This window comes from Coturnix japonica, unplaced genomic scaffold, assembly GCF_054131305.1.
Source record: "Coturnix japonica strain WE unplaced genomic scaffold, WE-NBRP24 Scf112, whole genome shotgun sequence".
NCBI classification, from domain to species: Eukaryota; Metazoa; Chordata; class Aves; order Galliformes; family Phasianidae; genus Coturnix; species Coturnix japonica.
Window position 1 is genome coordinate 51,097 of NW_028189015.1, and position 54,289 is coordinate 105,385.

The 54,289-nt window shown below is 55.4% G+C and overlaps 3 protein-coding genes and 1 long non-coding RNA gene across 7 annotated transcripts; all 4 read left to right on the forward strand.

Moving 5' to 3' along the window:
* The first annotated feature begins 6,905 nt into the window (after positions 1-6,905).
* Positions 6,906-32,456, forward strand: LOC146751209 (uncharacterized). 4 transcript variants are annotated; one of them, XM_085535216.1, is made up of 7 exons: positions 6,906-7,144; positions 14,674-14,736; positions 17,836-17,916; positions 22,010-22,081; positions 22,173-22,256; positions 23,332-23,418; positions 28,680-32,456. In XM_085535216.1, exons 1-7 carry the CDS (start codon positions 7,142-7,144, stop codon positions 29,169-29,171), a joined length of 882 nt encoding a protein of 293 aa, XP_085391342.1. In that variant the 5' UTR covers positions 6,906-7,141; the 3' UTR covers positions 29,172-32,456. The 4 variants fall into 4 exon arrangements, with proteins under 4 accessions (XP_085391342.1, XP_085391343.1, XP_085391344.1 ...); XM_085535217.1 differs by having other exon boundaries at positions 22,022-22,081; XM_085535218.1 differs by lacking the exon at positions 14,674-14,736 and having other exon boundaries at positions 6,908-7,144.
* On the forward strand, positions 9,317-13,230 carry LOC146751210 (uncharacterized). The gene has a single exon (XM_085535213.1). It carries the CDS (start codon positions 11,815-11,817, stop codon positions 13,228-13,230), a length of 1,416 nt encoding a protein of 471 aa, XP_085391339.1. The 5' UTR covers positions 9,317-11,814.
* Positions 32,457-34,628: 2,172 nt separating the features above from the next.
* Positions 34,629-46,796, forward strand: LOC146751211 (activator of basal transcription 1-like). Its single transcript, XM_085535221.1, has 4 exons — positions 34,629-34,810; positions 34,907-35,187; positions 41,607-41,773; positions 45,078-46,796. Exons 2-4 carry the CDS (start codon positions 34,911-34,913, stop codon positions 45,402-45,404), a joined length of 771 nt encoding a protein of 256 aa, XP_085391347.1. The 5' UTR covers positions 34,629-34,810; positions 34,907-34,910; the 3' UTR covers positions 45,405-46,796.
* A 4,776-nt stretch (positions 46,797-51,572) lies between these two features.
* LOC146751212 (uncharacterized) lies at positions 51,573-52,719 on the forward strand. Its single transcript, XR_014941784.1, has 2 exons — positions 51,573-51,728; positions 52,344-52,719. It is a non-coding gene; the product is annotated as an uncharacterized LOC146751212 (long non-coding RNA).
* Positions 52,720-54,289: the final 1,570 nt, after the last annotated feature.

Genomic DNA, 54,289 nt, shown 5'->3' on the forward strand with positions numbered 1-54,289 from the left:
AAAAATAACCCATTTTGGACCCAAAAGGCCCCCAAATCCCCCTTTTTAGTCCCAAAATCACCCATTTTGGACCCCAAATCCCCCTAAAGGCCCCAAAATCCCACTTTTTAGCCCCAAAAGACCCCCCAAGACCCCCAAAATCCCCCCCCCAAGACCCCAAAAGGCCCCAAAATGCCACTTTTAGCCCCAAAATCCCCCCTTTTTAGCCCCAAAATCCCGCTTTTAGCCCCAAAAGACCCCCTCGGACCCCCCAAATCACCCATTTTGGACCCAAAATCCCACTTTTTAGCCCCAAAATCACCCCACCAAGACCCCAAAAGGCCCAAAATCCCCCGTTTTAGCCCCAAAAGCCCCCCCAGGACCCCCCAAATCACCCCATTTGGACCCAAAAGGCCCCAAAATCCCACTTTTTAGCCCAAAGTGCCCCCTAAGACCCCCAAAATCCCACTTTTTAGCCCCAAAATACCCCTAGGACCCTCAAAATCCCACTTTTTAGCCCCAAAATCCCCCCCAGGACCCCCAAAATAACCGATTTTGGACCCAAAATCACCCCCCATGACCCCAAAGGCCCCAAAATCCCCCGTTTTAGCCCCAAAAGCTCCCCCAGACCCCCAAAATCCCACTTTTTGGATGCCAAAAGGCCCCAAAATCCCACTTTTTAGCCCCAAAATCCCCCCAAGACCCCCAAAATCCATTTTTAGCCCCAAAATCCCACCCCAAGACCCCAAAAGGCCCATTTTTGGCCCCAAAGCCCCCCCAGGACCCCCAAAATCACCCATTTTGGACCCAAAAGGCCCCAAAATCCCACTTTTTAGCCCCAAAGTGCCCCCTAAGACCCCCAAAATCCCACTTTTTAGCCCCAAAATACCCCCTAGGACCCTCAAAATCCCACTTTTTAGCCCCAAAAGCCCCCCCAGGACCCCCCAAAATCACCCATTTTGGACCCAAAATCACCCCCCCAAGACCCCAAAAGGCCCCAAAATCCCCGTTTTAGCCCCAAAAGCTCCCCCAAGACCCCCAAAATCCCACTATTTAGCCCCAAAATCCCACCCCAAGACCCCCAAAGGCACCAAAATCCCACTTTTTAGTCCCCAAATCCCACTTCTTAGCCCCAAAATCACCCCCCAGGACCCCCAAAATCACCCATTTTGGACCCAAAAGGCCCCAAAATCCCACTTTTTAGCCCCCAAATCCCACTTTTTAGCCCCAAAGTGCCCCCTAAGACCCCCAAAATCCCCCTTTTTAGCCCCAAAATACCCCATAGTACCCCCAAAATCCCACTTTTTAGCCCCAAAAGCCCCCCTAGGACCCCCAAAATCACCCTTTTTAGCCCCAAAATCCCACCCCAAGACCCCCAAAATCCCCTTTTTAGCCCCAAAATCCCCCCCAAGACCTCCAAAATCCCACTTTTTAGCCCCAAAAGCCCCCCCAGGACCCCCAAAATCCCCCATTTTGGACCCAAAATCACCCCCCCAAGACCCCAAAAGGCCCCAAAATCCCCCGTTTTAGCCCCAAAGCTCCCCCAAGACCCCCAAAATCACCTATTTTGGACTCAAAAGGCCCCAAAATCCCACTTTTTAGCCCCAAAGTGCCCCCTAAGACCCCCAAAATCCCACTTTTTAGCCCCAAAAGACCCCCCAGGACCCCCAAAATAACCGATTTTGGACCCAAAATCACCCCCCTATGACCCCAAAAGGCCCCCAAATCCCACTTTTTAGCCCCAAAATCCCCCCCAAGATCCCCAAAATCCCACTTTTTAGCCCCAAAATCCCACCCCAAGACCCCAAAAGACCCCAAAATCCCCCTAGGACCCCCAAAATCCAACTTTTTAGCCTCAAAATCCCACCCCAAGACCCAAAAGGCCCATTTTTGGCCCCAAAAGCCCCCCAGGACCCCTAAAATCACCCATTTTGGACCCAAAAGGCCCCGAATTCCCACTATTTAGCCCCCAAATCCCCCCCAAGACCCCCAAAATCTCACTTTTTAGCCCCAAAATCCACCCCAAAAGACCCCAAAATCCACCCTAGCACCCCCAAAATCCAACTTTTTTTGCCCCCCAACCCCCCCCCAAGACCCCAAAAGGCCCATTTTTAGCCCCAAAAGCCCGCCCAGGACCCCCAAAATCACCAATTTGGACCCAAAAGGCCCCAAAATCCACTTTTTTAGCCCCAAAGTGCCCCCTAAGACCCCCAAAATCCCACTTTTTAGCCCCAAAATACCCCCTAGGACCCTCAAAATCCCACTTTTTAGCCCCAAAAGCCCCCCAGGACCCCCAAAATCACCCATTTTGGACCCAAAATCACCCCCCAAGACCCCAAAAGGCCCCAAATCCCTGTTTTAGCCCCAAAAGCTCCCCCAAGACCCCCAAAATGCCACTTTTTAGCCCCAAAATGCCCCCTAAGACCCCCAAAATCCCACTTTTTAGCCCCAAAAGACCCCCTAGGACCCCCAAATCACCCATTTTGGACCCGAAATCCCACATTTTAGCCCCAAAATCCCCCCAAGACCCCCAAAATCCCACTTTTTGGATGCCAAAAGGCCCCAAAAATCCCACTTTTTAGCCCCAAAATCCCACCCCAAGACCCCCAAAATCCCACTTTTTTGCCCCCAAAATCCCCCCTAGGACTCCCCAAATCTCCCTTTTTAGCCCCCAAATCCCCCTTTTTAGCCCCAAAATTACCCCCCAAGACCCCAAAAGCTCCATTTTAGCCCAAAATGCCCCCCAGGACCCCCCAAATCTCCCCCCCAAGACCCCAAAAGGCCCCAAAATCCCACTTTTTAGCCCCCAAATCCACCCCAAGACCCCAAAAGGCCCCCAAATCCAACTTTTTGGCCCCAAAAGCCCCCCCCAAGACTCCAAAATGCCCATTTTTGGCCCCAAAAGCCCCCCCAGGACCCCCAAAATCACCAATTTTGGACCCAAAAGGCCCCAAAATCCCACTTTTTATCCCCAAAATACCCCATAGGACCCCCAAAATCCCACTTTTTAGCCCCAAAAGACCCCCTAGGACCCCCAAAATCACCAATTTTGGACCCCAAAACCCACTTTTTAGCCCCAAAATGCCCCCAAAACCCCCAAAATCACCCATTTGGACCCAAAATCACCCCCCAAGACCCCAAAAGGCCCCAAAAGACACCACAGGGCCCCCAAAACCACCCATTTTGGACTCAAAAGGCCCCCAAATCCCACTTTTTAGCCCCAAACTCCACCTTTTAGCCCCAAAATCCCCCCTGGACCCCCAATATTCACCCATTTTGGACCCCAAATCCCACTTTTTAGCCCCAAATCCCCCCCCAAGACCCCAAAAGGCCCCCAAATCCCACTTTTTAAGCCCCAAAAGGCCCCCCAAGACCCCCAAAATCACCCTTTTTAGCCCCAAAATCCCACCTCAAGACCCCAAAAGGCCACAAAATCGCCCTTTTAGCCCCTTTTTAGCCCCATATCCCCACATATAAACCATATCCCATATAAACCCTTACTTATAACCCTATAACCCCCATATAAACCCCATATCCCCCATATAAACCCTATACACCCTATAACCCCCATTTTACTTCCCTAATCCTGTACCTGTAATATAAACCCTAACCTTAACACCTTATACCCCCTATAACCCCTATAACCCATATAAACCCCGTCCATTTAACCTAAACCCCTTTCCCATATCCCCCATTAACCCTATAACCCCCATATAAACCTAAACCCCCATTAAAACCCTATAACCCCAATTTTAACCTATTACCCACTTATAAACCTTAACCCCATATAAACCCCATATCCCACATATACCCCCAACCAAACCCCATATAAACCCTATAACACCCATATACTATAAAACCTATAACCCCCATAAAACCCCATATCCCCCATATAAACCCTATAACCCCCATATAAACCCCATATCCCCCATATAAACCCTATAACCCCCATATAAACCCCATACCCCCATATAAACCCTATAACCCCCATTCAAACCCCATATCCCCCCATATAAACCTATAACCCCCATTTAAACCCCATATCCCCCATATAAACCCTATAACCCCCATATAAACCCCATATCCCCCATATAAACCCCATATCCCCCATATAAACCCTATAACCCCCATTTAAACCCCATATCCCCCATATAAACCCTATAACCCCCATATAAACCCCATATCCCCCATATAAACCCCATATCCCCCATATAAATCCTATAACCCCCATTTAAACCCCATATCCCCCATATAAACCCTATAACCCCCATATAAATCCTATAACCCCATATTAACCCCATATCCCCATATAAACCCCATATCCCCCATATAAACCTATAACCCCCATTTAAACCCCATATCCCCCATATAAACCCTATAACCCCATATAACCCCATATCCCCCTATAAAACCCTATAACCCCATATAAACCCCATATCCCCCATATAAACCCCATAACCCCCATATAAACCCCATATCCCCCATATAAACCCCATATCCCCCATATAAACCCCATATCCCCCATATAAACCCTATAACCCCCATATAAACCCCATAACCCCCATATAAACCCTATAACCCCCATATAAACCCTATAACCCCCATATAAACTCTATAACCCCCATATAAACCCTATAACCCCATCTAAACCCCATATCCTCCATATAAACCTATAACCCCATATAAACCCCATATCCCCCATATAAACCCTATAACCCCCATATAAGCCCCATATCCCCCATATAAACCCTATAACCCCCATATAAACCCCATATCCCCCATATAAACCCTATAACCCCATTTAAACCCCATATCCCCCATATAAACCCTATAACCCCATTTAAACCCCATATCCCCCATATAAACCCTATAACCCCCATATAATGCCCATAACCCCATTTAAACCCTATAACCCTCATATAAACCCTATAACTCCCATATAAACCCCATATCCCCCATATAAACCCTATAACCCCCATATAAACCCTATAACCCCCATTCAAACCCCATATCCCCCATATAAACCCCATAGCCCCCCGTAGCCCCCCATAAACCCCCATTTAAACCCCATTGCAACCCATATCCCCCCCTATAACCCCATATAAACCCCATATCCCCCCATTTAAACCCTATATCTCCCATATAACCCCCATATTCCCCCATTTAACCACATAACCCCCCATATCATATCCCCCATATAACCCCCATAACCCCCGTATAACCCCCATATCTCCCCATAACCCCCCATAGCCCCCCATTTAAGCCCCATAACCCCCATATTCCCCTATAAACCCCATTCCCTGCCCCATATCCCCCCCATAACCCCTGTATTTAACCCATAACCCAGCCGTGCCGCTCTTGCCGGGGGTCCGGGGCTGTCGCCGTGGGTCCCCCTGCCCCATATCACCCCATATCCCCCATATAACCCCCATAACCCCCATATAACCAACATATCCCCCCATATCCCCCCCTAACCCCCCATAACCCCCATATAAACCCCATATCCCCCCATTTAAACCCCATATCCCCCATATAACCCCCATATTCCCCCATTTAAACCCCATAACCCCCCATATCCCCCCATTTAAACCCCATAGCCCCCCATATCCCCCCATTTAACCCCATAGCCCCCATAACCCCCCATTTAAGCCCCATAACCCCCTTAACCACCCCATAACCCCCCATAGCCCCCATTTAAACCCCATGGCCCCCCATTTAAACCCCATAACCCCCCATATCCCCCATTTAAACCCCATGGCCCCCCATAACCCCCCATTTAAGCCCCATAACCCCCCTTAACCACCCCATATCCCCCCACATAACCCCCATATCCCCCCATTTAAGCCCTGTAACCCCCCATAGCCCCACATTTAAGCCCCATAGCCCCCCATAGCCCCCCATAACCCCCCATTTAAGCCCCATAACACCCCATAACTCCCCCTATAAACCCCATATCCCCCCATATAACCCCCATAACCCCCCATAGAACCCCATATCCCCCCATAAAACCCCCATAGCCCCCATATAACCCCCATAGCCCCCCATTTAAGCCCCCTAGCCCCCATATCCCCCCTATAACCCCCATATCCCCCCCTATAACCCCCATATCCCCCCTATAACCCCCCATGTCCCCCCATAACCCCTGTATTTAACCCCATAACCCAGCGGTGCCGCTCTCGCCGCCGCTGCGGCTGGTGCCGGGGCTGTCGCCGTGGGTCCCCCTGCCCCATATCACCCCATATCCCCCCCTATAACCCCCATAACCTCCATAGAAACCCATATTCCCCCATATAACCCCCATATCCCCCCCATAACCCCCATAACCCCCCGTAGCTCCCCATATTTCCCCTATAAACCCCATAACCCCCATAGAAACCCCATATCCCCTCCATATAACCCCCATATCCCCCCATATAAGCCCCATAACACCCCATAACCCCCCCTATAAAACCCATAACCCCAATAGAATCCCCATATCCCCCCATATAAGCTCCATAACAACCCATCACCCCCCATAGAAACCCCATAACCCCAATAGAAACCCCATATCCCACCATTTATACCCCATAACCCCCAATAACCCCCCATTTAAGCCCCATAACCCCCCATTTAAGCCCCATAGCCCCCCATAACCCCCCATATCCCCCCATAACCCCCCGTGTAAACTCATTCCCTGCCCCATATCTCCCATATAAACCCCATAATCCCCCATATCCCCCATATCGCCCCCTATAACCCCCATAACCCCCCATATAACCCCCATATCCCCCCATATTCCCCCCTATAACCCCCATATCCCCCCCTATAACCCCCATAACCCCCCATATAACCCCCATATCCCCCCTATAACCCCCATAACCCCCCGTATCCCCCCTATAACCCCCATAACCCCCCATATAACCCCCATTTAAGCCCCATAACCCCCCTTAACCACCCCATATCTCCCCTATAAACCCCATTCCCTGCCCCATATCCCCCCCATAACCCCTGTATTTAACCCCATAACCCAGCGGTGCCGCTCTCGCCGCCGCTGCGGCTGGTGCCGGGCTGTCGCCGTGGGTCCGACTGCGGCCGCTGCGATTTCTGCCGCGATAAACCCAAATTCGGGGGCAGGAACCTCAAGAGGCAGAAATGCAGGTGGAGGCAATGCCTGCAAAGAGCCATGGTGCGTCCCATAGGGACCAGGATAGGGCCTGTACGGACCAGCGTAGGGCTGGAGGGACCAGTATGGACCAGTATAGGGCTGGAGGGACCAGTATGGACCAGTATAGGGCTGGAGGGACCAGTATGGACCAGTATAGGGCTGGAGGGACCAGTATGGACCAGTATAGGGCTGGAGGGACCATTAGGGACCAGTAGGGACCAGTATAGGGCAGAAGGGACCTGGAGGGAGCAATAGGGACCAGTATAGACCATAAGGTACCAGTATGGACCAGTATAGGGCAGGAGGGACCATTAGGGACCAGTACGGACCAGTATAGGGCAGGAGGGACCATTAGGGACCAGTACGGACCAATATGGACCAGTATAGGGCAGGAGGGACCATTAGGGAGCAATAGGGACTAGTATAGGGCTGGAGGGACCATTAATGACCAGTATAGGGCAGGAGGGACCATTAGGGACCAGTATGGACCAGTATAGTGCAGGAGGGACCATTAGGGACCAGTATGGACCAGTATAGGGCAGGAGGGACCATTAGGGACCAGTATGGACCAGTATAGGGCAGGAGGGACCATTAGGGACCAGTATGGACCAGTATAGGGCAGGAGGGACCATTAGGGACCAGTATAGGGCTGGAGGGACCATTAGGGACCAGTATAGGGCTGGAGGGACCATTAGGGACCAGTATGGACCAGTATAGGGCAGGAGGGACCATTAGGGACCAGTATAGGGCTGGAGGGACCATTAGGGACCAGTATAGGGCTGGAGGGACCAGTATGGACCAGTATAGGGCAGGAGGGACCATTAGGGACCAGTATAGGGCTGGAGGGACCATTAGGGACCAGTATAGGGCTGGAGGGACCAGTATGGACCAGTATAGGGCTGGAGGGACCATTAGGGACCAGTATAGGGTTGGAGGGACCATTAGGGACCAGTATAGGGCTGGAGGGACCATTAGGGACCAGTATGGACCAGTATAGGGCTGGAGGGACCATTAGGGACCAGTACGGACCAGTATAGGGCTGGAGGGACCATTAGGGACCAGTATGGACCAGTATAGGGCTGGAGGGACCATTAGGGACCAGTATAGGGCTGGAGGGACCATTAGGGAACAATAGGGACCAGTATAGACCATAAGGGACCAGTATGGACCAGTATAGGGCTGGAGGGACCATTAGGGACCAGTATGGACCAGTATAGGGCTGGAGGGACCATTAGGGACCAGTATAGGGCCTGTATGGACCAGTATAGGGCTGGAGGGACCAGTATGGACCAGTATAGGGCAGGAGGGACCATTAGGGACCAGTATAGGGCTGGAGGGACCATTAGGGACCAGTATAGGGCCTGTATGGACCAGTATAGGGCTGGAGGGACCAGTATGGACCAGTATAGGGCTGGAGGGACCATTAGGGACCAGTATAGGGCTGGAGGGACCATTAGGGACCAGTATAGGGCTGGAGGGACCATTAGGGACCAGTATAGGGCTGGAGGGACCATTAGGGACCAGTACGGACCAATATAGGGCAGGAGGGACCATTAGGGACCAGTATAGGGCCTGTATGGACCAGTGTAGGGCTGGAGGGACCTTTAGGGACCAGTATAGGGCCTGTATGGACCAGTATTGGGCTGGAGGGACCATTAGGGACCAGTATGGACCAGTATAGGGCAGGAGGGACCATTAGGGACCAGTATAGGGCTGGAGGGACCAGTATGGACCAGTATAGGGCAGGAGGGACCATTAGGGACCAGTATAGGGCTGGAGGGACCAGTATGGACCAGTATAGGGCTGGAGGGACCATTAGGGACCAGTACGGACCAGTATAGGGCAGGAGGGACCATTAGGGACCAGTATAGGGCTGGAGGGACCATTAGGGACCAGTATGGACCAGTATAGGGCTGGAGGGACCAGTATGGACCAGTACAGGGCTGGAGGGAACATTAGGGAACAATAGGGACCAGTATAGACCATAAGGGACCAGTATGGACCAGTATAGGGCTGGAGGGACCATTAGGGACCAGTATAGGGCTGGAGGGACCATTAGGGAACAATAGGGACCAGTATAGACCATAAGGGACCAGTACGGACCAGTATAGGGCTGGAGGGACCAGTATGGACCAGTATAGGGCTGGAGGGACCAGTATGGACCAGTATAGGGCTGGAGGGACCAGTATGGACCAGTATAGGGCTGGAGGGACCAGTATGGACCAGTATAGGGCAGGAGGGACCAGTATGGACCAGTATAGGGCAGGAGGGACCAGTATGGACCAGTATAGGGCAGGAGGGACCATTAGGGACCAGTATAGGGCTGGAGGGACCATTAGGGACCAGTATAGGGCTGGAGGGACCTGGAGGGAGCAATAAGGAGGGATAGGGACCAGTATAGACCAGTAGGGACAAGGAGGGACCGTTAGGGACCAGTATGGACCAGTATAGGGCAGGAGGGACCATTAGGGAGCAATAGGGACCAGTATGGACCATTAGGGACCAGTATGGACCAGTAAGGACCAGTATAGGGCAGGAGGGATCTGGAGGGAGCAATAGGGACCAGTATAGAGCAGAAGGGACAAGGAGGGACCATTAGGGACCAGTACGGACCAGTGGGGACCAGTATAGGGCAGGAGGGACCTGGAGGGAGCAATAAGGAGGAATAGGGACCAGTATAGACCAGTAGGGACAAGGAGGGACCATTAGGGACCAGTATGGGCCAGTATAGGGCAGGAGGGACCTGGAGGGAGCAATAAGGAGCAATAGGGACCAGTATGGACCATTAGGGACCAGTATGGACCAGTATGGACCAGTATAGGGCAGGAGGGACCTGGAGGGAGCAATAGGGGCCAGTATAGCATAAGGGACCAGTATGGACCAGTATAGGGCTGGAGGGACCTGGAGGGAGCAATAGGGACCAGTATAGACCATAAGGGACAAGGAGGGACCATTAGGGACCAGTATGGACCAGTATAGAGCAGAAGGGACAAGGAGGGACCATTAGGGACCAGTATGGACTAGTAGGGAGCGGTGGGGACCAGTATAGAGCAGGAGGAACCAGTAGGGACCAGTACGGACCAGTACGGACCAATATAGACCAGTAGGGATAAGGAGAGACCATTAAGGACCAGGAGGGACCAGTAGGGAGCAATAGAGACCAGTAGGGACAAGGAGGGACCAGTATGGACCAGTATAGACCAGTAGGGACCAATAGGGACCTATAGACCAGTATGGGCCAGTATAGACCAGTAGGGATCAGTAGGAACCAGAAAGGAACAGTATAGAGCAGGACAGACAGTAGGGACCAGTAGGACAAGGAGGGAGTAGTAAGGACCAGTATGGCCCAGTAGGGACCAGTATGGACCAGTATAGACCTGGAGGGGCCTGTAGGGACCAGTATAGACCTGGAGGGGCCTGTAGGGACCAGTATAGACCTGGAGGGACCAGCAGGGACCAGTATAGACCAGTAAGGACCAGTAGGGACAAAGAGGGACCAGTAGGGACCAGTAGAGACCAGTAAGGACCAGTAAGGACCAGTAGGGACTAGTAGGGCTCAGTATGGCCCAGTACCTTCCTATCTCTCCCATTGCCTCCCAGTCCCTCCCAGTATGGCCCAGTGCCTCCCTATCCCTCCCATTGCCTCCCAGTATGGCCCAGTATGGCCCAGTATGACCCAGTATGACCCAGTATGGCCCAGTGCCTCCCTATCCCTCCCATTGCCTCCCAGTATGGCCCAGTATGGCTCAGTATGACCCAGTATGGCCCAGTATGGCCCAGTATGGCCCAGTGCCTCCCTATCCCTCCCATTGCCTCCCAGTATGGCCCAGTATGGCCCAGTATGACCCAGTATGGCCCAGTATGGCCCAGTGCCTCCCTATCCCTCCCATTGCCTCCCAGTATGGCCCAGTATGACCCAGTATGACCCAGTATGGCCCAGTGCCTCCCTATCCCTCCCATTGCCTCCCAGTATGGCCCAGTATGGCCCAGTATGACCCAGTATGGCCCAGTGCCTCCCTATCCCTCCCATTGCCTCCCAGTATGGCCCAGTATGGCTCAGTATGACCCAGTATGGCCCAGTACGGCCCAGTATGGCCCAGTGCCTCCCTATCCCTCCCATTGCCTCCCAGTATGGCCCAGTATGACCCAGTATGGCCCAGTATGGCCCAGTGCCTCCCTATCCCTCCCATTGCCTCCCAGTATGGCCCAGTATGACCCAGTATGGCCCAGTATGGCCCAGTTCCTCCCTATCCCTCCCATTGCCTCCCAGTATGGCCCAGTATGACCCAGTATGACCCAGTATGGCCCAGTGCCTCCCTATCCCTCCCATTGCCTCCCAGTATGGCCCAGTATGGCCCAGTATGACCCAGTATGACCCAGTATGGCCCAGTGCCTCCCTATCCCTCCCATTGCCTCCCAGTATGGCCCAGTATGGCCCAGTATGACCCAGTATGGCCCAGTGCCTCCCTATCCCTCCCATTGCCTCCCAGTATGGCCCAGTATGGCCCAGTATGACCCAGTATGACCCAGTATGGCCCAGTGCCTCCCTATCCCTCCCATTGCCTCCCAGTATGACCCAGTATGGCCCAGTCCCTCCCAGTATATCCCAGTATATCCCAGTGCTTCCCAATATCACCCAGGATGACCCAGTATGGCCCAGTGCCTTCCAGTATGGCCCAGTATGACCCAGTATGGCCCAGTATGACCCAGTCCCTTCCAGTACACCCCCAGTATATCCCATTATATCCCAGTCCCCTCCCAGTTCCTCCCAGTCTCTCCCAGTATATCCCAGTATATACCAGTCCCCTCCTGTTGTCTCACAGTATATCCCAGTATATCCCAGTCCCCTCCTATTGTCTCCCAGTACATCCCAGTATATCCCAGTCCGCTCCTATTGTCTCCCAGTATATCCCAGTATATCCCAGTCCCCTCCTATTGTCTCCCAGTATATCCCAGTTTATCCCAGTATATCCCAGTATATCCCAGTCCCCTCCTATTGTCTCCCAGTATATCCCAGTATATCCCAGTCCCCTCCTATTGTCTCCCAGTATATCCCAGTTTATCCCAGTATATCCCAGTATATCCCAGTCCCCTCCTATTGTCTCCCAGTATATCCCAGTATATCCCAGTCCCCTCCTATTGTCTCCCAGTATATCCCAGTTTATCCCACTATATCCCACTATATCCCAGTATATCCCAGTGCCTCCCATTCCCTCCAGTATATCCCAGTCCCCTTCCTGCCCCCTCCCAGAACATCCCAGTTCCCCCCAGTACATCCCAGTCCCCTCCCAGTCCCTCCCAGTATATCCCAGTATATCCCAATCCCCTCCTATAGCCTCCCAGTATGTTCCAGTATATCCCAGTCCCTCCCATTGCCTCCCAGTATCTCCCATTCCCCTCCCAGTTCCTCCCAGTATCTCCCAGTGTCGCCCAGTATATACTCCAGTATATCCCAGTCCTTCCCAGTGCCATCCCAATGCCTCCCAGTCCCCTCCCAGTTCATCCCAGTATCTCTGAATGCTCTCCCATTCCCTCCTATTCCCTCCCAGTTCATCCCATTCCCTCCCAGTATCTCCCATTCCCTCCCATTCCCTCCCAGTATCTCCCAGTATCTCCCAGTATCTCCCAGTATCTCCCATTCCCTCCCATTCCCTCCCAGTATCTCCCAGTATCTCCCAGTATCTCCCATTCCCTCCCAGTATCTCCCAGTATCTCCCAGTATCTCCCAGTATCTCCCATTCCCTCCCAGTATCTCCCAGTATCTCCCATTCCCTCCCAGTATCTCCCATTCCCTCCCAGTATCTCCCAGTATCTCCCATTCCCTCCCAGTATCTCCCAGTATCTCCCAGTCCCTCCCAGTATCTCCCAGTATCTCCCAGTATCTTCCATTCCCTCCCAGTCCCTCCCAGTATCTCCCAGTATCTCCCAGTATCTCCCATTCCCTCCCAGTATCTCCCAGTATCTCCCAGTATCTTCCATTCCCTCCCAGTCCCTCCCAGTCCCTCCCAGTATCTCCCATTCCCTCCCAGTATCTGAGGGGGGGGGGTGAAGGGGGCGGGGCTTCAGAGCTGGGGGCGGGGCTTCAATGCAAGGGGGCGGGGCTTTAATGCGAGGGGGCGTGGCATTGAAACTGGGGGGCAGGGGCTACAGAGCGGAGTGGGCGGAGCTTCAATGAAAGGGGGCGGAGCTTCAATGCGAGGGGGCGGGGCTACAGAGCGGGGTGGGCGGGGCTTCAGAATAGGGGCGGAGCTTCAATGCGAGGGGGAGGGGCTGCAGAGAGAAGTGGGCGGGGCTTAAATTTGAGGGGGCGGGCAACAGTGTAAGGGGCGGAGCTTCAATGTTAGTGCACGGAGCTTAGATGTGTGGGGCGGGGCTTTGTAGCGGAGTGGGCGGGGCTTCAATGCGAGTGGGCGGCGCTTCAGAGCTGGGGGCGGGGCTTAAATGTGAGTGGCGCGGCCTCATTGGCCAGGGGGTGGAGCTTTAACATGAGGGGCGGGGCTTAAAAGCATAGGGGGCGGGGCTACAGAGCAGAGTGGGCGGAGCTTCAATGTGAGGGGCGGGGCTTCAGAGAGAAGTAGGCGGGGCTTCAGAGAGGGGGCGGGGCTTAAATATGGGGGCGGCTCTCATTGGCCAGGGGGCGGGGCTTTATCATGAGGGGCGGGGCTACAGAGCGGAGTGGGCGGAGCTTCAGAATGGGGGTGCGGGGCTTCAATGAAAGGGGGAGGGGCTTTAATGCTTATGGGCTCGGCTTCAGAATAGGGGGCGGGGCTTAAATGTGAGGGGCCGGAGCTCATTGGCCAGGGGGCGGGGCTTTAATATAAAGGGCGGGGCTTCGTTGCGAGGGGGCGGGGCTATGGGCGGAGTGGGCGGTGCTTCAATGCGAGGGGGGCGGGGCTTTGTAGTGGAGTGGGCGGGGCTTCAATGTGAGGGGGCGGGGCCTCACAGCCAGTGGGCGGGGCTTTGTAGCGGAGTGGGCGGAGCTTCAATGTAAAGGGGCGGGGCTTCGATGCGAGGGGCGGGGCTTCAGAGCGGGGTGGGCGGGGCTTTAGAGCAAAGGGGGTGGAGCTTCAAAGAAAAGGGCGGAGCTTCAATACGAGGGGGCGGGGCTTTAGAATAGGGGCGGGGCTTAAATGTGAGGGGCGGAAGCTCATTGGCCAGGGGGCGGGGCTTTAATATAAAGGGCGGGGCTTCATTGCGAGGGGGCGGTGCTTAAGTGCGAGGGGGCGGGGGCTCCGTGGACAGTGGGCGTGGCTTTAGAGCGGAGTGGGCGGAGCTTCAACGAAAGGGGCGGAGCTTTAGAGCGGAGTGGGCGGGGCTTCCATGAAAGGGGGCGGGGCTTCAAAGCGAGGGGGCGGAGCTTAAAAGCAATAGAGGGGGAAGGGGCTTTTGGGGGGGGGGGGAGGGGGGCACAGGTTAAAGTCCCCCCCCCCCCCAAAAAAAAGCAAGGTCCCAAATTTGCCCCATTTCTCCCTAAATCCCCCCCTAATTAAATCCTGCCCCCCCCACCCCCCATCCCAACCCCCCCCCCCCCACCCCCCATCTTAAAACAGAGGCAACTGCTGCCCCCCCGACCCCCCCACGCCGCCACCACCCGGAGCTGCCCCCCCCGCCAGGTAATGGGACCCCCCCCACCCTCCCCATTTAAAGACCCCCCCCATTTTAAGGACCCCCCCTATCCCCATTTTAAGCCCCCTCCCACTTTAAGGACCCCCCCCCCCATTTTAAGGACACCCCCCCCCATTTAGGACCCCCCCCCAATTTAAAGCCCCCCCCCCATTTTAAGGACCCCCCCCCCCGTTCATTTAGGACCTCCCCCCCATTTAAAGACCCCCCCTGTTTTAAGGACCCCCCTATCCCCATTTTAAGCCCCCTCCCACTTTAAGGACCCCCCCCCCCCATTTTAAGGACACCCCCCCAATTTAAAGACGCCCCCTCCCACTTTAAGGACCCCCCCCCATTTTAAGGATCCCCCCCCCACTTAAGGACACCCCCCCCAATTTAAAGGCCCCCCCTCATTTTAAGCCCCCCCCCCCCATTTTAAGGACACCCCCCCCCCACTTAAGGACCTCCCCCTTCATTTAGGACCTCCCCCCCCAATTTAAAGCCCCCCCCCCATTTTAAGAACCCCGCCCCCATTTGGACTCCCCCCCCCCCTTATTTAAAGAGTCTCCCCCATTTTAAGCTCCCTCCCCCATTTAGGACCCCCCACCATTTGGAACAGCCCCCCATTGTTTAAAGAGCCCCCCCCCATTTTAAGGACCCCCCCCCCCACTTAAGGACACCCCCCCCGCATTTAAGGACCTCCCCCCATTTTAAAGCCCCCCCCCCATTTTAAGCTTCCCCCCCCATTTTAAGGACCCCCCCCATTTAGGACCCCCCCCCAATTTAAAGGCCCCCCTTCATTTTAAAGACCCCCCCCCATTTTAAGAACCCCCCCCATCCCCATTTTAAGCCCCAACCCCCATTAGGACCCCCCCCATTTTAAGCCCCCCCTCATTTTAAGGACCCCCCCCTGATTTTAAGGCTCCCCCTCCATTTTAAGGACCCCCCCCATTTTAAGGACCCCCCCCCTCATTTACGACCCCCCCCCCATTTTAAAGCCCCCCCCTCATTTTAGGGACCCCCCCCATTTTAAGGACCCCCCACATTTAAGGACCCCCCCCCCAATTTAAAGGCCCCCCCTCATTTCAAGGACCCCTCCATTTTAAGCCCCCCCCTCATTTTAAGGACCCCCCCTGATTTTAAGGCCCCCCCTCCATTTTAAGGACCCCCCCCCATTTTAAAGCCCACCCCTCATTTTAGGGACCCCCCCCATTTGGAACCGCCCTCCCCCTTATTTAAAGAGCCCCCCCCCATTTTAAGGACCCCCCTCATTTAAGGACCCCCCCCTTTTTAAGCTTCCCCCCCCCCATTTTAAGGACCCCCCCATTTTAAGGACCCACCCCCCATTTTAAAGGCACCCCCCCCATTATAAGCCCCCCCCCCCATATTAAGGACCCCCCCCATTTTAAGGACCCCACCCCCACTTAAGGAACCCCCACCATTTAGGACCCCCCCCCCCATTTTAAGGACCCCCCCCCATTTTAAGGATATCCCCCCCAAACCCCATTTTACACCCCCCCCCCCTTATTTAAAGAGCCCCCCCCCCCATTTGGGAACCCCCCCATTTTAAGGACCCCCCCCCTTATTTAAAGAGCCCCCCCCCTCTATTTATGGACCCCCCTTTTAAGGAAACCCCCCCCCCCCATTATAAAGCCCCCCCCTCATTTTAAGGACCCCCATCCCCATTTTACGGCCCCCCACCCATTTTAAAGCCCCACTCCCCCATTTAGGACCCCCCCCACTTTAGGACTCCCCCCCCTATTTAGGCCCCCCCCCTTTTTAAGGACCCCCTCCCATATTAAGGACCCCCCCAATCCCCATCTTAAGAACCCCCCTCATTTTAAGCCCCCCCCCATTTTAAGGACCCCCCCCATATTAAGCCCCCCCCCATTTTAAACACCCCCGCCCCCAATTTATGGGACCCCCCCCTTAATTTAAGCCCCCCCCATATTAAGCCCCCCCCCCCCATTTTAACCCCCCCCCCAATTTGTGGAACCCCCCCCCATATAAACCCCCCCCCCATTTTAAACACCCCCCCCCCCCCAATTAATGGGACCCCCCCTTAATTTAACCCCCCCATATTAAGCCCCCCCCATTAATAAGCCCCCCTTATATTAAGCCCCCCCCATATAAAGCCCCCCCCCCATTTTAACCCCCCCCTCCCCAAATTTATGGGACCCCCCCCTTAATTTAACCCCCCCATATTAAACCCCCCCCCCCCCTCAATTTATGGGACCCCCCCATTTAATTTAAGCCCCCCCCGTATATAACCCCCCCCCCATATTGAAACCCCCCCCCAATTTATGAGACCCCCCCCTTAATTTAAGCCCCCCCCATATTAAGCCCATCCCCATATTAAGCCCCCCCCCATTTTAAACCCCCCCCCACAATTTATGGGAACCCCCCCCCATATTAAGCCCCCCTTATTAATAAGCCCCCCCCATATTAAACCCCCCCATATAACCCCCCCCCCATTTTAACCCCCCCCTCCCCCAATTTATGGGACACCCCCTTGATTTAAGCCCCCCCCATATTAAACCCCCCCCCCATTTTAAACCCCCCCGCCCCCAATTTATGGGACCCCCCCATTTAATTTAAGCCCCCCCCATATATAACCCCCCCCCCATATTGAACCCCCCCCCCAATTTATGAGACCCCCCCTTAATTTAAGCCCCCCCCATATTAAGCCCCTCCCCATATTAAGCCCCCCCCATATTAAGCCCCCCCCCATTTTAAACCCCCCCCCTCCCCCAATTTATGGGACCCCCCCCTTGATTAAGCCCTCCCCCATATTAAGCCCCCCCCATTTTAAACCCCCCCGTCCCCCAATTTATGAGACCCCCCCCTTAATTTAACCCCACCCCCCCCATTTTAAGCCCACCCCCCCCATTTAAAGCCCCCCCCCCATTGCTTTGCTTTGGCTTTGCTGCTTCGATCCCCCCCCCCCATAACTAACACCCCCCCCCCCATTAACCCCCATTGTGGGTGCCCCCCCCCCATATATTTAATGCCCCCCATATATTTAATGCCCCCCCATATATTTAACGCCCCCCCCCCATATATTTAACGCCCCCCCATATATTTAATCCCCCCCCCCCCCCCCATAACAGGACATGGAGCCCATGGGGGGGGATGAGAAGGTCCTGGCCCCCCCCCACAACGAGGAGCTGCGGACCCCCCCCCGTGTGCAGGTGAGACCCCCCCCCATATTGGGACCACCACCACCCCCCCCCCCACTTTAAGGACCCCCCCCTTTAAGGGACTCCCCCATTATGGGACCCCCCCCTTATGGGACCCCCCCCCCCCATATTAACCCCCCCATTAAGCCTTCCTGTATTAAGACCCCCCCCCATATTAAGACCCCCCCCATATTAAGACCCTTCCCATATTAAGACACCCCCCCCATATAAAGACCCCCCCCATATTAACCCCCCCATATAAAGACCCCCCCATATAAAGACCCCTCCCCATATTAACCCCCCCATATTAAGACCCCCCCCTTATTGGGATCCCCCATTATGGGACCCCCCCCCCCCCATATTAACCCCCCCATTAAGCCCTACTGTATTAAGACCCTCCCCATATTAAGACCCCCCCCATATTAAGACCCCCCCCCATATTAAGACCCCCCCCATATAAAGATCCCCCCCCATATTAAGCCCCCCATTAAGCCCCCCTGTATTAAGACCCCATTGGGACCCCCATATTAAGACCCTCCCCACATTAAGACCCCCCCATATAAAGACCCCCCCCATATAAAGACCCCCCCCATATTAAGACCCCCCCATATTAAGACCACCCCCATATTAAGACCCCCCCATATAGAGACCCCCCCCATATTAACCCCCCCATATAAAGACTCCCCCCATATAAAGACCCCCCCATATAAAGACCCCCCCCATATAAAGACCCCCCCCATATTAAGACCCCCTCCCCATATAAAGACCCCCCCCCATATTAACCCCCCCATTAAGCCCCCCTGTATTAAGACCCCATTGGGACCCCCATATTAAGACCCCCCCCACATTAAGACCCCCCCCATATAAACTCCTCCATATAAAGACCCCCCCATATTAAGACCCCCCCCATATTAATCCCCTCATATAAAGACCCCCCCCATATTAAGACCCCCCCCATATTAAGACCCCCCCATATTAACCCCCCCCATATTAATCCCCCCATATAAAGACCCCCCCATATAAAGACCCCCCCATATAAAGACCCCCCCCATATAAAAGCCCCCCCCATATAAAGACCCTCCCCATATTAAGACCCCCCCCATGTAAAGACCCCCCCCCATATTAACCCCCCCATATAAAGACTCCATTGAGACCCCCCCATACTAAGACCCCCCCCATGTTAGGGCCCCATTGGGACCCCCCCATATGAAGCCCCCCCCCATTAAACCCCCATAGAGACCCCATAGGGACCCCATAGACACCAAAGGGATCCTATAGACCCCATAGAGACCCCATAGACACCATAGGGATCCCATAGACCCCATAGAGACCCCATAGACACCATAGGGATCCCATAGACCCCATAGAGACCCCATAGACACCATAGGGATCCCATAGACCCCATAGAGACCCCATAGACACCATAGGGATCCCATAGACCCCATAGAGACCCCAAAGACACCATAGGGATCCCATAGACCCCATAGAGACCCCATAGACACCATAGGGATCCCATAGACCCCATAGAGACCCCATAGACCCCATAGGGATCCCATAGACCCCATAGACCCCATAGGGATCCCATAGACCCCATAGACCCCATGGAGACCCCATAGGGACCCCATAGACCCTATAGGGACCCCATAGACCCCATGGAGACCCCATAGGGACCCCATAGACCCTATAGGGACCCCATAGACCCCATGGAGACCCCATAGGGACCCCATAGACCCTATAGGGACCCCATAGACCCCATAGACCCCATAGGGACCCCATAGACCCTATAGGGACCCCATAGACCCCACAGACCCCATAGAGACACCATTGGGACCCCATAGACCCCATAGATACCCCATACACCCCATAGAGAAACCATAGAGACACCATAGTGACCCCATAGACCCTATAGGGACCCCGTAGACCCCGTAGAAACCCCATAGACCCCTTAGAGACTCCATAGGGACCCCATAGACCCTATAGGGACCCCATAGACCCCATAGAAACCCCATAGGGACCCCATAGACCCCATAGAGACCCCATAGACCCCATAGGGACCCCATAGACCCCATAGAGACACCATCGGGACCCCATAGACCACATAGGGACCCTATAGGGACCCCATAGAGACCCCATAGAGACACCATAGAGACACCATAGGGACCGCATAGACCCCATAGAGACACCATAGACCCCATAGAGACACCATAGACCCCATAGACCCCATAGAGATACCATAGACCCCACAGACCCCATAGACCCCATAGAGACCCATAGGAACCCCATAGACCCCATAGAGATGCCATAGAGACACCATAGACCCCATAGGGACCCCATATACCCCAAAGAGACACCATAGGGATCCCATAAACCCCATAGGGACCCCATAGACCCCATAGGGACCTCATAGAGACCCCATAGGGACCCCATAGACCCCATAGAGACTCCATAGGAACCCCATAGACCCCATAGGGACCCCATAGACCCCATAGAGACTCCATAGGGACCCCATAGACCCTATAGTGACCCCATAGACCCCACAGACCCCATAGAGACACCATTGAGACCCCATAGTCCCCATAGAGACCCCATACACCCTATAGAGACACCATAGTGACCCCATAGACCCTATGGGGACCCCATAGACCCCGTAGAAACCCCATAGGGACCCCATAGAGACCATTGACCCCGTAGACCCCATAGAGACCCCATAGGGACCCATAGACCCCATAGATACCCCATACACCCCATAGAGACACCATAGAGACACCATAGTGACCCCATAGACCCCATAGGGACCCCATAGACCCCATAGAGACCCCATAGGGACCCCATAGACCCCATAGAGACTCCATAGGGACCCCATAGACCCTATAGTGACCCCATAGACCCCACAGACCCCATAGAGACACCATTGAGACCCCATAGTCCCCATAGAGACCCCATACACCCTATAGAGACACCATAGTGACCCCATAGACCCTATGGGGACCCCATAGACCCCGTAGAAACCCCATAGGGACCCCATAGAGACCATTGACCCCGTAGACCCCATAGAGACCCCATAGGGACCCATAGACCCCATAGAGACCCCATACACCCCATAGAGACACCATAGAGACACCATAGTGACCCCATAGACCCCATAGGGACCCCATAGACCCCATAGAGACCCCATAGGGACCCCATAGACCCCATAGAGACTCCATAGGGACCCCATAGACCCTATAGTGACCCCATAGACCCCACAGACCCCATAGAGACACCATTGAGACCCCATAGTCCCCATAGAGACCCCATACACCCTATAGAGACACCATAGTGACCCCATAGACCCTATGGGGACCCCATAGACCCCGTAGAAACCCCATAGGGACCCCATAGAGACCATTGACCCCGTAGACCCCATAGAGACCCCATAGGGACCCATAGACCCCATAGAGACCCCATAGGGACCCATAGACCCCATAGATACCCCATACACCCCATAGAGACACCATAGAGACACCATAGTGACCCCATAGACCCCATAGGGACCCCATAGAGACCCCATAGAGACTCCATAGGGACCCCATAGACCCTATAGGGACCCCATAGACCCCACAGACCCCATAGAGACACCATTGAGACCCCATAGTCCCCATAGAGACCCCATACACCCTATAGAGACACCATAGAGACACCATAGTGACCCCATAGACCCCGTAGAAACCCCATAGGGACCCCATAGAGACCATTGATCCCATAGACCCCATAGGGACCCCATAGACCCCATAGAGACAGCATAGGGACCCCATAGACCCTATAGGGACCCCATAAACCCCATAGAAACCCCATAGACCCCATAGACCCCATAGGGACCCCATAGACCCCATAGAAACCCCATAGACCCCATAGGGACCCCATAGACCCCATAGAAACCCCATAGACCCCATAGACCCCATAGGGACCCCATAGACCCCATAGAAACCCCATAGACCCCATAGGGACCCCATAGACCCCATAGAAACCCCATAGACCCCATAGACCCCATAGGGACCCCATAGACCCCATAGGGACCCCATAGACCCCATAGAAACCCCATAGACCCCATTAACCCTTCTATCAGCCCCCCCTACAGCTGCTGATCGCTTCGGCCCCCCGCCCCAAAGTGGAGCCCACCCCCAACACGGAGCACACGGTGAGCTAATTAACCCCCCCCTTAATTAACATCTCATTATGCATGCATAATTAATTAAGCATATTAATTAATTAATATGGCCTCATTAAAGGTTCCCCGTGGGCTGGGGCTCCTCATCGCTGCGGCCCCAAAACTCAAACAGGAGCCGCCCCCCCCATGTGGGTCATTGGTACCGGTAAGTGTGGGGCTGGACCCATAAGTGTGGGGCTGGGATCCATTAATGTGGGGCTGGGACCCATAAGTGTGGGGTTGGGATCCATTAATGTGACCCATAAGTGTGGGGCTGGGACCCATAAGTGTGGGGCTGGGATCCATTAATGTGACCCATAAGTGTGGGGCTGGGACCCATAAGTGTGGGGCTGGGATCCATTAATGTGACCCATAAGTGTGGGGCTGGGACCCATAAGTGTGGGGCTGGACCCATAAGTGTGGGGCTGGACCCATAAGTGTGGGGCTGGGACCAGAAGTGTGGGGCTGAGACCCATAAGTGTGGGGCTGGACCCATAAGTGTGGGGCTGGGACCCATAACCGTGTATCTGACCCCATAACGTTCTGACCCCATAATGGCTCTGACCCCATAACGTTCTGACCCCATAACCCAGGTTCTATGGGGTCTTATGGGGCTCAATGGGGTCTATGGGGTTTATGGGGGTCTATGGGGTCTCTATGGGGTTTATGGGGGTCTATGGGTCCCTATGGGGTCTATGGGGTCTCTATGGGGTGGTGGGTCTCTATGGGGTCCCTATGGGGTGGGGGGTCTCTATGGGGTCCATATGGGGTGGGGGGTCTCTATGGGTTCCCTATGGGGTGGGGGGTCTCTATGGGGTCCCTATGGGGTGGGGGGTCTCTATGGGTTCTCTATGGGGTGTGGGGACTCTATGGGGTCTCTATGGGGTGGTGGGTCTCTATGGGTCCCTATGGGTCCCTATGGGGTCTCTATGGGGTCCCTATGGGGTCTCTATGGGGTGTGGGGACTCTATGGGGTCTCTATGGGGTGGTGGGTCTCTATAGGGTCTATAGGCTCTATAACGTTCTGACCCCATAATGGTTCTGACCCCATAACGTTGTGACCCCATAACCGATATCTGACCCTATAACCGTGTATCTGACCCCATAACCGATATCTGACCCCATAACCGTGTATCTGACCCCATAACCGTGTATCTGACCCCATAACCGTGTATCTGACCCTATAACGTTGTGACCCCATAATGGCTCTGACCCCATAACGTTGTGACCCCATAACCCAGGTTCCCCCATTGCTGCCCCCCCCCGACCTGCTGCTGTTGGATGAGAGCGACGACGAGCGAGACCAGGAACAAGGGCGCCCCCGTGTGGTCAGTGACGGAACTGCAGCCTATGGGGTCTATGGGGTCTCTATGGGGTCTATGGGGTCTCTATGGGGTCTCTATGGGGTCTATGAGGTATGTGGGGTCTGTGGGGTCTCTATGGGGTTTCTATGGGGTCTATGGGGTCTCTATGGGGTTAATGGGGTTTCTATGGGGTCTATGGGGTCTCTATGGGGTTAATGGGGTTTCTATGGGGTCTATGGGGTCTCTATGGGGTCTGTGGGGTCTCTATGGGGTCTATGGGGCTCTGTGGGGTCTCTGTGGGGTCTCTATGGGGTATGTGGGGTCTGTGGGGTCTCTATGGGGTCTGTGGGGTCTCTATGGGGTCTATGGGGTCTCTATGGGGTCTATGGGGTTAATGGGGTTTCTATGGGTCTCTATGGGGTCTATGGGGTTTCTATGGGGTTAATGGGGTCTCTATGGGGTCTATGGGGCCTATGGGGTCTCTATGGGGTCTATGGGGCTTTATGGGGTCTCTATGGGGTCTATGGGGGTCTATGGGGTCTCTATGGGGTCTATTGGGCTCTATGGGGTCTATGGGGTCTCTTTGGGGTCTCTGTGGGGTCTCTATGGGCTCTATGGGGTCTATGGGGTCTCTATGGGATCTGTGGGGTCTATGGGGTCTATGGGGTCCCTATGGGGTTTCTATAGGGTCTATGGGGTCTCTATGGGGTCTATGGGGTCTATGGGGTCTCTGTGGGGTCTCTTTGGGGTCTATGGGGTATGTGGGGTCTGTGGGGTCTCTATGGGGTCTATGGGGCTCTATGGGGTCTCTATGGGGTCTATGGGGTATGTGGGGTTTGTGGGGTCTCTATGGGGTTTCTATAGGGTCTATGGGGTCTCTATGGGGTCTATGGGGTTTCTATGGGGTTAATGGGGTCTCTATGGGGTCTATGGGGCCTATGGGGTCTCTATGGGGTCTATGGGGCCTATGGGGTCTCTATGGGGTCTATGGGGCTTTATGGGGTCTCTATGGGGTCTATGGGGGTCTATGGGGTCTCTATGGGGTCTATGGGGTCTCTATGGTGTCTCTATGGGGTCTATTGGGCTCTATGGGGTCTATGGGGCTCTATGGGGTCTCTTTGGGGTCTATGGGGCCTATGGGGTCTCTACGGGGTCTATGGGGCTTTATGGGGTGTCTATGGGGGTCTATGGGGTCTCTATGGGGTCTATTGGGCTCTATGGGGTCTATGGGGCTCTATGGGGTCTCTTTGGGGTCTATGGGGTCTCTATGGGGTCTCTATGGGCTCTATGGGGTCTCTATGGGATCTGTGGGGTCTATGGGGTCTCTATGGGGTCTATGGGGTCCCTATGGGGTTTCTATAGGGTCTATGGGGTTAATGGGGTTTCTATGGGTCTCTATGGGGTCTATGGGGTTTCTATGGGGTTAATGGGGTCTCTATGGGGTCTATGGGGCCTATGGGGTCTCTATGGGGTCTATGGGGCTTTATGGGGTCTCTATGGGGGTCTATGGGGTCTCTATGGGGTCTCTATAGGGTCTATTGGGCTCTATGGGGTCTATGGGGCTCTATGGGGTCTCTATGGGCTCTGTGGGGTCTATGGGGTCTCTATGGGATCTGTGGGGTCTATGGGGTCTATGGGGTCCCTATGGGGTTTCTATGGGGTCTATTGGGCTCTATGGGGTCTATGGAGCTCTATGGGGTCTCTGTGGGGTCTCTTTGGGGTCTATGGGGTATGTGGGGTCTGTGGGGTCTCTATGGGGTCTCTATGGGGTCTATGGGGCTCTATAGGGTCTCTATGGGGTATGTGGGGTCTGTGGGGTCTCTATGGGATCTCTATGGGGTCTATGGGGTCTCTATGGGGTCTATGGGGTCCCTATGGGGTTTCTATAGGGTCTGTGGGGTCTCTATTGGGTCTGTGGGGTCTCTATGGGGTTAATTGGGTCTCTCTGAGGTCTATGGGGTCTCTATGGGTTTAATGGGGTCTCTATGGGGTCTCTGTGGGGTCTATGGGGCTCTATGGGGTCTCTATGGGGTCTCTTTGGGGTCTATGGGGTATGTGGGGTCTGTGGGGTCTCTATGGGGTCTATGGGGTCTCTATGGGGTCTATGGGGTCCCTATGGGGTTTCTGTGGGGTCTATGGGGTCTCTATGGGGTCTATGGGGTCTCTATGGGGTTAATTGGGTCTCTCTGAGGTCTATGGGGTCTCTATGGGTTTAATGGGGTCTCTATGGGGTCTCTTTGGGGTCTATAGGGTATGTGGGGTCTGTGGGGTCTCTATGGGGTCTCTATGGGGTCTCTATGGGCTCTATGGGGTCTCTATGGGCTCTATGGGGTCTCTATGGGGTCTATGGGGCTCTATGGGGTCTCTGTGGGTTCTCTATGGGTTCTATGGGGCTCTATGGGGTCTGTGGGGTCTATGGGGTCTCTATGGGGTCTGTGGGTCTCTATGGGGTTTCTATGGGGTGAGGGGTCTCTATGGGGTCCCTATGGGGTCCTTATGGGGTGGTGGGTCTCTATGGGGTCTCTATGGGGTCTGTGGGTCTCTATGGGTCCCTATGGGGTCTCTATGGGGTGGTGGGTCTCTATGGGGTCTCTATGGGGTCTGTGGGTCTCTATGGGGTCTCTATGGGGTGAGGGGTCTCTATGGGGTGAGGGGTCTCTATGGGGTCTCTATGGGGTCTCTATGGGGTCTGTGGGTCTCTATGGGGTCTCTATGGGGTCTGTGGGTCTCTATGGGTTCTGTAGGTCTCTATGGGGTCTCTATGGGGTCTGTGGGTCTCTATGGGTCTCTATGGGGTCTCTATGGGGTCTGTGGGTCTCTATGGGGTCTGTGGGTCTCTATGGGTTCTCTGTGGGGTCTGTGGGTCTCTATAGGGTCTGTGGGTCTCTATGGGGTCTCTGTGGGGTCCCTATGGGGTCCTTATGGGGTGGTGGGTCTCTATGGGGTCTCTATGGGGTCTGTGGGTCTCTATGGGTCTCTATGGGGTCTCTATGGGGTCTGTGGGTCTCTATGGGGTCTGTGGGTCTCTATGGGTTCTCTGTGGGGTCTGTGGGTCTCTATGGGGTCTATGGGGCTCTATGGGGTCTGTGGGGTCTCTATGAGGTCTATGGGGCTTTATGGGGTCTCTGTGGGGTCTATGGGATCTCTATGGGCTCTATGGGGTCTATGGGGTCTCTATGGGGCTCTATGGGGTCTATGGGGTCTCTATGGGGTCTGTGGGGTCTATGGGTTTCTATGGGGTCTCTATGGGGTGGGGGGTCTCTATGGGGCCTCTAAGGGATCTGTATGGGTTCTCTATGGGGTGTGGGGACTCTATGGGGTCTCTATGGGGTGGTGGGTTCTATGTGGTCTCTATGGGGTTTCTATGGGGTCTCCATGGGGTGTGGGGACTCTATGGGGTCTCTATGGGTTCTCTGTGGGGTCTGTGGGTCTCTATGGGGTCTCTATGGGGTGAGGGGTCTCTATGGGGTCCCTATGGGGTCCTTATTGGGTGGTGGGTCTCTATGGGTTCTCTATGGGGTCTGTGGGGCTCTATGGGGTCTGTGGGGTCTCTATGGGGTCTATGGGGCTTTATGGGATCTCTGTGGGCTCTATGGGGTCTGTGGGTCTCTATGGGGTCTGTGGGTCCCTATGGGTTCTCTATGGGGTCTGTGGGTCTCTATGGGGTCTGTGGGTCTCTATGGGTCTCTATGGGGTCTGTGCGTCCCTATGGGGTCTCTATGGGGTCTGTGGGTCTCTATGGGGTCTCTATGGGGTGGTGGGTCTCTATAGGGTCTCTATGGGGTCTCTATGGGGTGGTGGGTTCTATGTGGTCTCTGTGGGGTTTCTATGGGGTCTCTATGGGGTGTGGGGACTCTATGGGGTCTCTATGGGTTCTCTCTGGGGTCTATGGGGTCTCTATGGGGTCTCTATGGGGTGAGGGGTCTCTATGGGGTCCCTATGGGGTCCTTATGGGGTGGTGGGTCTCTATGGGGTCTCTATGGGGTCTGTGGGTCTCTATGGGGTCTGTGGGTCTCTATGGGTCTCTATGGGGTCTCTATGGGGTGAGGGGTCTCTATGGGGTCCCTATGGGGTCCTTATGGGGTGGTGGGTCTCTATGGGGTCTCTATGGGGTCTGTTGGTCTCTATGGGGTCTCTATGGGGTCTGTGGGTCTCTATGGGGTCTCTATGGGGTCTGTGGGTCTCTATGGGGTCCCTATGGGGTCCTTATGGGGTGGTGGATCCCTATGGGGTCTCTATGTGCTGTTGGGTCTCTATGGGGTCTCTATGGGGTCTGTTGGTCTCTATGGGGTCTCTATGGGGTCTGTGGGTCTCTATGGGGTCTCTATGGGGTCTGTGGGTCTCTATGGGTTTCTATGGGGTCTCTATGGGGTGGTGGGTCTCTATGGGGTCTCTATGGGGTCTCTATGGGTCTCTATGGGGTCTGTGGGTCTCTATGGGGTCTCTATGGGGTCTGTGGGTCTCTATGGGGTCTGTGGGTCTCTATGGGGTCTGTGGGTCCCTATGGGTTCTCTATGGGGTCTGTGGGTCTCTATGGGGTCTGTGGGTCTCTATGGGTCTCTATGGGGTCTGTGGGTCTCTATGGGGTCTGTGGGTCTCTATGGGGTCTCTATGGGGTCTGTGGGTCTCTATGGGGTCTGTGGGTCTCTATGGGTTCTCTATGGGGTCTGTGGGTCTCTATGGGGTCTGTGGGTCCCTATGGGGTCTCTATGGGGTCTGTGGGTCTCTATGGGGTCTGTGGGTCTCTATGGGGTCTCTATGGGGTGAGGGGTCTCTGTGGGGTCCCTATGGGGTCCTTATGGGGTGGTGGGTCTCTATGGGGTCTCTATGGGGTCTGTGGGTCTCTATGGGTCTCTATGGGGTCTGTGGGTCTCTATGGGGTCTGTGGGTCTCTATGGGTCTCTATGGGGTCTGTGGGTCTCTATGGGGTCTGTGGGTCCCTATGGGGTCTCTATGGGGTCTGTGGGTCTCTATGGGGTCTGTGGGTCTCTATGGGGTCTCTATGGGGTGAGGGGTCTCTGTGGGGTCCCTATGGGGTCCTTATGGGGTGGTGGGTCTCTATGGGGTCTCTATGGGGTCTGTGGGTCTCTATGGGTCTCTATGGGGTCTGTGGGTCTCTATGGGGTCTGTGGGTCTCTATGGGGTCTCTATGGGGTCTGTGGGTCTCTATGGGGTCTGTGGGTCTCTATGGGTCTCTATGGGGTCTGTGGGTCTCTATAGGGTCTCTCTATGTCCCTATATACCCCTGACCCCATATCTCCCCCCTTATCTCCCCCCTATTCCAGCCCCTTCCCCTCCCCCCCCCCTGGTGGCCCCACTCCTTCCTGTCCGACCTTTCCCAGACTCCACTTCCGGCTCACTGGCGCCTCTTGTCTTCCCTTCCCCCTCCCCTTAAGACTTCCGGTGTCCCCCTCAAATCCTTCCCCCTATGCAACCGGGCCGCGTACATCCGTTCCCCCCACCTCCGCTTAATGCAACGTTCCCCCCGTTCCCCTATGGCGGCCGCCGTGGTCCTTTTAGGGCCGGCTTTGTCTTTTAGGGTCGTGTTAGCTGAACGTAGGCCAGTCCCACCCGGTCACCAATTACTTGCCAGGAGGAGATTGAGGGGGGTGGATGATTTAGTGGAGCTTCTGTGTGATTTAGAAGCTTATGGGGCCTGTCCTGGGCCTCCTGGGGGGGTACCCGGCCCCCATTGTCATGTATTGAGTCCTCCTGGGGGGAGGTGTGATGTGTGTAGGGCACAGGGGGAGGCACAGGGGGGGCACAACCCCCCATAGGGTGGATATGGGGGTCTATGGGGGGCTAGGAGCCTCTATATGGGGTCAGGGGGTCCAGAAATGGGGTCATATGGGGGTCTAGGGGGGGCTAGGGGGGGTGTATATGGGGTCAGGGGGTCCAGAAATGGGGTCTGGGGTGGTCTACAGAGGGTGCAGAAAAGGGGTCATATGAGGGTCTATGGGGGGCTAGGGGGGTGTATATGGGGTCAGGGGGTCCAGAAATGGGGTCAATGGGGGGCTAGGAGCCTCTATATGGGGTCAGGGGGTCCAGAAATGGGGTCATATGGGGGTCTATGGGGGTCTATGGGGAGCTAGGAGCCTCTATATGGGGTCAGGGGGTCCAGAAATGGGGTCATATGGGGGTCTAGGGGGGCTAGGAGCCTCTATAGGGGGTCAGGGGGTCCAGAAATGGGGTCTGGGGGGGTCTATAGGAGGTCAGGGGTTCCAGAAATGGGGTCATATGGGGGTCTATGGGGGTCTAGGAGCCTCTATATGGGGTCAGGGGGTCCAGAAATGGGGTTTAGAGGGGTCTATAGGGGGTCAGAGGGTACAGAAATGGGGTCTATGGGGGGCTAGGGGGTCACCTGGGGGGTTGGCAGCCTCTATATGGGGTAGGGGGTCTAGAAATGGGGTCTGGGGGGGTCATTTGGGGGGCTAGGAGCCTCTATATGGGGTCACAGGGTCCAGAAATGGGGTCATATGGGGGTTTTTTGGGGGCTAGGAGCCTCTATATGGGGTCAGGGGATCCAGAAATGGGGTCTGGGAGCCTCTATATGGGGTCAGGGGATCCAGAAATGGGGTCTGGGGGGGTCTATATGGGGTCAGGGGGTCCAGAAATGGGGGTCATATGGGGGGCTAGGGGGGTGTATATGGGGTCAGGGGGTCCAGAAATGGGGTTTATGGGGGGTTATTTGGGGTCTATGGGGTCTTTTAGGGTCTATGGGACCCTCTATATGGGGTCAGGGGGTCCAGAAATGGGGTCTATGGGGGGTTATTTGGGGGTCTAGGGGGCTCATTTGGGGTCTATGGGATCCTTTGGAGTCTGTGGGGTCATTTAGGGTCTCTGGGGATCATTTGGGTTATGGGACCCCCCCCCCATATAGCATATAGGGCGACCCCAAATAGGGGTCTGGGTTGGAGGGTGGGGACCCCCTAATTAAACCCCCCATAGATATTGCCCCCCCCCCACCACCCCCCATAGATGAGAGCCCATCCCCCCCATATAGGGAGCACCCCCGCCCCATAAACCCCCCCACCCCCCCACCAAAAGCTTCTATTTTTGACACTGGAAACCCCCCCCCCTATAAAAAACCCTATAAAAAAAGGGGACGCGGCCCCTTTAAGACCAACCCTCTAAGCCCCGCCCACTCACCCCCTTAAGCCCCGCCCACTTCTCTAAGCCCCGCCCATCATTCCTTGAGCCCCGCCCACTTCATTAAGCCCCGCCCTCGTCCCCTTAAGCCCCGCCCACCTCTCTAAGCCCCGCCCAGTCACCCCTTAAGCCCCGCCCCCCTCTCTAAGCCCCGCCCCCTCACCCCTTAAGCCCCGCCCACCGCTCTAAGCCCCGCCCCCTCCGCAATAAGCCCCGCCCCTTTAAAAACCTTCCCATTTCTCTCGATTTTTGCCTTCAAAAACGCCCATTTTGGGGCTGTTCGGAGTTTGGGGAGGGGCTGAAAAGAACGGGTCCGGATAATGGGGGCCAATGGGGGGCTTCAGGGGTGGGCGGGGCCTAAAGAGGAGCGAAGCCACGCCCCCTTCCCTTGGCCCCGCCCCCTTTTTCCTTGACCCCGCCCCTTTCCCTTGGCCACGCCCTCTTTCCCTTAGCCCCGCCCCTTTCTCTTGGCCACGCCCCTTTTCCTTTTTGGCTCCGCCCCCTTTCCCTTTGGCCACGCCCCCTTCCCTTAACCCCCGACTTTGGCTCCGCTCCCTTTCCCTTTGGCCACGCCTCCTTTCCCATTCAACACGCCCCTTCTCCCTTAACCCCACCCCTTTTCTTTTGGCTCCGCCCCCTTTCCCTTGGCCACGCCCCCTTTCTTTTAACCCCTCCCCTTTCTCCTTGACCCCGCCCCCTTCTCCTTTGGCCACGCCCCCTTTCCTTAACCCCGCCCTCGTTCCATTGACCACGCCCCCATTTCCGTTTGGCCCCGCCCCCCTTTCCCCTTGGCCACGCCCCCCTTTTGCCTTAACCCCGCCCCTTCTCATTGGCCACGCCCCTTCCTTTAACTCCCCCCCCCCTTACTTTGGCTCCACCCCCTTTTCCCTTAACTCTGCCCCATTTCCCTTGACCCCGCCCCCTTTTCCTTTGGCCACACCCCCTTTCCTTAACCCCGCCCCGCTCCATTGGCCACGCCCCAATTTCCTGTTGGCTCCGCCCCCTTTTCCCTTGGCCACGCCCCTTTTGCCTTGACCCCGCCCCTTCCCCTTGGCCACGCCCCTTCCTTTAACTCTCCCCCCCCCCCTCTTTGGCTCCGCCCCCTTTTCCCTTAACTGCCCCATTTCCCTTGACCCCGCCCCCTTTTCCTTTGGCCACGCCTCCTTTTCCCTTGGCCACGCCCACTTTATCCTTACCCCGCCCACTTTCCCTTGGTCACGCCCCCTTTCCTTTTGGCTCCGCCCCCTTTTCCCTTGGCCACGCCTCCTTTTGCCTCAACCCCGCCCCTTCCCCTTGGCCACGCCCCCTTCCTTTGGCCACGCCCCCTTTTTGCCTTAACCCCGCCCCCGTTCCATTGGCCACGCCCACTTTTCCCTTAACCCCGCCCCTTGCTCTTGGCCACGCCCCCTTTCCTTTCAGCTCCACCCCCTTTCTCTTGGCCACGCCCCTGCCCTGGCTCCACCCCTTTCCCCCTTGGCCCCGCCCCTTTCTCTCTGACCACGCCCCTGCCCTGGCTCCACCCTCTTCCCCCCTTGGCCCCGCCCCTTTCTCTTTGACCACGCCCCCTGCCTGGACCCACCCCTTTTCTCTTGGCCACGCCCCCCTTTCCTTTAACCCCGCCCCTTTCTCCTTGACCACGCCCCTTTCCCTTGGCCCCGCCTCCTTTTCCCATTGGCCCCGCCCTCAGGGATCGATCCAAGCCATAGCCCCGCCCCCTTTTTCGCGAGGCCACGCCCCCTTCGTTAAGCACCCGCCGGAACCGGAAGTTGGTCGTTGTTCCTCCTCCCAACCGGAAACGGAAGAAGATGGCTGCTGCCCTTCGTTTCTTTTCCTTTTTCTCACCCCCCCCCCCCACCCAACGCCGGGATCTATTTTTTTTAATGGAGAAATAAAGTTTTAAGGAAGAAAAAAAAGGGTTTTAATGAGATTTCGGGGTGTTTGGGGGCGGCAATGCAATGAATGGGTCCCTATGGGAGTATCAGCCATCAGGTCAACCCATAGAGCCATATGGGAACATACAGCCATCAGGTCAACCCATTAAACCCTACGGGAACACACAGCCATCAGGTCAACCCATAGAGCCCTATGGGAACACACAGCCATCAGGTCAACCCATAGAACCCTATGGGAACACACAGCCATCAGGTCAACCCATAGAACCCTATGGGAGCATCAGCCATCAGGTCAACCCATAGAACCCTATGGGAACACACAGCCATCAGGTCAACCCATAGAACCCTATGGGAACACACAGCCATCAGGTCAACCCATAGAACCCTATGGGAACACACAGCTATCAGGTCAACCCATAGAACCCTATGGGAACACACAGCCATCAGGTCAACCCATAGAACCACATAGGAACACACAGCCATCAGGTCAACCCATAGAACCCTATAGGAGCACACAGCCATCAGGTCAACCCATAGAGCCCTATGGGAGCACACAGCCATCAGCTCAACCCATAGAGCCCTATAGGAGCACACAGCCATCAGCTCAACCCATAGAGCACTATGGGAACACACAGCCATCAGGTCAACCCATAGAACCCTATGGGAACACACAGCCATCAAGTCAACCCATAGAACCCTATGGGAACACACAGCCATCAGGTCAACCCATAGAACCACATAGGAACACACAGCTATCAGGTCAACCCATAGAACCCTATAGGAGCACACAGCCATCAGGTCAACCCATAGAGCCCTATGGGAGCACACAGCCATCAGCTCAACCCATAGAGCCCTATAGGAGCACACAGCCATCAGCTCAACCCATAGAGCCACATGGGAACACACAGCCATCAGGTCAACCCATAGAACCCTATGGGAACACACAGCCATCAGGTCAACCCATAGAGCCACATGGGAACACACAGCCATCACGTCAACCCATAGAGCCACATGGGAACACACAGCCATCAGGTCAACCCATAGAACCCTATGGGAACACACAGCCATCAGGTCAACCCATAGAACCCTATGGGAACATACAGCTATCAGGTCAACCCATAGAACCCTATGGGAGCATCAGCCATCAGGTCAACCCATAGAACCCTATGGGAGCATCAGCCATCAGGTCAACCCATAGAACCCTATGGGAACACACAGCCATCAGGTCAACCCATAGAGCCACATGGGAACACACAGCCATCACGTCAACCCATAGAACCCTATGGGAACACACAGCCATCAGGTCAACCCATAGAGCCCTATGGGAACACACAGCCATCAGGTCAACCCATAGAGCCACATGGGAACACACAGCCATCAGGTCAACCCATAGAGCCCTATGGGAACACACAGCCATCAGGTCAACCCATAGAACCCTATGGGAACACACAGCCATCAGGTCAACCCATAGAGCCCTATGGGAACACACAGCCATCAGGTCAACCCATAGAGTCCTATGGGAAAACACAGCTATCAGGTCAACCCATAGAACCCTATGGGAACACACAGCCATCAGGTCAACCCATAGAACCCTATGGGAACACACAGCCATCAGGTCAACCCATTAAACCCTATGGGAGCATACAACCATCAGGTCAACCCATGAAATCCAATGGGGGCACACAGCCATCAGGTCAACCCATTAAAACCCATGGGAGCATCAGCCATCAGGTCAATACATAGAGAACAATCATCAGGTCAACCCATAGAGCCCTATGGGAGCATCAGCCATCTGGTCAACCCATAGAGTCCTATGGGAAAACACAGCTATCAGGTCAACCCATAGAGCCCTATGGGAGCATCAGCCATCAGGTCAACCCATAGAGCCCTATGGGAGCATCAGCCATCAGGTCAACCCTTAGAGCAATTAATTACCCAGCAGCCAATCAGGATCTTCTCCCCACGACTGACATACAACGTAGCCAATCAGACCGACAGAATGTCACAAATCCCGCCCACAGAGCCCTCAGCCAATCACCGCTCTCCTAATAGTCCCGCCTACCGCCAGCTAAACCAATCATCGCTCTCTCCTCCCGCCCTCAGAGCTGTCAGCCAATCACCGCGCTCCATCACTGTAGCCCCGCTCCCTCATTTCACTTTACGACAGCTCTGCTTTACGGCAGGCAGCGCTTTACGGCAGCGGCCTATAGAGGAGGCTGCGTGTGGCGCAGGCCTCCCGCCCTCAGAGCTCTCAGCCAATCACAGCTCTCCCTCTCTGTAGCCCCGCCCCCATCGTGTCACTTTACGACAGCTCCGCTTTACGGCACGCAGCGCTTTACGGCAGAGGCCTATAGAGGAGGCGGCGTGTGGTGCGGGTAATGGCGGACGGGTCTTAACGGGGCCTTGACGTTACCGGGGTGTTCCCGGTGGGTCTCGAACGGGGTTATAAGGTTCTATTATCCTTCTCACAGCAACATGGCGGTGATGGAGCCCAAAGGAGCTGAGGAAGAAACCTCGACCGCCATGGAGGCCTCACAACCGGAAGAGGATGAGGAAGCGGAAGAGGAAGCGGAAGAGGAAGGGAAACCGGAAGAGGAATCGAAACCGGAAGCGGAAGACCGGAAACGGAAAAAGGTTCCGGTTCCGGGGGTGGTTTATCTCAGTTACATCCCGCCCGGCTTCGGACCGAGACAATTGAGGACGTTGTTGGGGCCACACGGGGAACTGGGACGGGTCTTCCTGCAGCCGAGGGGTGAGTGAGGGGATATGGGGGGTCTATGGGGGGATATGGGGGGTTATAGGGGGGCTATGGGGGTTATAGGGGGATATGGGATGTTATAGGGGGTCTATGGGGGGATATAGGGGGGATATAGGGGGTCTATGGGGGATATAGGGGGGATATAGGGGGTCTATGGGGGGTTTTATGGGGTCTATGGGGGGATATAGGGGGTCTATGGGGGGTTATAGGGGGGATATGGGGAGTTTTATGGGGTCTATGGGGGGATATGGGGGTTTTGTGGGGTATATGGGGGGATATGGGGGTTTTGTGGGGTATATGGGGGGTTATAGGGGGGATATGGGGGGATATGGGGAGTTTTATGGGGTCTATGGGGGGATATGGGGGGTTTTATGGGGGATATGGGGGGATATGGGGATTTTATGGGGTCTATGAGGGGATATGGGGGGTTATAGGGGGGATATAGGGGGTTATAGGGGGGCTATAGGGGGGATGTGTGGGGGTTATGCAGGGTCTATGGGGCGTTATAGGGGGTCTATAGGGTCTGTGGGGGGGTTTATGGGGTCTGTAGGGTCTGTGGGGGGGTTATAGGGGGGGTATGGGGGGTTTTATGGGGTCTATGGGGGGATATGGGGGGTTTTATGGGGTCTATGGGGGGATATGGGGGGTTTTATGGGGTCTATGGGGGGATATGGGGGGTTTTATGGGGTCTATGGGGGGATATGGGGGGTTTTATGGGGTCTATGGGGGGATATGGGGGGTTTTATGGGGTCTATGGGGGTATATGGGGGTTTTGTGGGGTCTATGGGGGATATGGGGGGTTTTATGGGGTCTATGGAGGGATATGGGGGGTTTTATGGGGTCTATGGGGGATATGGGGGGTTTTATGGGGTCTGTGGGGGCATATGGGGGGTTTTATGGGGTCTATGGGGGGATATGGGGGTTTTATGGGGCATATGGGGGGATATGGGGGTTTTATGGGGTATATGGGGGATATGGGGGGTTTTATGGGGTCTGTGGGGGTATATGGGGGGTTTTATGGGGTCTATGGGGGGATATGGGGGGTTTTATGGGGTCTATGGGGGGATATGGGGGGTTATAGGGGGGATATGGGGGGTTATACACGGTCTATGGGGCGTTATAGGGGGTCTATAGGGTCTATGGGAGGGTTTATGGGGTCTGTTGGGTCTATGGGGGGGTTATAGGGGGGGTATGGGGGGTTTTATGGGGTCTATGGGGGGATATGGGGGGTTTTATGGGGTCTATGGGGTGTTATAGGGGTTCTATGTGATGTTATAGGGGGTCTATGGGGTGTTTTATGGGGTCTATGGGGGTTATATGGGGCCTATGGGGTGTTATAGGGGGTCTATGTGATGTTATAGGGGGTGTATTGGGGGTTTTATGGGGTCTATGGGGGGATATGGGGGGTTTTATGGGGGGATATGGGGGGTTTTAGCGGGTCTATGGGGGGTTTTAGGGGGTCTGTGGGGGATATGGGGGGTTTTATGGGGTCTATGGGGGGATATGGGGGGTTTTATGGGGTCTGTGGGGGTTTATAAGGCCCCTATGGGGGGATATAGGGGGATATTGGGTGGATATGGGGTGTTTTGTGGGGTCTATGGGGCGATATGGGGGGTTATAGGGGGTTTTATGGGGTCAGTGGGGGGTATGGGGGGTTTTATGGGGTCTATGAGGGGTTTTATGGGGTCTGTGGCAGGATATGGGGGGTTATAGGGGGCCTATGGGGGGTTATACAGGGTCTATGGGGGGTTATAGGGGGATATGGGGGGTTGTATGGGGATATGGGGAGTTCTATTGGGGGTCTAAGTGGGTTTATGGGTGGTTATGGGGTTATATGGGATGTTATAGGGGGTCTGTGCGATGTTATATGGGGCCTATGGGGAGTTATAGGGGGTCTATGGGGGGATATGGGAGTTATAGGGGATTTTAGGGGGGATATGGGGGGTTATAGGGGGCCTATGGGGGGTTATCGGGGGTTATGGGGAGTTATGGGGGTCTATGTGATGGTTATGGGGTTCTATGGGGGGCTGTGGGGAATTATGGGGGGTCTAAGGGGAGTTATGAGGAGTTGTTAGGGGGCTATAGGGGCTCTATGGGGGTCTGTGGGGAGTTATGGTGTGTCGTAGGGGGGTTATGGGGGGTAATAGGGGGGATATGGGGGGTTATACAGGGTCTATGGGGCGTTATAGGGGGTCTATAGGGTCTATGGGGGGGTTTATGGGGTCTGTAGGGTCTATGGGGGGTTATAGGGGGGATATGGGGGGGTATGGGGGGTTTTATGGGGTCTATGGGGTGTTATAGGGGGTCTATGGGGGGTTTTATGGGGTCTGTGGAGGGATATGGGGGGTTTTATGGGGTCTATGGGGGGATATGGGGAGTTTTATGGGGTCTATGGGGGGATATGGGGAGTTTTATGGGGTCTATGGGGGGATATGGGGAGTTTTATGGGGTCTATGGGGGGATATGGGGGTTTTATGGGGTCTATGGGGGGATATGGGGGGTTTTATGGGGTCTATGGGGGGATATGGGGAGTTTTATGGGGTCTATGGGGGGATATGGGGAGTTTTATGGGGTCTGTGGGGGGATATGGGGGGTTATAGGGGGATATAGGGGGTTATGCAGGGTCTATGAGGCGTTATAGGGGGTCTATAGGGTCTATGGGGGGGTTTATGGGGTCTGTAGGGTCTATGGGGGGGTTATAGGGGGGATATGGGGGGTTATACAGGGTCTATGGGGCGTTATAGGGGGTCTATAGGGTCTATGGGAGGGTTTATGGGGTCTGTAGGGTCTATGGGGTGTTACAGGGGGTCTATGGGGTGTTACAGGGGGTCTATGGGGGGTTTTATGGGGTCTATGGGGGGATATGGGGGGTTTTGTGGGGTCTATGGGGGGATATGGGGGTTTTGTGGGGTCTATGGGGGATATGGGGGGTTTTATGGGGTCTATGGGGGGATATGGGGGGTTATAGGGGGGATATGGGGGGTTATACAGGGTCTGTGGGGCGTTATAGGGGGTCTATAGGGTCTATGGGAGGGTTTATGGGGTCTGTAGGGTCTATGGGGGGATTATAGGGGGTCTATGGGGTGTTATAGGGGGTCTGTGGGGGGTTTTATGGGGTATATGGGGGGATATGGGGAGTTTTATGGGGGATATGGGGGGTTTTATGGGGTCTATGGGGGGATATGGGGGGTTTTATGGGGTCTATGGGGGGATATGGCTATGGGGGGATATGGGGGGTTTTATGGGGTCTATGGGGGGATATGTGGGGTTATAGGGGGATATGGGGGGTTATACAGGGTCTATGGGGCGTTATAGGGGGTCTATAGGGTCTATGGGGGGGTTTATGGGGTCTGTAGGGTCTATGGGGGGGTTATAGGGGGGATATGGGGGGGTATGGGGGGTTTTATGGGGTCTATGGGGTGTTATAGGGGGTCTATGGGGGGTTTTATGGGGTCTATGGGGGGATATGGGGGGTTTTATGGGGTCTATGGGGGGATATGGGGAGTTTTATGGGGTCTATGGGGGGATATGGGGGTTTTATGGGGTCTATGGGGGGATATGGGGGGTTTTATGGGGTCTGTGGGGGATATGGGGGGTTTTATGGGGTCTATGGGGGTTTATAAGGCCCCTATGGGGGGATATAGGGGGATATTGGGTGGATATGGGGTGTTTTGTGGGGTCTATGGGGCGATATGGGGGGTTATAGGGGGTTTTATGGGGTCAGTGGGGGGGTATGGAAGGTTTTATGGGGTCTATGAGGGGTTTTATGGGGTCTGTGGCGGGATATGGGGGTTTATAGGGGGTCTATGGGGGGTTATACAGGGTCTATGGGGGGTCATAGGGGGATATGGGGTGTTATAGGGGATATGGAGTGTCTATTGGGGGTCTAAGTGGGTTTATGGGTGGTTATGGGGTTATATGGGATGTTATAGGGGGTCTGTGCGATGTTATATGGGGCCTATGGGGAGTTATAGGTGGTCTATGGGGGGATATGGGGAGTTATAGGGGATTATAGGGGGGATATGGGGGGTTATAGGGGGCCTATGGGGGGTTATCGGGGGTTATGGGGAGTTATGGGGGTCTGTGGGATGGTTATGGGGTTCTATGGGGGGCTGTGGGGAATTATGGGGGGTCTAAGGGGAGTTATGAGGAGTTGTTAGGGGGCTATAGGGGCTCCATGGGGGTCTATGGGGAGTTATGGTGTGTCGTAGGGGGGTTATGGGGGGTAATAGGGGGTCTATGGGGGGTTGTAGGGGGTCTATGGGGGATCTATAGGGGGTTATGGGGGGGTCTTTGGGTAGTTATAGGGGGTCTATGGGAAGTTTTATGGGGTCTATGGGGGGATATGGGGAGATTTGGGGTGTCTATAGGGGGATATGGGGGGTTATAGGGGGTCTGTGGGGGGATATGGGGGGTTATAAGCAGGATATGGGGTCTATGGGATGTTATAGGGTGTCTATGGGGGGATGTTGTGGGTTTTATGGTGTCTATGGGATGTTATAGGGTGTCTATGGGGGGTTATAGGGGGTCTGTGGGATGTTATAGGGTGTCTATGGAGGGTTTTATGGGGCCTATGGGGGTTATAGGGGGTCTATGGGGGGGTTTATGAGGGATATGGGGGGATTTGGGGGGCTACAGGAGGATATGGGGGGTTATAGGGTATCTATGGGGGGATATGGGGGATTATAGGGGGATATGGGGTGTCTATAGGGGTCTATGGGGGGTCTATGGAATGTTTTAGGGGGTCTATGAGGGGTTTTATGGGGTCTATGGGGGGTTATAGGGGGAAATGGGGTGTTATAGGGTGTCTATAGGGGGATATGGGGTGTTATAGGGTGTCTATAGGGGGATATGGGGTGTTATAGGGTGTCTATAGGGGGATATGGGGTGCTATAGGGTGTCTATAGGGGGATATGGGGTGCTATAGGGTGTCTATAGGGGGATATGGGTGTTATAGGGTGTCTATAGGGGGATATGGGTGTTATAGGGTGTCTATAGGGGGATATGGGGTGTTATAGGGTGTCTATAGGGGGACATGGGGTGTTATAGGGTGTCTATAGGGGGATATGGGGTGTTATATGGTGTCTATAGGGGGATATGGGGTGTTATAGGGTGTCTATAGGGGGATATGGGGGGTTTTATGGGGTCTATGGGGGTATATGGGATGTTATAGGGTGCCTATGGGTTGCTATGGAGGTCTATGGGTGGTTATGGGGCTATATGGGATGTTATAGGGTGTCTATGGGTGTCTATGGGGTGTATATGGGATGTTATAGGGTGTCTATGGGGCTATATGGGATGTTATAGGGTGTCTATGGGGCTATATGGGATGTTATAGGGTGTCTTTGGGGGTTATAGGGGGTATATGGGATGTTATAGGGTGTCTATGGGGCTATATGGGATGTTATAGGGTGTCTATGGGGTCTGTGGGGGTATATGGGATGTTATAGGGTGTCTATGGGTGGTTATGGGGCTATATGGGATGTTATAGGGTGTCTGTGGGTTGCTATGGGGGTCTATGGGTGGTTATGGGGCTCTATGGGATGTTATAGGGTGTCTATGGGTGGTTATGGGGGTATATGGGATGTTATAGGGTGTCTATGGGTGGTTATGGGGCTATATGGGATGTTATAGGGTGTCTATGGGTGTCTATGGGGTGTATATGGGATGTTATAGGGTGTCTATGGGGCTATATGGGATGTTATAGGGTGTCTATGGGGCTATATGGGATGTTATAGGGTGTCTTTGGGGGTTATAGGGGGTATATGGGATGTTATAGGGTGTCTATGGGGCTATATGGGATGTTATAGGGTGTCTATGGGGTCTGTGGGGGTATATGGGATGTTATAGGGTGTCTATGGGTGGTTATGGGGCTATATGGGATGTTATAGGGTGTCTGTGGGTTGCTATGGGGGTCTATGGGTGGTTATGGGGCTCTATGGGATGTTATAGGGTGTCTATGGGTGGTTATAGGGCTATATGGGATGTTATAGGGTGTCTATGGGGCTATATGGGATGTTATAGGGTGTCTATGGGGCTATATGGGATGTTATAGGGTGTCTATGGGGGGTTATGGGGCTATATGGGATGTTATAGGGTGTCTATGGGGGGTTATGGGGCTGTATGGGATGTTATAGGGTGTCTATGGGTGGTTATGGGGCTGTATGGGATGTTATAGGGTGTCTATGGGTGGTTATGGGGCTATATGGGATGTTATAGGGTGTCTATGGGGCTATATGGGATGTTATAGGGTGTCTATGGGTGGTTATGGGGCTATATGGGATGTTATAGGGTGTCTATGGGGGGTTATGGGGCTATATGGGATGTTATAGGGTGTCTATGGGGCTCTATGGGGCTCTATGTTCCCCCCCCCATTAACCCTAATGGCTGCTGTTACTCCTCCCCGCCTGCAGGGGGCGCTGTTCGTCGCCGGGGCCGGAAGGGAGGCGGGCGTTACAGTGAGGGCTGGGTGGAGTTCCGGGATAAGAGAGTGGCCAGGCGAGTGGCCTCCAGCCTGCAGGGGGCGCCACTGAGCTGCAGGGCTAGGAGCCGCTTCCGGTACGATCGATGGTGTCTGAAGGTGAGACCGGAAGTGGGGAGTTAAGGTGGAATGTGGGAGTTATGGGGTGGGGGGGTGGATTTAAGGTGGAATGGGGGAGTTACGGGGGTGGATTTAAGGTGGAACGGGGGAGTTATGGGGTGGATTTAAGGTGGAATGGGGGAGTTATGGGGTGGATTTAAGGTGGAATGGGGGAGTTATGGGGTGGATTTAAGGTGGAATGGGGGTGTTATGGGCGTGGATTTAAGGTGGAATGGAGGAGTTATGGGGTGGATTTAAGGTAGAATGGGGGAGTTATGGGGTGGATTTAAGGTGGAATGGGGGAGTTATGGGGTGGATTTAAGGTGGAACTGAAGAGTTACGGGGTCCCCCCCCTTAAGATCTCTTTAGACCCCATAAGACCCCATAGGACCCCCCATAGGACCCCTTTAGCCCCCCATAAGACCCCCCAGGACCCTCATAGGACCCCCTAGGCCCCCCATAGACCCTCATATAACCCCATTTCTCTCCCCATATCCCCCATATCCCCCAGTATCTCCCAGGTTTCCGCTGGCCCCACCTGAGCGACCCCATAAGACCCCTTTGGCCCCCCATAAGACCTCTCAGGACCCCCATAAGACCCCACAGGACCCCCATAGGACTCCCTTAGGACCTCTTTAGACCTCATAAGACCCCATAGGACCCCTTTAGCCTCCCATAAGACCCCTTTGGTCCCCCATAAGACCTCTCAGGACCCCCATAGGACCCCTTTAGACCCCAATAAGACCCCTTTAGCCCCCCATAAGACCGCATAAGACCCTTTTAGCCCCCATAAGACCCCTTTGGCACCCCATAAGACCCCCTAGGCCCCCCATAAGACCCTCATATAACCCCATTTCTCTCCCCATATCCCCCAGTACCTCCCAGGTTTCCGCTGGCCCCACCTGAGCGACCCCATAAGACCCCTTTGGCCCCCCATAAGACCCCATAAGACCCCTTTAGCCCCCCATAAGACCCCATAGGACCCCTTTAGCCCCCCATAAGACCCCTTTAGCCCCCCATAAGACACCATAGGACCCTTTTAGCCCCCCATAAGACCCCATAAGACCCCTTTAGCTCCCCCATAAGACACCATAGGATCCCTTTAGCCCCCCATAAGACCCCGTAAGACCCCTTTAGCCCCCCATAAGACCCCTTTAGCCCCCCTAGGCCCCCCATAGACCCTCATGTAACCCCATTTCTCTCCCCATATCCCCCATATCCCCCAGTGCCTGCCAGGTTTCCGCTGGCCCCACCTGAGCGACCCCATAAGACCCCTTTAGCCCCCCATAAGACCCCATAAGACCCCTTTGGCCCCCCATAAGACCCCATAGAACCCCCTTAGACCCCCATAAGACCCCTTTAGCCCCCCATAAGTCCACTTTAGCCCCCCATAAGACCCCATAGGACCCCTTTAGCCCCCCTATGCCCCTAATAGACCCTCATGTAACCCCATTTCTCTCCCCATATCCCCCATATCCCCCAGTACCTGCCAGGTTTCCGCTGGCCCCACCTGAGCGACCCCATAAGACCCCTTTAGCCCCCCCATAGGACCCCTTTAGCCCCCCATAAGACCTCTCAGGACCCCCTTAGGACCCTCATAGGACCCCTTCAGACCCCAATAAGACCCTTCAGGACCCTCATAGGATCCCTTTAGACCCCAATAAGACCCCTTTAGCCCCCTTAAGACCCCTTTAGCCCCCCATAAGACCCCTTTAGCCCCTCATAAGACCCTCCAGGACCCCCATAGGACCCCTTTAGTCCACTCATAAGACCCCATAAGACCCCTTTGGCCCCCAATAAGACCTCCCAGGCCCCCCATAGGACCCCTTTAGCCCCCCATAAGACCCCTTTAGCCCCCCATAAGACCCCATAAGACCCTTTTAGCCCCCATAAAACCCCTTTAGGCCCCCATAAAACCCCTTTAGCCCCCCATAAGACCCCTTTAGCCCCCCATAAGACCCCATAGAACCCCCTTAGACCCCCATAAGACCCCTTTAGCCCCCCATAAGACCCCATAGAATCCCTTTAGCCCCCCATAAGTCCACTTTAGCCCCCCATAAGACCCCATAAGACCCCTTTGACCCCCATAAGACTCCATAAGACCCCTTTAGCCCCCCATAAGACCCCTTTAGCCCCCCCATAAGACACCATAGGATCCCTTTAGCCCCCCATAAGACCCCATAAGACCCTTTTAGCCCCCATAAGACCCCTTTAGCCCCCCATAAGACCCCCTTAGGACCTCTTTAGACCCCATAGGACCCCTTTAGCCCCCCATAAGACCCCATAGAACAACCTTAGCCCCCCATAAGGCCCCATAGGACCCCTTTGGCCCCCCATAAGACACCATAGGACCCTTTTAGCCCCCCATAAGACCCCTTTAGCCCCCCATAAGACCCCATAAGACCCTTTTAGCCCCCGTAAGACCCCATAGGACCCCTTTAGCCCCCCTAGTCCCCCCATAGACCCTCATATAACCCCATTTCTCTCCCCATATCCCCCATATCCCCCAGTACCTGCCAGGTTTCCGCTGGCCCCACCTGAGCAACCCCATAAGACCCCTTTAGCCCCCCATAAGGCCGCTCAGGACCCCCATAGGACCCCTTTAGACCACATAAGACCCCATAGGACCCATTTGGCCCCCCATAAGACACCATAGGACCCTTTTAGTCCCCCATAAGACCCCTTTAGTCCCCCATAAGACCCCATAAGACCCCTTTAGCCCCCCATAAGACCCCTTTAGCCCCCCATAAGACCCCATAGAACCCCCTTAGACCCCCATAAGACCCCTTTAGCCCCCCATAAGACCCCATAAGACCCTTTTAGCCCCCATAAAACCCCTTTAGCCCCCCATAAGACCCCATAGGACCCCTTTAGCCCCCCTAGTCCCCCCATAGACCCTCATGTAAGCCCATTTCTCTCCCCATATCCCCCATATCCCCCAGTACCTGCCAGGTTTCCGCTGGCCCCACCTGAGCGACCCCATAAGACCCCTTTAGCCCCCCATAAGACTCCCCAGGACCCCCATAGGACCCCCTTAGGACCTCTTTAGACCTCATAAGACCCCATGGGACCCCTTTAGCCCCCCATAAGACCCCTTTGGTCCCCCATAAGACCTCTCAGGACCCCCATAGGACCCCTTTAGACCCCAATAAGACCCCTTTAGCCCCCCATAAGACCGCATAAGACCCTTTTAGCCCCCATAAGACCCCTTTAGCCCCCCATAAGACCCCATAAGACCCCTTTAGCCCCCCTAGGCCCCCCATAGACCCTCATTTAACCCCATTTCTCTCCCCATATCCCCCAGTACCTGCCAGGTTTCCGCTGGCCCCACCTGAGCGAGCGTTTGGCAGCCGAACGTCAGGCCCGATCCCACCGACTCAGAGCAGAAGCCGCCCAGGCCAAACGTGAAGGGGGCTTCTACCTGCGCTGTGTCTCTATGGCAGCCCCCCCCAAAGACCCCCGTCAAGACCCCGACCCCATCAAACCCACCCAGGAGCTTCAAAGGAACCCAGAACCTACGTGGGGTTTTACCCAACGTCAAACAGAGCCGGAGATATGGGGCAGGAAGAAGAGACCCCCCCAGCCCCCCAGCAGGAAGCTGCTGGCCAAGGTGTTTGGGGGGGGGTCTTAATGGGGTCCTATGGGGTCTTAAGGGGCCCTATGGGGGTCCCGAGTGCTCTTATGGGGGTCCTATGGGGATCCTGAGGGGTCTTAATGGGGCCCTATGGGGGTCCTGAGGGGTCTTAATGGGGTCCTGGGGGGACCTATAGGGGTCCTGAGGGGTCCTATGGGGTCGTGGGGGATCTTAAGAGGGTCCTGAGGGGTCTTAATGGGGTCCTGGGGGGTCTTGAGTGGCCCTATGTGGGTCCTGAGGGGTCTTAAGGGGACTTAATGGGGTCCTGAGGGGTCTTAAGAGGGATTTTGGGGGGAAAAGTGGTGAAAAAAGGGCAAAAAAGAAGGAAAATAAAAGGTTCTGGGGGTCCTGAGTGCTTCTATGGGGGTACTGAGGGGTCCTATGGGGGTACTGAGGGGTCGTGGGGGGGTCTTAACGGGGTCCTGGGGGGTCCTATAGGGGTCCTGAGGGAATCTATGGGAGTCCTGGGGGGTCCTGTAGGGGTCTTGAGGGTTTCTATGGGGGTCTTGGGGGTCTTAAGGGGTCTTAATGGGGTCCTGAGGGGTCTTAAGGGGTCTTAATGGGATCCTGGGGGGTCTTAAGGGGCCCTATGGGGGTCCTGAGTGCTTCTATGGGGATCTATTGGGGGTCCTATAGGGGTCCTGAGGGAGTCTATGGGGGTCTATGGGGTTTCTATGAGGGTCTATGGGTGGTCTATGTGAGTCTATGAGGGTCTATGGGGATCTATGTGGGTCTATGGGGGTCTATGAGGGTCTATGGGGTCCAATGGGGGGTCTATGTGAGTCTATGTGGGTCTATGAGGGTCTGTGGAGTCCTATGGGGGGTCTATGAGGGTCTATGGGGTCCTATGGGGGGTCTATGAGGGTCTATGGGGTCCTATGGGGGGTCTATGGGGGTCTATGAGGGTCTATGGGGTCCTATGGGGGGTCTATGTGGGTCTATGAGGGTCTATGGGGTCCTATGGGGGGTCTATGTGGGTCTATGGGGGTCTATGAGGGTCTATGGGGTCCTATGGGGGGTCTATGAGGGTCTATGGGGTCCTATGGGGGGTCTATGTGGGTCTATGGGGGTCTATGAGGGTCTATGGGGTCCTATGGGGGGTCTATGGGGGTCTATGAGGGTCTATGAGGGTCTATGGGGTCCTATGGGGGGTCTATGTGGGTCTATGGGGGTCTATGAGGGTCTATGGGGTCCTATGGGGGGTCTATGTGGGTCCAGTTGGGCTTTTACCCAACGTCAAACGGAGCCGGAGATATGGGGCAAAAAGAAGAGACCCCCCCAGCCCCCCAGCAGGAAGCTGCTGGCCAAGGTGTTTGGGGGGGGGTCCTAAAAGGGGGTTTTGGGGTGGAAAAAATGGTGAAAAAAGGGCAAAAAAGAAGGAAAATAGAAGGTTCTGGGGGTCCTGAGTGCTTCTATGGGGGTCCTATGGGGGTCTAGGGGGCTCTTAATGGGGTCCTGAGGGGTCTAAAGAGGGTCTTGGGGGGTCTTAAGGGGTCTTAATGGGGTCCTGAGGGGTCTTAAGGGGCACTATGGGGGTCCTGAGGGGTCTTAAGGGGTCTTAATGGGGTCCTGAGGGGTCTTAAGGGGCACTATGGGGGTCCTGAGGGGTCTTAAGGGGTCTTAATGGGGTCCTGGGGGGTCTTAAGGGGCCCTATGGGGGTCCTGAGGGGTCTTAATGGGGTCTATTGGGGGTTCTATAGGGGTCCTGAGGGAGTCTATGGGGGGTCTATGGGGTTTCTATGAAAGTCTATGGGGGTCTGTGTGGGTCTATGGGGTCCTATGGGGGGTCTATGGGGGTCTATGGGGTCCTATGGGGGGTCTATGGGGGTCTATGAGGGTCTGTGGGGTTCTATGGGGGGTCTATGTGGGTCTGTGGGGGTCTATGGGTGTCTATGGGGTCCTATGGGGGGTCTATGTGGGTCTATGTGGGTCTATGGGGTCCTATGGGGGGTCTATGTGGGTCTATGTGGGTCCAGTTGGGCTTTTACCCAACGTCAAACGGAGCCGGAGATATGGGGCAAGAAGAAGAGACCCCCCCAGCCCCCCAGCAGGAAGCTGCTGGCCAAGGTGTTTGGGGGGGGGTCTTAATGGGGTCCTATGGGGTCTTAAGGGGCCCTATGGGGGTCCCGAGTGCTCTTATGGGGGTCCTATGGGGATCCTGAGGGGTCTTAATGGGGCCCTATGGGGGTCCTGAGGGGTCTTAATGGGGTCCTGGGGGGACCTATAGGGGTCCTGAGGGGTCCTATGGGGTCGTGGGGGATCTTAAGAGGGTCCTGAGGGGTCTTAATGGGGTCCTGGGGGGTCTTGAGTGGCCCTATGTGGGTCCTGAGGGGTCTTAAGGGGACTTAATGGGGTCCTGAGGGGTCTTAAGAGGGATTTTGGGGGGAAAAGTGGTGAAAAAAGGGCAAAAAAGAAGGAAAATAAAAGGTTCTGGGGGTCCTGAGTGCTTCTATGGGGGTACTGAGGGGTCCTATGGGGGTACTGAGGGGTCGTGGGGGGGTCTTAACGGGGTCCTGGGGGGTCCTATAGGGGTCCTGAGGGAATCTATGGGAGTCCTGGGGGGTCCTGTAGGGGTCTTGAGGGTTTCTATGGGGGTCTTGGGGGTCTTAAGGGGTCTTAATGGGGTCCTGAGGGGTCTTAAGGGGTCTTAATGGGATCCTGGGGGGTCTTAAGGGGCCCTATGGGGGTCCTGAGTGCTTCTATGGGGATCTATTGGGGGTCCTATAGGGGTCCTGAGGGAGTCTATGGGGGTCTATGGGGTTTCTATGAGGGTCTATGGGTGGTCTATGTGAGTCTATGAGGGTCTATGGGGATCTATGTGGGTCTATGGGGGTCTATGAGGGTCTATGGGGTCCAATGGGGGGTCTATGTGAGTCTATGTGGGTCTATGAGGGTCTGTGGAGTCCTATGGGGGGTCTATGAGGGTCTATGGGGTCCTATGGGGGGTCTATGAGGGTCTATGGGGTCCTATGGGGGGTCTATGGGGGTCTATGAGGGTCTATGGGGTCCTATGGGGGGTCTATGTGGGTCTATGAGGGTCTATGGGGTCCTATGGGGGGTCTATGTGGGTCTATGGGGGTCTATGAGGGTCTATGGGGTCCTATGGGGGGTCTATGAGGGTCTATGGGGTCCTATGGGGGGTCTATGTGGGTCTATGGGGGTCTATGAGGGTCTATGGGGTCCTATGGGGGGTCTATGGGGGTCTATGAGGGTCTATGAGGGTCTATGGGGTCCTATGGGGGGTCTATGTGGGTCTATGGGGGTCTATGAGGGTCTATGGGGTCCTATGGGGGGTCTATGTGGGTCCAGTTGGGCTTTTACCCAACGTCAAACGGAGCCGGAGATATGGGGCAGGAAGAAGAGACCCCCCCAGCCCCCCAGCAGGAAGCTGCTGGCCAAGGTGTTTGGGGGGGGGTCCTAAAAGGGGGTTTTGGGGTGGAAAAAATGGTGAAAAAAGGGCAAAAAAGAAGGAAAATAGAAGGTTCTGGGGGTCCTGAGTGCTTCTATGGGGGTCCTATGGGGGTCTAGGGGGCTCTTAATGGGGTCCTGAGGGGTCTAAAGAGGGTCTTGGGGGGTCTTAAGGGGTCTTAATGGGGTCCTGAGGGGTCTTAAGGGGCACTATGGGGGTCCTGAGGGGTCTTAAGGGGTCTTAATGGGGTCCTGAGGGGTCTTAAGGGGCACTATGGGGGTCCTGAGGGGTCTTAAGGGGTCTTAATGGGGTCCTGGGGGGTCTTAAGGGGCCCTATGGGGGTCCTGAGGGGTCTTAATGGGGTCTATTGGGGGTTCTATAGGGGTCCTGAGGGAGTCTATGGGGGGTCTATGGGGTTTCTATGAAAGTCTATGGGGGTCTGTGTGGGTCTATGGGGTCCTATGGGGGGTCTATGGGGGTCTATGGGGTCCTATGGGGGGTCTATGGGGGTCTATGAGGGTCTGTGGGGTTCTATGGGGGGTCTATGTGGGTCTGTGGGGGTCTATGGGTGTCTATGGGGTCCTATGGGGGGTCTATGTGGGTCTATGTGGGTCTATGGGGTCCTATGGGGGGTCTATGTGGGTCTATGTGGGTCCAGTTGGGCTTTTACCCAACGTCAAACGGAGCCGGAGATATGGGGCAAGAAGAAGAGACCCCCCCAGCCCCCCAGCAGGAAGCTGCTGGCCAAGGTGTTTGGGGGGGGGTCTTAATGGGGTCCTATGGGGTCTTAAGGGGCCCTATGGGGGTCCCGAGTGCTCTTATGGGGGTCCTATGGGGATCCTGAGGGGTCTTAATGGGGCCCTATGGGGGTCCTGAGGGGTCTTAATGGGGTCCTGGGGGGACCTATAGGGGTCCTGAGGGGTCCTATGGGGTCGTGGGGGATCTTAAGAGGGTCCTGAGGGGTCTTAATGGGGTCCTGGGGGGTCTTGAGTGGCCCTATGTGGGTCCTGAGGGGTCTTAAGGGGACTTAATGGGGTCCTGAGGGGTCTTAAGAGGGATTTTGGGGGGAAAAGTGGTGAAAAAAGGGCAAAAAAGAAGGAAAATAAAAGGTTCTGGGGGTCCTGAGTGCTTCTATGGGGGTACTGAGGGGTCCTATGGGGGTACTGAGGGGTCGTGGGGGGGTCTTAACGGGGTCCTGGGGGGTCCTATAGGGGTCCTGAGGGAATCTATGGGAGTCCTGGGGGGTCCTGTAGGGGTCTTGAGGGTTTCTATGGGGGTCTTGGGGGTCTTAAGGGGTCTTAATGGGGTCCTGAGGGGTCTTAAGGGGTCTTAATGGGATCCTGGGGGGTCTTAAGGGGCCCTATGGGGGTCCTGAGTGCTTCTATGGGGATCTATTGGGGGTCCTATAGGGGTCCTGAGGGAGTCTATGGGGGTCTATGGGGTTTCTATGAGGGTCTATGGGTGGTCTATGTGAGTCTATGAGGGTCTATGGGGATCTATGTGGGTCTATGGGGGTCTATGAGGGTCTATGGGGTCCAATGGGGGGTCTATGTGAGTCTATGTGGGTCTATGAGGGTCTGTGGAGTCCTATGGGGGGTCTATGAGGGTCTATGGGGTCCTATGGGGGGTCTATGAGGGTCTATGGGGTCCTATGGGGGGTCTATGGGGGTCTATGAGGGTCTATGGGGTCCTATGGGGGGTCTATGTGGGTCTATGAGGGTCTATGGGGTCCTATGGGGGGTCTATGTGGGTCTATGGGGGTCTATGAGGGTCTATGGGGTCCTATGGGGGGTCTATGAGGGTCTATGGGGTCCTATGGGGGGTCTATGTGGGTCTATGGGGGTCTATGAGGGTCTATGGGGTCCTATGGGGGGTCTATGGGGGTCTATGAGGGTCTATGAGGGTCTATGGGGTCCTATGGGGGGTCTATGTGGGTCTATGGGGGTCTATGAGGGTCTATGGGGTCCTATGGGGGGTCTATGTGGGTCCAGTTGGGCTTTTACCCAACGTCAAACGGAGCCGGAGATATGGGGCAAAAAGAAGAGACCCCCCCAGCCCCCCAGCAGGAAGCTGCTGGCCAAGGTGTTTGGGGGGGGGTCCTAAAAGGGGGTTTTGGGGTGGAAAAAATGGTGAAAAAAGGGCAAAAAAGAAGGAAAATAGAAGGTTCTGGGGGTCCTGAGTGCTTCTATGGGGGTCCTATGGGGGTCTAGGGGGCTCTTAATGGGGTCCTGAGGGGTCTAAAGAGGGTCTTGGGGGGTCTTAAGGGGTCTTAATGGGGTCCTGAGGGGTCTTAAGGGGCACTATGGGGGTCCTGAGGGGTCTTAAGGGGTCTTAATGGGGTCCTGAGGGGTCTTAAGGGGCACTATGGGGGTCCTGAGGGGTCTTAAGGGGTCTTAATGGGGTCCTGGGGGGTCTTAAGGGGCCCTATGGGGGTCCTGAGGGGTCTTAATGGGGTCTATTGGGGGTTCTATAGGGGTCCTGAGGGAGTCTATGGGGGGTCTATGGGGTTTCTATGAAAGTCTATGGGGGTCTGTGTGGGTCTATGGGGTCCTATGGGGGGTCTATGGGGGTCTATGGGGTCCTATGGGGGGTCTATGGGGGTCTATGAGGGTCTATGGGGTCCTATGGGGGGTCTATGTAGGTCTATGGGGGTCTATGAGGGTCTATGGGGTCCAATGGGGGGTCTATGTGGGTCTATGAGGGTCTGTGGAGTCCTATGGGGGGTCTGTGAGGGTCTATGGGGTCCTGTGGGGGGTCTATGTGGGTCTATGAGGGTCTATGAGGGTCTATGGGGTCCTATGGGGGGTCTATGTGGGTCCAGTTGGGCTTTTACCCAACGTCAAACGGAGCCGGAGATATGGGGCAGGAAGAAGAGACCCCCCCAGCCCCCCAGCAGGAAGCTGCTGGCCAAGGTGTTTGGGGGGGGGTCCTAAAAGGGGGTTTTGGGGTGGAAAAAATGGTGAAAAAAGGACAAAAAAGAAGGAAAATAGAAGGTTCTGGGGGTCCTGAGTGCTTCTATGGGGGCCCTATGGGGGTCTAGGGGGCTCTTAATGGGGTCCTGAGGGGTCTAAAGAGGGTTTTGGGGGGTCTTAAGGGGTCTTAATGGGGTCCTGAGGGGTCTTAAGGGGCACTATGGGGGTCCTGAGGGGTCTTAAGGGGTCTTAATGGGGTCCTGGGGGGTCTTAAGGGGCCCTATGGGGGTCCTGAGGGGTCTTAATGGGGTCTATTGGGGGTCCTATAGGGGTCCTGAGGGAGTCTATGGGGGTCTATGGGGTTTCTATGAGGGTCTATGGGGGTCTGTGTGGGTCTATGGGGTCCTATGGGGGGTCTATGGGGGTCTATGAGGGTCTATGGGGTCCTATGGGGGGTCTCTAAGGGTCTATGAGGGTCTATGGGGTCCTATGGGAGGTCTATAGGGGTCTATGTGGGTCTATGTGGGTCCAGTTGGGCTTTTACCCAACGTCAAACGGAGCCGGAGATATGGGGCAGGAAGAAGAGACCCCCCCAGCAGGAAGCTGCTGGCCAAGGTGTTTGGGGGGGGGTCTTAATGGGGTCCTATGGGGTCTTAAGGGGCCCTATGGGGGTCCCGAGTGCTCTTATGGGGGTCCTATGGGGTTCCTGAGGGGTCTTAATGGGGCCCTATGGGGGTCCTGAGGGGTCTTAATGGGGTCCTGGGGGGACCTATAGGGGCCCTGAGGGGTCCTATGGGGTCGTGGGGGATCTTAAGAGGGTCCTGAGGGGTCTTAATGGGGTCGTGGGGGGTCTTGAGTGGCCCTGTGTGGGTCCTGAGGGGTCTTAAGGGGACTTAATGGGGTCCTGAGGGGTCTTAAGAGGGATTTTGGGGGGAAAAGTGGTGAAAAAAGGGCAAAAAAGAAGGAAAATAAAAGGTTCTGGGGGTCCTGAGTGCTTCTATGGGGGTCCTGAGGGGTCCTATGGGGTCTAAAGAGGGTCTTGGGGGGTCTTAAGGGGTCTTAATGGGGTCCTGAGGGGTCTTAATGTGGTCCTGGGGGGTCCTATAGGGGTCCTATGGGGGTCTTGGGGGATCTTAATGGGGTCCTGAGGGGTCTAAAGAGGGTTTTGGGGGGTCTTAAGGGGTCTTAATGGGGTCCTGGGGGGTCTTAAGGGGCACTATGGGGGTCCTGAGGGGTCTTAATGGGGTCCTGAGGGGTCTTATGGGGCCCTATGGGGAGCCTATTTGGGTCTATTTGGGTTCTATGAGGATCTATGGGGGGTCTATGTGAGTCTATGAGGTTCTGGGAGGTCTATAGGGCCCTATGGGGATCCTGAGGGGTCTTAATGGGGTCCTGAGGGGTCTTAAGGTTGCCCTATGGGGGTCCTGAGGGGTATTAAGGGGTCTTAATGGGGTCCTGAGGGGTCTTATGGGGCCCTATGGGGGTCCTGAGGGGTCCTATGGGGTCTTAATGGGGTCCTGGGGGGTCTTAAGGGGCCCTATGAGGGTCCTTAGGGGTCTTAAGGGGCCCTATGGGGGTCCTATGGGGTCGTGGGGGGTCTTAAGAGGGTCCTGAGGGGTCTTAATGGTGTCCTGGGGGGACCTATAGTGGTCTTGGGGGGTCTTAGGGGGGTCTATAGGGCTCTTAAGGGGCCCTATGGGGGTCCTGAGGGGTCTTAAGGGGACTTAATGGGGTCCTGAGGGGTCTTAATGGGGTCTATAGGGGTCTTAGGGGGCCCTATGGGGGTCCTGAGGGGTCTTAATGGGGTCTATAGGGGACTTAGGGGACCCTATGGGGGTCCTGAGGGGTCGTAATGCGGCCCTATGGGGGTCCTGAGGGGTCGTAATGCGGCCCTATGAGGGTCCTATGGGGTCGTGGGGAGTCTTAAGAGGGTCCTGAGGGGTCTTAAGGGGGTTCTGGGGGGACCTATAGGGGTCATGAGGGGTCCTATGGGGTCATGGGGGGTCGTAAGGGGGTCCTGAGGGGTCTATAGGGCCCTATGGGGGTCCTGAGTGCTCCTATGGGGATCTATGGGGAGTCTATGGGGGTCTATTTGGGTCTATTGTGGGTCTGTAAGGATCTATGGGGGTCTATGGGGCTGGATGCACATCTATGGGGCTGGACGCACATCTATGGGGCTGGATTGTGATCTATGGGGCTGGATGCAAATCTATGGGGCTGGACGCACATCTATGGGGCTGGATGCACATCTATGGGGCTGGATGCACATCTATGGGGCTGGACGCACATCTATGGGGCTGGATGCACATCTATGGGGCTGGAAGCACATCTATGGGGCTGGACGCACATCTATGGGGCTGGACGCACATCTATGGGGCTGGACGCACATCTATGGGGCTGGATGTTGATCTATGGGGCTGGATGCACATCTATGGGGCTGGACGCACATCTATGGGGCTGGATGCACATCTATGGGGCTGGACGCACATCTATGGGGCTGGATGCACATCTATGGGGCTGGATGCACATCTATGGGGCTGGATGCACATCTATGCGGCTGG

What these genes read in the sequence shown, in the direction of transcription:
- LOC146751211 (XM_085535221.1), top strand. Translation starts at nt 34,911, where the DNA reads ATGGCGGTGATGGAGCCCAAAGGAGCTGAGGAAGAAACCTCGACCGCC. An exon ending in GGTCTTCCTGCAGCCGAGGG is followed by an intron (nt 35,188 to 41,606) that starts GTGAGTGAGGGG and finishes CCCCGCCTGCAG; the next exon opens with GGGGCGCTGTTCGTCGCCGG. An exon ending in ACGATCGATGGTGTCTGAAG is followed by an intron (nt 41,774 to 45,077) that starts GTGAGACCGGAA and finishes CATATCCCCCAG; the next exon opens with TACCTGCCAGGTTTCCGCTG.
- LOC146751209 (XM_085535216.1), top strand. An exon ending in GGAGCTGCCCCCCCCGCCAG is followed by an intron (nt 14,737 to 17,835) that starts GTAATGGGACCC and finishes CCCCCATAACAG; the next exon opens with GACATGGAGCCCATGGGGGG. An exon ending in GGACCCCCCCCCGTGTGCAG is followed by an intron (nt 17,917 to 22,009) that starts GTGAGACCCCCC and finishes CCCTTCTATCAG; the next exon opens with CCCCCCCTACAGCTGCTGAT.
- LOC146751210 (XM_085535213.1), top strand. Translation starts at nt 11,815, where the DNA reads ATGGCCCAGTATGACCCAGTCCCTTCCAGTACACCCCCAGTATATCCC.